The sequence below is a fragment of the Cavia porcellus genome, unplaced genomic scaffold (genome assembly GCF_034190915.1).
Source record: "Cavia porcellus strain 051 isolate PalLab524CR breed Dunkin Hartley unplaced genomic scaffold, mCavPor4.1 scaffold_5, whole genome shotgun sequence".
Classification (NCBI taxonomy): Eukaryota; Metazoa; Chordata; class Mammalia; order Rodentia; family Caviidae; genus Cavia; species Cavia porcellus.
Window position 1 is genome coordinate 31,414,161 of NW_026947488.1, and position 69,449 is coordinate 31,483,609.

Genomic DNA, 69,449 nt, shown 5'->3' on the forward strand with positions numbered 1-69,449 from the left:
AGAAGCACCCTGCTGGATTTGGGTCATAGTTGTGGAAGGAAGCAAAGGGCCTGGGGCTGGAGATTTAGCTCAGCGGCATAAGTGCCTGCCTTGTAAGCAGGCAGTCGTGAGTTCGATCCCTGATATCAATAAAAAGGAAAAAGACAAAAAAAAAAAAAAAAAGGAAGCCCAGGGCCAGAATTTCCAATGAGAAAAGGCTGGTAGCAGTGCATGCTGTTCTGTATCCCTGTGAAATTATCACAGGACAACAGACAGTGGAAATGTAGACAAAATACACTACAGAAGGCTGGGTACAGAAGCTTCTACAGAAGCTATGGACAGCCTGTCCTAGAAGTGGAGTGGCACAGGATCCCACTCTTATGCACTAGGGACTTACCTCCAACAGTGGGGCTCTTTCTTGGTTAGCCCTTTGGCAGCCAAACTGGAAAGCTTTGGGACCTGTGACATACACAGCCCAGGAATCTGTCTGGGTGATGGACTACAGGACTTGATCCCTAGTCCCTATGCAGAAGGAAAAGAGAGACCTTTGGCTGATGCCTAGGATACTGATGGGTCTAGCAATGGACAGCAATCACTCAATAGCCCAGCACAGTACTCTGGTTTGGAACTGAAAGGGCAGGTCAACCCAAAGGGCAGAGTTGTGGACAGTGTGATGGCCTGTGATGCATAAAGAAGGCCCCCTATATGTGTGCACACAGTTGGGCCATCTTAAGGGAGCTGACACTGCCTGCTGGCTGGGCAGCTCAGGAGTGACAGATGGGGGCATCATCTTTTGTGGGTTGCCAACCTATGGTAAGATGTATGGGAACATGGGCAAAAAGGTAACTATGTAGGATACCATGGTTCAGGACATAAGCCCCTCCTCTCACCAGGAAACGACTTAACATGCCTTGACCAAGCATTACAATGGCTGACTGCTAGAAACAGTGTCTGATCAGGGGCAAGGACCAAAGCCCTAGTTCTCCAAGTTGAAATCCTTGCTCAACATAAGGCTCAGATCTTGCATGTCACATGCCAGGCTTTGATGTTGCTTACGGATAAAACTGTTCAAATTAAAAAAGTGTTTTTTCAAAACGACGTGGCTCTTGATTTGCTAACTGCAACCTAAGGAGACACTTGTGCCCTGGAACATACAAACTTACATTTATATATCCCTGACCTTCGAGTGCATGGGATATGGGGAGCTACTCAAGACTGCTTCAAAACTCAGGGGTCTAAGGACACCTGAGGATGTGACCCCGCTTGTCTAGCACAATGGGATACAGAACAGTTAAGTAACCATGACAGCACAGGTGAACACCAATGTAAGCATGTAAATATAACAATCTGTATAATTACACAATAAAGATACAGGCAGCTCTTATGCTCTATGGTGCCTGCTATTGCTGATGTCCTGCACACTTGTATTCTTTAACCTGGGAACCTCACCCACAAACCTCCCTCCCACAGTGGGCCAAACCTGGGCTAATACAATTATTTCCTTTTTTGGCTTCAAAACTTTTACTATGCTGTGATTAAAAGTGGAAATTTTAAGTGCCTTGGCATGAAATAAAAAGGAGAAATTGAAATTGGATTTGTTTGGGGCAGTTTTCCTATACAATAAGTCCCTTATAATCATTTGAGTTATGAATACACTGTATTAACTACTGTACCATGTTAAATACTGTAGTAAGATTCACAGTTGTACTGTTAAGATTCACAGGTGTACTGTACGAGACTCACTTTATCAGATTACAAACAAATCCAACTTACATTCCCCTAGAAGGGAACTCATTCTTAAATTGGGAACTTATTGTGCAATATTAAAAATATTCTGTAGAGCCAGGCATGGTGGCTCATGCCTGCAATCCCAGCACTCAGGAGGCGGAGGCAGGAGAATCATTAAGAGTTCGAGAATGGCCTGGGCTACAAAGTGAGCCCAAAACCAGCCTGAACTGCATAGTAAGTCCCTGTCTCAAAAAGACAATAAATAAATACTATTCTGTTGTTCTATATACTAGCTTTCTATTTGTGTTTGGTGTTATAAGACTCACTTATTACCTGCAATTCTGGAAGTCGTAAGTATAAAAACATCTCATGGGACTAGAAATAAGACATGAGCAGCCCTCTATTTCTCTCCTTGACTAGAAGTTGCCAGCATTCCTTGAATTATAACCCCTTCTTCCATCTTTAAAGCCAGTGGTACTTCATCCTCAAATGTTTTTCCACCCTCATATCTCTTTCTCTGACCCTTATGGTTACATTTGCTCTACTTGGGAAATCCAAGATAAATCTCTTTATCTCAGGGTTCTTTTTAATTTTATCAGAAAAACCAATACTGAGGAATAGGAGGTAGGCATTACTTGTGGCCATTATTCTGCCTGCATAGACCCCAACCCAAATGTCGAGTTTCTCTGAAAGTTCAGTAAGAAGCAACAACTTCTCAGTGTGCCTGAAAGCACAATATTGACTACCAAATGCCAAAGGGTATGAGTTAGAATTCTACTTAAATAAAATTGTAAGGTGGCCACAGTGGCACATGCCTGTTATACTAGCACTCTGGGATGCTGAACCAAGAGGACTGCAAGTTCTAACCCAGCTGAGGCATTTTAGTGACCTAAGGCTGTAGCTCAGTGCAAAGGCCAGAGGTTCAATTCTCAATAACAACGATGACAAGAGCAATACTAATCTGAAGAAAAAAAGAAATCGAACAATTGCTGCCTCTGGAGGTGCAATGACTACCTGGGGAAATAATAACAGAATTTCTAAGATAATGATGTTCTACATTTTGATAGTGGTACAAAAGTGTAAACACTACACTCTAGTTTATGGTATGTATTGGAGGATCTATAGTGATGCCTGCCATTTACTATGAAATGTGACAAAAAGAATAGTATCTGTCCATCAATTTCTATCTACATACTTATGTAAAAAATAGGTACAGCAATATTTTGGTACTGTAACATTTATTTATTCCTCTTTTTGGGACTGCGTCTTACTATGCAATTCAGGCTGGCCTTGAGCTCATTTTGTAGCCCAGGCCGGTCTTGAACTCTCAGTGATCCTCTTGCCTCAGTCTCCAGAGTGCTGGGATTACAAGCATGCACCACCATGCCTGGCTTAGACTATAGTATTTACTGAAACAATTCATCACTAAACAAATTTTAAAAAAAGAACTTTGGAAAAAATTTTTCCTTGGACTTCCAGGAGAACATGGCAGACAAATAATAGCAGCCACGGAGGCTCTCTGAGATTACCAGTTTAGAATCCAGGAGCGGTATGGTGTGAGGAGTCATACGCGAGGAAAGTCATACGCTGACCCAGGAACGAACTAAGCTGAGAGAAACTAACTGGAAATGCAATCCTGCTGAGATAAAAGGAACAGATAAAATCTCAGTAAGGAAGCTAGATCCCACGCCATTGGAAGCCACGATTTGAATTTCCTGCTGCCGATACTGCGTCCCAATCCGCATGGCAAGGAGAGAGACACGCGAAAGCTCTGAGAGCTGGAATTGGCAAACCAAATGGCGTTGACAGCAGGACTGGCAGGGAGCCCTGCATCAACCTGCGGTGAGAGAAATGGGGACCCTTTCATAGACTAGGAGGCTCCAACAGAGGACATTCTGGGACCAAGCAGACTAGCCGGAACAGGGCCCTGCAGTGACTTTAGTTGCATATTCCCCTCTCAAGCGGGAGTGGTGGGGAGCACTTGGCCAGGTGATGCCACAGACTAAGATCCAGTAGGCTAGCCCAAATCAGATCTCTGCCCCTGGCATTGTGCCCTAGCAGTGAAGCATTCAGTAGGCTGACCTGGAGGGGCAGGCCCAGCAGAGGCTGCCCAGGTCTGTGTCTCCCTAGTACACTGCAATAGGTGGGAACACCTAGCCGGCGAATTCAAACAAACTGTAACAGACAAAGAGAAAAAAAAAAAAAAAAAAAACTGGGCCTCCTACATACGCTTCTATGGAAGGAACAAAAAGTATGGGAAAGGGAGCAACAAGAAAGGGTCCTCAGTCCCCAGTCCTGAGAACACTGATCCAGGAAAGGTAAGTGCAAAAGAGAATGAAGACAGAAAACATGCAATATCAGACATGGCACCTATAGATATAAAGCGGTATCTCCGGAGCCTCATAGACAAGTTCAAAAATGAAGTATTGAATGAAATAAAGCAAGAAATAAGTAGAATAGTTACAGAAATGCTAAGTACCGCCCAAGAAAAAACAGATGGTAGAATGGAAAAACAGAAAAAAAGGGGAGAATTGTTTGATGGAGAAAATAGAGAAAACAGAATACGTGAAGCAGGGTCACAGAGATTACCAGGAAACTAAAAACTCTATTGAAAGCTGGCTTAACAGCTTGAAAAAAACTAAGGATAGATTATCAAAACCGGAGGACAGATTTGTAAGGTGGGAGCATGAAATGAAAAACTTGAGGATCTATAACTTAAGAATTAAGAACATAAAAGAAGAAGTAGGGACTCAAACAAATGAACAAAAGCTATTCACAGAAATAATCCAGGAGAATTTCCCTAATTTAGCAAAAGGTAAAGATACTCAGATGTATGAGGCATACAGGACACCAGCCACCTACAACCCAAACAGAGCTACACCCAGGCATATAATAATCAAAATTCCAGAAATCCAATATAAGAACAGAATATTAAAAGCCATCAGAGACAAGAAACAGATCACTTGCAAGGGAACACCCATCAGAATTACAGCAGACTTCTCGGCACAAACCATCAAATCACGAAGAACGTGGGGGGAAATAATTCAAGCTTTGAGAGATAATAACCTCCAGCCAAGATTGATATATCCCGCACAACTGTCCCTAGAAATTGATGGAAAAACAAGATGCTTCCAGGATAAAGAGGAACTAGGGAGCTTGCAACCACCAATTCAACTCTACAGAGATTACTGCAGGATATTCTAAAAATGAAAAATACCAAGATTTCAGAAACAGTGGCAGAGCAGCCACAATGAATGGAGCAGAAAGCGAAATGAAGAGGACAAACTGACAACTAAAGACAGAAAAAGAGCTCAAAAGAAATGCGGCAGAGAAGGTTGGATGGTAGGAACAGCCATTTTGGAGAAAACAAGACATCAAAATAGGTAGTGCTGATTTAGTATCCTCTTGTTTTGAAGTCCGATCATGCTTTTGTTCTGTCTCCATCGGTTTTAATGTGTTGTATCTTATTGGATTTTATGTGATAATATAAACAAAAACTTTTATAGACATGGAGATTATACAGAAACCATTGTTCATTTTCTGTTAGTTGATTCTAAATACCCTGTAATACTGTCATTCTCTTGAATGGTTTTACATTGTCTTGATATGTTTGATGCTACAGTATATGAAGTTATACCCAAAGATTTTAAGGAAAGAGACACTATGGTAACTACTATTATGTTGAGATTATCCTGTGGTGAAACACTATTTTGCTTAAATGGCTATGTTTTGACCTGCACTGTTTTGTTGTTATGCCCTCTTTTTTTATCTCAATCTCCTTTTTTATTATCTACGTTTTTCTTTTTTATCCTTTTTTTCCCCAGCAATTATACTCACAGATTTTTTTTATCCTTTTAATTAAGGGAAAACTAAATAAAAAGTAGCAGGATATATTATAGTAACCCACTTTGATTTCCTATTAACTTGATTTGAAACTCTGTATTGCTCTCACCATCTTGTTTTGTCTGATTTTTCTCTATTCTGTTATGCTAGATAGTACCAAGTTTGAAAGTATAGGCAACAACTATGAAGACAATAAGATTCATTGTGACGCTCATTCTGGTTGACTATTATCTTCTTTTGAAGTCCTCTAATGTCTCCAATGTTTTGGTTTTATTTGTCTTATTCTTTACTGTTTTGTTCAATTTTATTATAACTGATGATATAGGCAATTCTTTTTAAGATAACAAGAGGCATTATGGTAACCATTGTTGATCACCTTGTATTTTGTTTTTATATTATGTATTATGTCCATCCTTTTGATTTGACTGACTCTGTCCTGGTATGTCACATTTGGTTTTACTTTCTTCAAAAAAAAAAAAAGCAGTAAGAACTGTGGGAGTAATAAAACCCAAAATGTGTAATTGTCATTGTACAAAAGAAAGGAAAAGGAAGTTCTCTAAAAGATATAACTGCATAATATATTTAAGTGTGTAAGATAGATAACCATATTTCTGAATTTTGTTGGATCATTGAACAAAACTGTTTGCAATCTCACTGTTTGAAAGTCCCCTCTATATGCTTTGATTTTGTAACTTTAACAACTATTTCCAAGATGACAATATGTAATTAACTAGTGATTTCCTGTTTTTTTCTGAAATTCTGTATAACTTGTATCCTTTTTCTGTTTTTTCTTTTTTCTCCTTAAATAAAATAAAATAAAAAAAACTTTGGAGAAATAAGATGTTCTATTTAATTTTATCTGAAAATTTATATTACTCCAGTAATATAAATTAAAAACAAAAGGCACAATTTAGAAACTCATTTATCAAATACTTCAATAACCTATTTAAAATCAATGGCTCTCAGAGCAGTTTTGAAAGCAACAGACTTTGCTGGCCTCCATAACTTTCAGTAAGGAAAGAATGATACTGGCACATATAGGCTAAGGACCAGGAAGGTACGTACTGTAATCACTCAGCCTCTCTACATGGTAGTCTTTCCACACCACGTCACTGAGGAACGATTTAAAATTGAGTGCTGTTTGTAATTCATCAGCTTGCTTTCTGCATTTCTCCAACTTCACTGTGACTTCCTTAAGAGGTGGATCGCTCTTCTTTTAACCCAAGAACCAGGCACAGCGTTTCACCCAGAACATAGTTACGGACATGTGATGATGGGGAGGAAGTAGAGTACTCCCTGACTATTCCAGCCTGACCTCCACATAGTTCCTTTGGCTGTGAACCTACGGCCAGACCTCCTTCTTCTCACCCAACCTACAGTGGCCAATGGGGAGGGATGTTCACTGCTGTAGTTCTGCTAACATTCAACTCGGGATACTATCTTCATTGCTACCTTCCCCCTGCACCAAATGGCAGCAGAAGCAGGTCGAAGTAACTACCATGACACAGAGCTGAGAAAAGCCAGCATAAAGCACTTTTATTGCAATAATAAAACTTGAAACTCATATGTGGTATGGGAGAGGGGGTGACTCTGAGGGTATATGGAATGGGGAACAAAGCAACAACGTCTCTCACCAAATCACTACACAGGACAGCAAAGGGTGAGAAGGAACTGAGGGAAGAAAAGCCAGGAGACTCTTTGAGGTCAGCAGAGAGAGCCAAGCATTAAAAAAGCAAAGAACAAAAAAACAAAAACAAAAAACGGATGCTGAAGCTGCGATGACCAGCATCATTATCTTAAGAGAACATTCAAGGAATTTGTCATGATGGCAGGGCTTTCATTGGGTGATAAATCTACAAACAGCACCTTCAATTTAAACTTGCAATTAAAGTTCTTAAAATTTAGGAAGTGGAGCTTGAATAGTTATAAGATTACAAAAGTCCTGAAAATCCATTAGAAAAACCACAGGATGGGGTGGGGGGGTTCAGGTCATGAAGAAGGCATCAGAGGTCCCTGCTGGCCCAGGGACAGATACCTATAGTGTCCAACTTCGCAGTGAAAGTGACCGGCTTTCAAAAGGCAAAGGTTTCAAGGTAGGTGGCTGAGGCTGTCAGAGGCTAAGGCTCTCCCCCTCCCTACTTCAGTTTTGGGTAGGGCTTTTAATTCAAGGACATCTCTCACAATGGAGAATAATTTGGCCCTCAACAGCATCTCAAATCTGCTATGGCTTTGCAGCGCAGCAGCAAGAATGTTTAATATATAATAGATAAAAATTTCATCCAAAAAAAATAAAATAAAGATTCTTGCAAACCCCACCCCCCAACACCAATTACTATTCTAAAGTTAACCCATTACTTGTGCTGTTAATACTTCACAATACACTTAATTGGAAACTAGATCCAAAACTTAAATCTTCAACCAAAAACAAAAACAAAATGAGTAACTTGAGGTTTATGGCATACAGTGTAGGTAAACACAACAAATACAAGGAGAAATGAAAGCAGAAATGGAGGTGTCAGAAGCAAAGCTGAGTGACAGAACACATTCAGTTGGGGTAGACTTTTATACAAAGAGTAGTGGGATATCAGGAAAAGCTTCATATGGATTCATGTGCACGCATCTGGAGACACAGGATCCCTCCATAGCAGATCTGTTGAGGACAGAAAATCTGTGAGTTCAAGCACTTTCCTGTTCTTTACAAAGATAGCCACAATGCCATCTGCCATGCCAACCCTGGCCCCAGCAGCTGACAGGTCTTGCTGGGACTACACCATTTGTCTTCTAGCTGGAGAAATCCAGATTGGCTGATGCTGGGGTCCCAGGTGAGCCAACTTCTTGCTGCTTAAATTGGTCCATGTATTTTGTTCTGCTCTGCTGTACTGAAGTTTAAGCACCGCTTGCTGTGGAAGCAGGACAAATGGATGCATGCTACCGACAGTATAGTTTCCATTATCTCTAGTCTCCAAGTTGGCTACATATAGGCATCACTTAGGGGTCTGAAAAAAATTTTAATGCCTAAATCCCATCCCCAGGCAGGGTAGATGTTTATAAAAAGTAGTGGAGATACTGCACTAGATTCAGACTGAGAACCACAGCCTTACCTGTCATGGTGAACAGACTGGAAAATGTATTCATTCACTCATTTAGTCAAACTTACAACTTTCTGAACTGCCTTCAGGCTTTGCTATGAGATTTCTTTTTCCCTTTTTAATTTTTTTTTATTTTTTGAGATCTTTGTAAGAAGCACTGAGATGTTTGACAGAGGGTAGGGTTAGGTCAGGATGACTGGTAATCCTCATCCCTTTCTCTCCTTTTTCATTCCTTCAACCCATCAGACTTACAGAAAATATTCCCAAACAGGATAATGCCAAGGTTCCCTGTATGCATTTATGTTCAAATAACTCATCTAAGAACAGGAAGAGGTGAAGACCTCTGGGCAGACACGAACTATCTGTCATTCTCTCCTGGTACAAATAATGAGCAAAGAAGCTAGAATTATCAACTCTGGCCAGCCCTGTATTACCCCAGTATGTATTTACATTTCAGGCTACTGAGAGAAAGGGCTGCTAATAATAAAAGAGCCTCTTTAAAAAGCCTGATTGCCATCACTGGGTTAGCAGCCACTTGCCACAGCTTTCAAACTAAAGTGTCCTCATTTAGTCTCTGGCTGTAGCCTCCTGGTTCCATGAGCAGGCGGGCAGTGAACAGGAAAAACTGGGTCATTTAGAAAGCAGATGACGGCATTCAAGTGTTTAATGATTCTAATACCTACATGAAAAGGGATGCCCTGTTAGGATATTATGTGTAAGTATAGAAGAGGGAGGTCGGGAAATGGGCTCTGGTCCTTTTGCTACAGGCTGCATGCAGCCTTGAGAAAGAGTTTTCACTCTGGGTCTGTTTCCTTACCTGGTGTACTAGAAGGCCGATTCAGATCCCCAGGTCCCTTCCCAGGACTATGTGACCTGAGTGAATCCTTTACACTTCATAAGCAGCCTCTGGCCCCATCTTTTTATTCACTGACAACAAGCTGACCTTGAGTGTCCTGAGCTTGTTCCCTGAGGCAGGTGGACTAAGGCAGTAATGCCTCACTCATATCTTCTAATGGGCAGTAATTAAATATTGTACAGCTAAGTCACACAAGCCACACGTTTGTTCAGACATGTTTTGCTTACTAGCATCTAGAAACATGAAGTAGAGAAAACTCATTGAGTCTTCCAAAGAACTAAAATACCAACACTATGTGGCTTGTGTCTCCACAGTCCCTAACTCAGTTAATCGGCTACATATAAAAACACTTTTATCTGAATGGCTGCCATTCTTACGAGTTTATTCCAGAACATACACCATCATTTTTCCTATGGGGAACCAGCTTTTACATTCAAGGTATACATTAAAAGAATGCCCTAGCCAGGCATGGTGGTACATGTCTGTAATCTCAGCACTCACGAGGCTGAGGCAGGATGATCGCCATGAGTTCAATGCCAGCTGGACTATATAGAGAGTTCAAAGTCAACCTGAACTACATAGCAAGCCTGTCTCAAAATCAAAAAGACTAGAAGAAGAAGAAGAAAAAAAAGATGTCCTATAGGAGAAGGGTATAGGCAAAAAGGTCTCATGGTTTTTCTTTCTTGTCTCTATCCACCAAACACTAGGCCTAACAAGGGAGAAGCAAAGTGACAGGCCCTGCAGTATTCTTTCCTTACCCAAGGACAGGGAGCTAAGGGAAGAGGCCACTCCTGTCATTCCAGTTTTAGAAGCTCCACATCGAAGACAAGAGTGGCATGTGGTGGGATGATGCCGGGATGCCCTTTGGCACCATAGGCGTAGTCTGGGGAGATAGTCAGTTTGGCTCGCTGACCCACACTCATCTGTGGAAAGAACAAGGAGAAATGCTCAGCTGGATACATTCCCAGTCTCTCTGGAGAAGCAGAGCAGTTTACCTAACGTTCTTGGTCAGTTAAGTGTTGTACGGGCTAAGATAGTCCAGTGACTTTGCAGTTAGCTGCTCAGACATCAGGTATTCCTCTTCCAAGCCAACAAAAGACTTAGAAGTTGGCGGTCAGACTCCAAGGTCACAGTAGCAGTGAAAACTCCCTCTTGACCACCTACAGGATCAGGCCTTCAACATTTCTACCAGGTCTTTCTGATGGCCACTGAGCAGGTAATAACCTAGAACCTTCCTCACCCAGTCCTTAGTAGTCCGTTACTCAGAGGAGATATGGTTAAGTGGCATGTATATTTCCTGAGTAAAAGAACTAGGGTCACCTTTGGTATTCATGAGGGATGTGTGCAAGGACTCGGAGGATACCAAAACCTGTGGATGCTTAAATCTCTTATAAAGAATATCTGCATAGTCTCTGTACATTCTCTTGAATATTTCACAACATTTCTATACTGCTTACAATATCTAATACAACGTAAATTCTAAGTAAATAGTCCTTATAATCTGTTGTTTAGGTGATAATGACAAGAAAGGTTGTACATGTTCAGCACAAAATGACTTCTTGAAATACAAAGTAGTTGGGTTAATCTATTTTTTGTGTGTACTTTCTATATTTATACTTCTACTGAGAAACTTCAAAATAGCGTGCTTTTTGCAGTACAAAATGGCATGCTATAATTTATGAGATTATTTATATATTTGGAACGCTGTATACACAGAAAGTGTCTTTGGAAAGATACGAACAATCCCTGTGTTTTTCTATGGAGAGAGTAGTGTGAAGAGTGACTAGTCACTCTTCACTAAGGTGGGCCTGAGGGACATAGCTCAGTGGCACAGTGCCTGCCTGACAAGCACCAGGTCATAAGTTTGATTCCTGGCACCAACCCACCCCCAAAAAACTCCAAACAAAAAACAACCCCACACAACAACAAAGACAACAGTGGCCAGGGTGAGGGAAAATGTTATTTCAAAAAATACATTTGTATATTTTCTCTAGTTTCTAATCAAATACAAAGTAAAGATAAATGTCTATTTTCTGAAATGCTGAACAGGTTTTCTGTCATATTTCTATCCTTTACCTCTTTTACTTTTTAGTCTCCACACGTGCATTTCTGGCTCTGATCCAGCATGAGAAATAACAACTGAAGAGGAAGCTATGGCCTGAAACCAAGTTTCTAATGCAACTCAGAATCTGTACTTTAGCATCTTTGAGAAACTGGGACATACTGGATCAAGATGGTAAGGACAAGTAAAAGCATATGGTTTTTATCTAATAAAATGCAAAAGCAATCCTGTCTTTTGACAGTGCTGGGATTTAACCCAGGGTAAAGGCTCTGGGTTCAACCAATGCCTAATATTAACAATAGCAACTACCTTTTAATGTATTAATATGGAAAGATGCCAAAACATACTATGAAATGAAAAAAGAAACTGCCAAAATGATACCTGTGGCACCTGGAATCATGTAAAACCAACAAGGGCACAAGACAATCCCTCCTTCTTCCTATGGCTTTAACTCAATAGTCTATAGAGGAGAGTTTAAAAGATACCTTATGTAGTTCTCAAACTATCCAATCGTTTCATAAGTGACAGGGCTGAGGAATCTGACCCCAAAGCAAAGGGATCTAGACCATGCCCAGTTCTCTCACACCTGGAAAACCTGGGATGTGACTTAAGTTGACAATGCTACCTAAACAGTAGCTATAGCAGTTGGGCCATGCAACACAGTCACTATCCCAATGCTGAAACAGTCACAGAAGACGAGTTGTCATGGGAGATGGCAGATGTGCTACAGACCCCAGAGCTGGCCAGATTACATGCACAAGGGTGAAATGATATGGCTGACAAGGTTTCCCAAGAGAAGGAAGCCACAAAGGGCCTCTTCCCTGTACTGCCACCCTCTGCCCTGCAGAAGCACAAACTCAGACACCTAGGGGAAAGAGGCTTGGGGTTTCTGAAAGTCAAGCAATTTACAATTCAGTGATATTTTATAAAGTGGAACAACGTGTATTCTGGAAAATAAAAAAATTTTATCTTGGTTAAATTTCCTGTTCTCTTGGTGAGAGGGAAAAAGACTAATAACCCATCACCCAGAACCTGATTATAAGCCCTCTGGGTCACTGCAAACATCCTTTTACCTGGTTAAAGACAAGAGAAAATTCCTCGGCTTGATGAGAAGACAGAATCCAACTGAAATTTGGCAACCCTGGGTCCCCTACAGTCTCCTGGGAATTCTGTCACGTTGGCAGAATAAAAGCTATTTCCACAAATGGCAGGGAAGAAATGAGGTAACAAACTCAAGACAAAATTAGTTTCTCCATGAGTATGACCTCTCAGAAGTGACACGGTCAATAGTAAAAGAAACACAAACCGAAACTACATGACACACCATTTTCCATGTATCATATTGTCACAAGGCCAGAAGTTTAATACTGCACTGTACTGCTGGAACTGGGAGGAGCCAGCATTGTTATAGCCTCTCAGTGGTAGCTCTAGAGTGTAATCCTTCTGAAGGCAATGTGACAAGGCCTGTGCACGCAGCTTTGAGCCACTCATCCTACTATAGAGAATTCTGTTCTACAGCAACACTTGCATACATGTAAAATAAAGTGCACATGATGAACCATTGTGGCATTTTTTATAATAAAATATTAGAGATGATCCTAACAGCCATCATTAGTTCTCTGTCAAACAAATTGTAACACACTCATTTCAGGAAGTACTATGCAGTTGTACATGTACAGCTGTTTTATGTTTTAAAAGCAAAAAAGAATAAGTACATTTTCATATATGCTCCAAGAAACTGTAATACAAGGCACACTTGTGGCTCACTGAATATGACAATAGATATTTGTGGGGGATATCAGAAGAAAGGGTGGGATGAGATACACCTTTTTTGGTTTTTAAACCATGAGTATTTTCCTTTACAAATAATTTAATAAGTAGACACAAATAACAAAACAAATGACAGCATACCTGGGCTACTCCTTCTTCCCAACCTCTGATCACCTCCTGCTTGCCTAGCATAAACTTAAAGGGCTTGTTTCTGTCCCGGGAAGAATCAAATTTCTTTCCATCTTCAAGCATCCCTGTGAAAAAGGGCAGATGTAACATGAGGAACAAGGAGAAATGACAGGAGGCAAGTCAGAAACTCACGGTGAAGGATTCATCACAGATGTCAGCATTAATGGGCCTGGTAGCATGTTCTAGGCCTAGACCTAAGGAAGATTTGCTGTGACCTCACTGGCAGCTAGGGAGTTAGGGCGGTCCTTGATGCCAAGCAGTAAGTAAACCCCTGAAGGACTCACCTCCAAGAGGCAGCTGCAGTCTACTTTGTTTTGGAGGTGAGGCATATCCTCCTGTCACGACCTTTTCAGCACTACCTGGGTTGCTCCCAGATTAAGAGTAACTCGTCCTTCTAAGACTGACACAATCACTTACAGTCCAAGAGTCATATTCACCCTCAAGCCCTTATTACCTTTTACACATAACATGTAAAATATAACTCGTCTTCTGCTGAGGTAGAGCTCCTACCACCACGACACCACGGCCATCTCAGTGGCTCACTGAATATGACAAACACACGGTGCTGCTCTCCTGGTTGGGTAACTGGGTGTTCATCCAGGGAAGAGAACCCATTTAGCATCCTGGGGTGTGGGATGAGAAGTGGGATGCAAGCTTCTCGTAGCATTCTGCTGCTGAGAGTCGCACACCAACAAGGAACCTGGGCACAGACTGACTTCTGCTATTTTTCTGGCAAAAGTAAAAACCAACTTAGGCTGATTCAGAAAATGAGAGAACTTGTGCAGCATTCACCTTATATATATTTTATCCCAAAGTAGCCCAGCTCTCTGAAGCTCCCTTATCTACACACAAATCCACTCAGCTGTTTCCCATGATAGTAGCTCCATTTCACAGAGAAGAAACTGAGGCAGCAGTGAAATAATTTGCTGAAAGGTTAAAGCTAGGCCCTTGGATCCAAATTACCATGTTCTTTCTACTACACTGGTGTCCCAGAAGCCAGACAAATCACAATGGCATCCTCCAATATAAGGGGAAACACCAAAGATTGAGATCTCTGAGAATGAGTCCCCTGACAAAAGAGAAAAGCACATCTGTAATAGACATCTACAACTCCCTTTCAAAACATACCATCAGTATTAAGTTCTCGGAAGCCGGAGTCACCCAATTGTTATAGCTGATGCTGAGTTTCTGGAAATTCTCACACCAGAATTCCAGACTGAAAGAAGCCAGCCAGTCCACATATATACCTGACATGAAACTGATATTATCAGAGGCTGAGGGTGGGCACGCCCTCAAGGTTAAATATCACAACTATCAAACAGAACTGCATTATATAAGTGTATGTGTCTTGGGAGGAAGGGAAATCAACCCAAAATCTCAGCCTAAAAAAACAATGTCAACATCATAAGGAAGACAGGGAAACAAAGATAAATAGACAGCATTATCATCACATCCACCAGACTCTGTAGACTTTAAACATAATAGGAAATGGAGTGGGGAGGGGAGAGGAATGTCTTGAGCAAAATGGGCATAGACACAGCCTGAAGTCCCTCTAGAAGCAGGAACTGCTTCCTTAGAACCTGTGAGCTGGCGTATGCACTTAGCTCATTCTTTTGCCAGAGTAATCAGTATCTGATAAAAGAAATGACAAATAGCAGAACTTGAATACTTTTGTATACATAAGCAACTGGGAGAGAAACAGATCCAACACTGTACCAGTAACTGCCATCATACACAGACCCACTGCAAGTTTTATGCTGAACTTGAGCCAACTGAACCCAAGGTCAGGGTGGTAGCGGGTAATGAACACTTTCGGTAGCCACCCAAGGTGACGGCCAGTGAATGGTAGCACATGGTTGCAGTGAAAGGTTTTATTTAGCTGAAAGAGGATTGGGAATCATGGAGGGAACTGATAACCAGAAATAGACTCTTTCCAGTTGTTCTTCTGAGCAGACCTTGAGCCAGAGTTCATAGTTTCTTGAGTAGTCACAGTGGACAAGGTAATAAATAGGTGAGGAAACATCGTGGGGAAAGGGCCCAGGACACCAAGATGGTCCCTGGTCTCTGAGCCCTGACTGTTTGTAAAGGTGGGTTGAATTAAATCTAGAGTAAAACATGCCCAGGGGTACTTCAAAGCCAGGCTGTGACACAATCCAAATTTACAGTTTTTCCTCCTTTGTGACTGGGCCATCAACTTTCCAACAACACCAACAGCCCAGTCTAGGAGATGAGCTGGAATCAAAGTCTTTCCCTATGTTAAGGTTGGTGTGGGGTGAGGCATGGACCAGTTTGAGCACTAAGACGTACTAGTTTAGGCATATTTCAGCTACTCTGAATGCCTCCTGAGTCTTCCTGGGAAGTTCAGTCTTACGGATAAAAAAGACAGGAAGAAACCTCCCATTCTGGCTTCCTCTTGTAAGAATGTGGTGTTTGGAACTACAGCAGCGGCCCTGAGACCCTGAGGTCAGGAGCAGCAGCAGTCATTCTGATGCCCTCAATCACCTTCTTGAAGACTTGCATTCTAAAGTGACTTATTGTCTGCAATTTGAAGGCAAAATATAAAGAGAGTAAAATGACTGGTGATTACCAGGAGTCTGGGTGGGATAGATGAGCACATGTAACTCAGGGCACTGAAAATAATCCTTATGAAACTATAATGGTGGCTACAGATCATTATACATTTTCCAAACCCACAGAATGTACACCAGGAATGAATATGATACACTTACTTTTAAAAAGAATCTGATCATGACCCATCAAATTTATTTTTATGATACATTAATGGGTTACAATCCATAGTTTAAAAAACACAGTACACCTAACAAAAGAATTATACTATTTCTTACCAAATCTAAACATGGCCCCAATCTGGGCAAGATCATATTTTGATTGTAATGAAGAACTGTCAACTACGGGGAGAAACTTCCTACATGCTACATTTATTCCCAATGAAACTAGTGGAGAGCAACAACCTTCAGCTATTACATGTACTAATGCTGCTTTGCCTGAAGCAAGGCCTCAATTCTGACCACTACCAAGCAGGGAGCACAAACTGGGACATAATCGCTACCTGCTGCTGACCTGGTCTGAAGATGTGAATGGTTGCTAGTGCACCAATTGTGTCTAATTACTGCTCTCTTGAGCTTATGTGGGACAGACACTGAGGGGCAAAGCCTTTTTCTATTACCTCAGGAAGTCACAAAAGCCAGGAAGCAGAATCTCTCTTCCCATGACCCTTATTATTCTATGTTATTTCAGATTAGCTGTTGTCCTAAAAGGAGGACATGAGCATTGCTCCAGAATGTCAGATCACAGGCACTACCTGTCAATCCCATTTACATGTCTTCACCAGGAAGGGCTGGGGTGTGGAGGTGGGGACTTTCCATAATCCAAGTCCAAAACCTAAACAATAGCCCTAGAAGTGAGCAAATGGCTGGTGATTAAGTGTCATACAAGGCACAAAAAATAGGACAAGGAGATGCTAAAAGGAGGGCTTCACCAATAAGGAAGAACAGACCCTTCTATATGGCTCTAAGTGGCAAGGCTGGGGCGAAGAGGCAACAAGGAGGAGAAGCAGCAATATTTGTTAAAAAGACAGGAATATATGTGCACATAGTTTTCTAGGATGTGAATTATGCCATTCAGCACTGAATGCAGGATGTAAAGAGAAGTTGTGGTGTCAAAATGGGTAGTGAGACTTCCAGTTTCAGGTAATGGAAGAAAAAGGATCAACCTTGTTCCTAAAATAGCCAAAAAACAAATACCCTCTCCAATGCCAAGAAACAACCTGAACAACACACAGCCAAAATATTAATTTTTAAGATATTAGACACTCACATAAAGGATAGCAATCCCTGAGAGATAGGAAACAAACAAAGGGGATATACAATTGCTCCAGCTTGTATCTTTTTGAGTTTTTAAGGAGAGGGAAATGGAAATAGGGCAGCTAGAGGCTGCTGATGGAACAGAGCACCAGGCAGGAAGCACTGTACAAAGAGAGATCTCAGAAATCTGCAAAGGACCGTTTTTGAGTATTCAGCAGACTACTATCCTGTGAACCTATATGAAGAAACAGTATGTAAGACCAGGAGAAGAACTATCCAAAATATTTACAGGGAGCAGCTGATCAGAGCCTCATGCACTGGGTATAAAATGCAAGATCTCACCTCAGTAAAGGAAAGTAATGAGCCCTAAAATGAACACTGCTCCAGAACTATTTAACAAGTCACAAAAGCAAGGTCCACAAGGACTAAACTGTTACCTAAGTAATTTAAGTGATTCTTAGTAGGAGCAAGAATAAAATATCTAGCATTCCAAAAGTTAAAATCCACAATACCCAGCCTACAAATTACCAGATATACAAGGATGCAAAAACACAGGGAAACAGATAAAAAGGATATTGAGACTTAAATTTCTAGAGATGAGAACTACTATGTATGTGAAGAAAAATACATTGGTCTGAAACAATGTAAAAAAAGGCCCAAGTTCAGATTCATGCTTTATATCACTATCAAATATCAACTCAAAATGGATCACAGGCCTAAAAAATACTAAGCCTATAAAATTTCTCCAAGTAAACACAAGAAATCTTTGTAATCTTGGCTTAAGAATTACCTAGATATGATGTTAAAAAATACCAACTATAAAAAAATGTGAATGTCAAAATTAAAAATTATTTTTAAAATTTAACCATAACAAAACAATGCATTTTAAAAAGACAAAAGACTTGAAGAGGTATGTCACTGAAAGAGATGTATATGGATGGCAAGTAAGCACACGAAAAGATATACAACGTTTTTATTATAAAAATACAAATTAAACCTACTATTAACTAGATGACTATTACTTTTAACTAGAAAAGTATAACTAGAAAGACTGAAAATATCAGATCTCAGGGAAGATGTGAAGAAACTAGAATTTTCACATATGCTGGTTGCAGTCTGAGTTAAATATATCTCCCTTATGACCTAGCTACTCTATTCTGGGTACTTATCCAAGAGAAAGGACAAATTATGTCCATACAAAGACTTGTACACAAATATTTAAAGCAGCTTTATTTGTAACAGTGACTAGGAAACAATCTAAACATTGTCAAATGTATACTGGATAAACAAGTACATGCATACAGAGAAAAATACTCAATAAAAAGGAATAAACAAACATATGGAATGATTAGAGGAATCTCAGAATAATTATGTTGAATAAAAGAAGCCAGACCTAAGAGTACATAATGTATGATTGATTTATAATTAGAAAATACAAACTTCTGACAGAAAAGCACACTGGTAGTTGTTTGGAGAGGGTAATGAGGGAGATACCACTGAAGAACGAAGAACATATAAAACTTATGAAACTGTACACTTTATTTATATTTTATTTATTTATTTAGAGACAGGATTTCACTCTGCAAGTCAAGTTGGCCTTGAACTCACTTTGTAGCTTAGGCTGGCCTCAAACTTGCAGCAATCCTCCTGCCTCAGCCTCCCAAGTATTGGGATTACAGGCATGCGCCACCACACCAGCTGAAACTGTACACTTTAACTGTGTAGTTTATTAGATGTCAATTATGCCTCTAAAAACTTTTAAAAAATAGTTTGTGACGTTTACTTTAATCCTGTACATGTTTAGCTCTGGCAACAGGTGGCAAGTGCTTCCTCTATCTTGGAAGGAGCAGGTAAGCAGCCAGCAGCTTAGGTCTCAGCAGCTACTCCAATTTTAGCTTGGAGAACTCTATGCCAGGACCTGGAGCTCTTGACCAGTGAAGCCACCTGCCAATTTAGTGCCATTAATTTCCTAGAGAAAGCATGCTCTACCAGGGGGAGGCACTGAGGTTATAGTTCTGACATGTCAGCTAGCATTCTGTAGGCTCTAAAGTCCCATTCGCATAAAGCATCCTGATCATTACCTTTTATTGGAAGCATTTGCCACCTTCATTTCCAACTATGCACTACTATATCTCATGACCAAAAACTGCCCAGAAGACCTCCGTATTTTTTATATCAAGTATTATGTGTTAGCCCTTGGGACTTACTGCAGCTTGAGGTCACAGATTTGCACTCAGTTTTATATTCCTATGACATTCAGTTCAAGCCTTGGCATTCACAATGCTGGCACACCAAGTACCTTTGGATTTGTTTCATTTGCATGATTTTTAAAAACCAGAAGGACAAGCAGAAGCAGAAGGCTTCCATATTTAGATCTTTTCCATATATGGTAAGAAATATCCCACAAGTTATCCCAGAATGGCAGTATTTACTTTCAGGTCCTTTAAGTTACTAATCAGTGAGAAAAATGAAAATTGGGCATCTTTAGTTAAAAGTAAAACCACCAAAGAAGTAAAAACTGTGGTTGTATGCAGAATTAATGTTGTCTTCATCTGGATCTTTCCTCAATCATACGGCTGTTTTGAGAAGAACTAGATTCAAATCCTTAGTGATGGTTAAATTCAGTCTCTTCCACGTGACCTACTCTTTCCTGCTGCTTATCTGAGTGCACTTGTGCAGAAGGACACAGCAGAGGGTTATGAGTTGGCCAGCAACTGCGGGGCAGACAACATACACTGGACTGTGTTCCTGGTGACTGGCCCATGACACAGAAGCCAAGACCCAAGACCAGGACTTAGAAACTCACGAGTACCACTGGCCTATTATTTTGCTAATAACTCAACAGAAACAGCCCTTTCCAGTGTACGCTGCTTTGTGGAAGGCAGAGTTTCCACATGCTATCTACTAAGTATGGGAAGATAACTGAGGAAGACATCTTTGGTTTTAGCACTGGTAGTAAAAGGTCAATTCACAATGTGGTGTACAGCAGCTCAATAATTTTTCCAAGTTTTCACAGATAGCATTTTACTCAGACCGAAAAAACTATGGATATTTTAAAGATTAAAAAAAAAAAAAATTCCTAAACCTAAATAACAAAACAGCTCAAGCCCCAAACTTTCAAAACAAAATAAGGTTCTTACCATTTGGGGGGGAGGAGGAGGGAGAGAGGGAGAGAGAGAGACAGACAGACAGAGACAACAGAGACAGAGAGAGAGAGAGATCTACTTTCAACACAGGTGAGTTTCATTAAGTACAACCAATGAAAGGAGGTAGGGGACCCATGCTGAAAACATTTCTCTACAGATGTCCATTTGAAGCCACTTAGAATGTTCCCAAATGGATATACTGACCATGGTCTAATTGCATAGCTGTTTCTCTTCACTTCTCTATTAGTAGCAGCAGCTCTCTGAACCACCTTTTGCTCAACTAGTAAAACCCACCACCTGCACATACAACTGCCTGGTAAAGAACACTTCTTCCAGCCTGAGTCTCTAGCTCACCCAAAACCCCTTCATCCGACCAGTTTTATGCTTGGGGATGGGGCACCTGTATTTGCTTCCAAATCCATTCACTGTAGTTATGCTAATGATGCACTGATGATATAATTAAATAGCCTGTAAATCAATCAAATGTGAGTGTGACTATAAAAAGCAGTCCCAGCTGACTGCTCAGAGAACAGGCAAGTCATTAAAAAAAAATACTGCTTAGTGAATAACTAACTACACAGGAACAAGACCACTGTATGTTTGGATAGAGAAATCTTTAAAATTGGGAAAGATTTTAAAACTGGGAAAAATAGTTCCTTATACTAGCGCTTACTCTATTTAAAAAAAAGCCAAAATGCCTTTGCATTTCTCATTTTAATAACAATACAAGGAAGTACTGTCACATTAAGTCACAAGAAAAAGTGAGAAGGAAACACTATTTATGGATATTGAGTTTAAAAGGTAGAAACTGCATTTTTCTGTAAGGCATTAGTTCTAGTCTTCTCTTTCAGATTGCTATTATTACCTCCTTGGTCTTCTTGCTTCTGTTCTTTAAAAATGCTAGTCAGGGGGCTGGAAGTTTCTCTCAGGGCACAAGCACCTGCCTGGCAAGTGCAGGGTCATGAGTTTGATCCACCGGTACCAAAAAAAAAAGTGCAGATATAAAATGCTAGTCAGACTGTTATTCATCTAAAAATAACTTCTCCTGGCTCCCCATCTCCTTTAGGAAGATAAAGTCCTTTAAAAACTGACTTATAAGCGCTTGTAAAATCTCCCCTTCTTTGATATCTCTCTGACCTCACCTCTGATTACTCTTAACACTTAACCACTCCCAGAATATTGCTTCCTTATGTTCTGTATACAAACCAGGGAAACTCCTACTCCAGTGCCTTTGCACTTGTTATTGCTGTTGCCTAAAAAATTCTTGTTCAAGCAATCACATGGATCACTCCCTATCTCTCTCAGCTCTCTGCTCGAATGTCACTTCCTCATTTGAGGTCTCTATCATTCTTTACCTGCCAACTCCTTAGCACTTACTGGCTAACATACACTGTAATTCTGCTCATTACTCATATTATTTATCTATCTTTTCCACTAGAATGTAAGATGTATGAAGTAAGGGCTATGTCTTTTTTAGGCCTAAATTTCTGGTATCCAGAACAATTCCTTGCACATACCAAATGTTCAATAAGTACTTAAAGAATTACCAGAGGCATATTTCTTCTCTGGATCCTTGCACATATATTTGGAAAATTCTTTCTCCTGCCCAAATGAGGCATATATATCCAGTGTCAGAAAGAACTTCTTTCAGGACATTCTAGCCTTACAGGTGCCAGGTTTTCCAGGTACTTCATTTTAACAAAGCAACTCTTGCAGGGTAAGCCCCTCAAGAGCAAGGCTGAGGTTCACCCGTCCATCTCCCAACACCTTCAATGAGAAACTGAGGAAAGGATTTGATACACTGACCTGTGTGCAATGGGTGCAAGAGGAAGGAATGGCCACAATTTTATTCATTTACAAAGGCTGAGCAAAGCCCATTAAGTTGTAAATACTTTCTCAATTGAAACAGAAATATTATACTAATCATAACAGAAACATAGGCTTTGTCCACTTCGCCAGAATCTAATGCCAGGACTTAAGGAAACAGAAATATTGTACCAGTCCTAACAGGAATGTGGACTTTGTCTACCACAGCTGATACCTAATGCCAGGTCCAAGGTGGCCTAATTCAGTCACTGAACACCTATTATGATATTCCAGTGCACTAACACCGAGCACTGCTGGGAGACCGTAAACTAAGAACAGTGGAGTCTGGCCTTCTGGAATCTGCAGTCTGTTGTGCAAAGAGTAAATGTAACTACACAGAGCCTGACTACAGTAAGAGATAAGAAGAAAATGACAGGCACCTTGTTGGAGAATCACAGATGTGTTTGTGTATACATGTGAAGAACCATGTTAGCCAATGATCAGTGAAACCCACTGACGGGGAGTCACGTAAGCCGTGATATAAAGAGTAGGAAAGAATTTAATTACAAGGCAGAAAAGATAATCTCCAGCTGATACATACAGTAAGCCCATTAGCACTTCATGAAAATTAGATTTTGGCCATCAAAAAAGCTCAAAAAGCCTACAAGTAACTGAATTTTATGGTATGTCAGTTATATTCAACAAAGCATTTTAAAAAAAAAACCTCCATGGGACATACAGATCATCGGAGATGATTGTGATTGGAGCAGTGAAATCAAGAAACTTACAAAGTAGTAAGTGAGAGCGTGTCAAAAGCAAACTGCAGCCAGCCTGAAGGAGCTCCTACTGGCCAAATTAAGGGCAATATTGTCATCAATAAAACCAAAAAAAAAAAAGAAAATGATTAATTTTAAGGCCATCCCTGAGCAAAATTTTCTGTAGCAACACAGCGTAGTAAAAAAAGAAAATAATAGAAGAGAAAAATCAGTTGCCACTACTTAAGGAATGAATTTAACACTGATTCCAATTTAAAAATGGGAAGAAATTAATTTTACCTTATGTTATCGAATAAAGACACCCAATAAACACATAACAAAGAACAAATTTTAAAAACAGCCACTTTGTGCATGTCAATGAAGAACTTTCTTCAGGTAAAAAGTCTCTGTGGGTGGAAATACCTCCAGGTAAAAACTGAAGAGGACAAGGTCGGCCAAGCACTCAGCTCAGTGCAAAGGGAAATGGCGATGCTTGCTACGCGTGCTGCTGATGAAATACTCATAGGGAGTTAATGTAGAAATCTAACACTGAATGTACAATTTCTATAAATTGTACAAATCAAGACTTGTGTGTGTGGAGTTATACAACGCCAGGAGGAAACAATGGGCAGAGACGGAGTATCATCTAAGATAACCAATCTGACTTCTCTCAGAAAAATTAGGGTCAGTAAGAAAAACTAGTATAAAGATTTTTCTAGAAAAAACACACTGAAGACAACTTGGGATGGTTTCAATGAGTTTAGTTTTAGGTACTGAATTTTTTCTTAGATGTTACAGATTGGAGGACAGAATACCTTCATTCTTAGGCTATCCACTAGTCTTCACAAGTACAATGTTAGGTTTGCAATGTAAAATAATTCAGCAAAAAAACACAGATTATGAAATGCATATATTCTACAAGTAGAAGAAAACTGCATGTCAAACTGTATGTCAAAATATCAACCACTGTGGAATCTAGGTGATAGTATATGGCTATTGTTCTATCTTCATTCTTCTTTCTCTGACAACTTCCCCATAAAGAGGTGCATATACATGTAAGAATGTTATGAAGTCTTCGGTTAATTTAAGAGAGCCTTCTTCTACTACTATCTATGCAAGAGAAGGAGGACAGCACCTATGTGATTCTGTATCTTAGTGGGCACAATCCCAAAGCAAAGTCATGTTTCTATAGCAAGGCTGAGTTTCACAATGTTAACATCTAGGAGAAACAAGACTGATGCACCACGCTTGCTCTCACAGCCACGCTGTACAGGCCTACCCTGAACCTTCTCATACACTGCTGGCCACAACCCAAACTAATAAACTTCCCTTGGCTCTCAAACATAAAAGAACAGCTTCAGTTCTCTTGAACCAAACATCCTAGGACAATGTTTTCAGATGAATCATTAGTGAGCTCCACCTCCCTTTCTGAGGTACCTATTTCCTCATTGGTGAATCAGGAAAAGGATGAGGTTGTAGTCCCCACCAACTGCACATATCTTAAGCTGCAGCAAGTCCGGGCCATCCAGGAAGCTTTACTGTCAACACAAGGCTCTGCCTTTTTCCCAGCATACATACAAAGGGCAGGGTGTGTAAATCACTCTACACCTGGGACACATGGGGGGCCTGAATAACAGTACGTGGAAAAACACCTCATTGTCACCCCCAATTTAACCCAGGCACTCCTCAAAACACGTGCCATTACTCTCATCCTACAGGAAGCTGAGAAAGGTGGGACAAATTTCTTAAATTCTTAAGAGTGTGGTACACAACAGAGGCAAGACAGGAATCCAGCAAAAGACTTAGGTCTGCTTGGGTACCACTGTTCATCTGGCACCACTTCTGCCCATGGCCTGGGCCAGCATATTCTAACACTTGGGATACAACCAATGTCATCTTTTTCCCCCTCACTTCCCACAGTCCCCTGTCCATACAGGAGCCAGAAGGAAGATTAAAACACAAGTCAACTCAAGACCTTCTAATGGCTCCTACCCTATCACAGGAAAAAGCAATGTTCTCCTAACAACCTACTAGACTGCATCTTTCCCTCTCTCACAGCCTATCATGTTCCCTCTTCACAACAACCTTCCCTAGCCTTGGACTCCAGGGGAGCCCAAATACCCTTTCCCCGTAGCCACAATGCCCACTCTCTTGCCTTCCTCTGAGTGATGCTGAGATGTCCGTAAGTCTCCAACTTCTCTATTAAAGGGAAAAGCCCTTTCCAACCTCCTTGCTTCAGTTTTCACAGTGCCTCTCTTCACTTGCTAAGTCACCTTGCCATGCGAGTCTGTGCACTGTGGATTAAACCCCACCAGATCAGATCTTTTGTGTATTTAGTTCACTGGCCATGTCTAGTGGCTTGGCTTACTGTTGCAGGAAGGAAAAAGGGTCCTTCACAAACTTCCTCAAACATCAGGGGGAAACCATCATTGAAACATCTCTACTAGAGGCAAGTCTTCTTCAAGATCACTGGCTCACCAAGAAACAGCCAGGAAACGAGTCCATGAACTTTAAAGCACGGGAGGGTAGGGATAGAGGCTAAAGAAAAGCAAGGGGCTTGAAGGGAGTGCAGGAGAGCAGCCAGGCTGATGGTCTCTGAAGAGAGAAGGCCGAGCAACTTTTGGTTACTCATGAACAGGAGGCCAGATCTGTGATCACTGAAGCCTGATCCCTAAGACAAGCCGTCCAGTTACTTTTCAAGAGGGTAAAAAAAGAATTCCTTCAACCCACTTGAGGTTGCTCTCATAATGGCAAGCACATGTCTGCGGGTGTGAGTAAAAGGGATGTGAACCGAGCTGTGTGCCAGAGCAAGCTCAACTGTACAGATGACGAAGCTCCTGTAGGCAGGGAGCAGGCTGTAAGAATCTACTCCATCTGCAAGACACTTAATTGGCGGGTTACCTTCCCACCTCCTCCCTCCCACCTCAATCAAGGCCTGTCATGCTCCCACAGTTCTTAGCTGCTGCCAGTTAAGTCTTTACTTTTTCTCTGGCACCACAGAGATGGTGTAGGCCTTGCTCATGCTCTGCTGTTAAGAGGTCATGGAAAGCACCAGAGAGGGCCTTGAAAGTGTCATCAAGGCCACTAATGGCAGCCACTAGTGATACTTAAAACATCCTTGGTATAAAAACCAGTCTATGCTATGCTCCAGTGACTTTAAGGGTATCTTCACCACTTTACCTTTACTGTCCTTATTTGGACCCCTCCTCAAATTAGAGGTAATTGACACCAGGCCAGAGCAGACTGAATTGAGTGTTCACTTGACCCCAACTTGGGTCAAAGAGATCCTCACTGTCAGGAACTATAATCGGCTTCATCAAGCAATCTGAGCCAGATACTCAAGAGACAGAGACTTAGCACTGGGTGGGAGGTTGGGGGTAAAGAGGGAGACATACAGAGCAACTCCCATCAGTTAAGAGAAGCAGAAAATAAAAATCTGTAACAGGATTACTGAAGCAGAAAAGGGGGGGTTTTGTTTTGGGGTTACAAAAAACAAAAGATGAAAAGAAGGGGCAACACCTTCACAAGAATTTCTGTTCTCTTCTTGGAGCCCAGTGGGCATCCTGCCTTCGAGGACTCCTTGAATCTTTATAATCCTCTTTTCAGATCACATTCCTTCAAGATGGATTCTGTTCTCAGTGACTTAAAAGCCTTAAACACACAGATGACATCTCATACTCCTACTCCCTCCCTCCCACAACCCCACAGGTCTGAAACAGGTTCTTCCTGGGAGGCTGGTGGCAAAGCCATGGGAACAAAGCCACCCGCCAGAGAACAGCCTATTCTGTGAGCATGAAGCAGAGCTGGCTTCTCACTAAGCCGTCTTTGTAAGGCTTATCAAAATGAAATTGAAAAAAAAAGAAAGCTTTCATCCCAATGCATGCCAGAGTCCTGCTGCTGTTCTGAGAATGCGTGGGTGGGTACCACCAGCAAGGAAAACACAGACATGAGAAGGCACTGGGAGCCCTGATGGTGTTCTGGGTCCTACAACCATCTGCTGGTTTAGGAAAAGGCTCCAGACATATTGTGTGGGGACATTTACCAAGAGGCACAACATGAGTTTCTGCCTACATGATGGTGTCCAGCCCATAATGGTACCAAAACATGTCCAAGGATTGGGGGCACAAACTTGGGAGTAGAACAGATGTAGGCAAACTGGGGGTCGGGGTGGGGGTGGAGGCAGGGGCTACAGCTGAAGATACAGCCTCAGCAATGGAGTCCTAGTGTCTGTGCTAGCTGGCTGTGGGAATTCAAGGAAATGCCTACACAGCCTGGCACTGTAAGTAAAAGGCAATGGTAACTTTTTTCAATTTGTTGATCATAAATGACCAGAATGACGTACTTTCTTCCACTAGACTCTCTCTAGGTTCAGGTGCCATATGATCACAGCTACTTAAAATGTCAAAATCACTTCGCAGTTTCATCTAAGACACCAGACTTTTCCTTACAAGGATGGACTTCCATACTCTTACGTTGGCGATCTTATAGTTTTTAATTCTCAACTCATTCCATCTTCTGTCCTCATTCTTAGTTAGCAAGTGCCAGAGAAATAAAGGGCACAGGACAGAGTCAGTTACCTTTTTTTGCCTTCCTAATATAAATCATTTCCCTTGAATGATCTTCTCCCATGATGGAGGAGAGAAGGGCTTAAGTTATTAGCAGCTTGGTCAGAACTGCCCAGGGAGGAAAAGGAAGAGGAGAAGAAACAGAGGAAGGAGGGGGAAGGGAAACAGGGAAAAGGGGAGGGAAAGTTATTCATATCAACTGTGGCTACTCCAACAGCTCCAGTCCAGGAGCCAAACGCCCACAGCTATGGAATCACAGCTCCCTCCGACCCTCCTCCCCTTCCTATACAACCTAGGAGTTCCTTCTAAAGGCATGAAATAAAAGATGGTCCCAAGGCTCAACTGTACAGATGACAAAACTCCTGTAGGCAGGGCACAGGCCATAAAAATCTACTCCATTTGCAAGGCATTTAACTGTCGGGATACAAGACTGATGCTTGAGTAACTGCTGGGGGAGAGAGGGGTCTGAAATATCTGTTAACTTACATTACTGCGAGTACCCTCCCTGAGCCTCTAGTTTTTTTATCTTCAAAACGGGTATGAGAAAAAAATCTCTACTACTAGAAGGGCTGGGGAAGATTAAATGATAGCCTGGACCATTAATGACTAAAGCTTGGGTAAGAAGTTCAAAGGTAAGCGGAAAGGTAACAGTACAGGAGGATCTGCTGCTGAAGAAAGAATTTTGAGTTCCCCCAAGCGATAAAGGGTAGACTTGGAATTACCTTGTCCCTCTGTCTCCACTGAATAGAGGGCCAAATCTGGAGAAGTGTCAATCGGGACGTAGAAATAGCATAAACATTCCTTTAAGGTCTCTGGCTAGGGCTCTGCCCGTTCTTGAGCGTGTGCCCTTGGTCACCGAGCCTCAGTTTCCTCGTCTGCGCAGTGGGCACAATGGCAGCATCTCTGACACAGACTGTTTTGGAGTTGCAAGATAACAGCTGGCCATAGCCACCGCTCAACCCTGCCGGTTCGCGTAACCTCGGGCTACGCAGGCCTAAGGCTGACCCTCCGGGAGCGGCCACCGCCCAGGCCTCGGGCTCGGGCCACGAGGCCTCATCGCCGGCACGCCTCGGGTCCCCATCTGTGGGGACCGGCCACACACGGGCGGGGTCCGCGGCTCAGGCCCCCCACCCCGCAGGCCCGCCACACTCACCGGTGTAGTGCACTACGCAGGTCTGGCCACGCTTCGGGAAGGTGCGCCCTGGGGAGACAGACAGACCGCTGGATGAGCAAAGGCGCGCGGCGGCGAGGCCCCAGGGCCACGGGCGCCCTACTCACCGTCTCCTGGGGAGATGGTCTCCACCTGCACTCCCATGGCGGCGACGGCGGCGGCAACGGCGGACGCTGGGCGGGCGGTGCGACAGACGGCGTGGACACAGAGCAGACCTGGCGGCGGTTCCAAGGATCTGCTTCAGTCCTCCGCCGGTCGCCTGCGCACGCGCGCGCCCCCGCACGCCCCGCCCCGCGTGCGCGTCCCCCAGGCGGCGCGCGCGTACCGGAAGCGCCGTCTGGGGCACAGAGGGACCGGAAGTTGAGCAGTTGCGAGGTCTAGGTGTGCTGCTATGTGGGAGGGCGCGTCCTGCTGGCGGCTCCCTGGTTTCCGCTGAGTTTCCATCGTGATTCCATCTCCCTTCTCAAGTTTCTGCAGCCTAGAAATGGGAGTAATATAAGGGGCCAACTATTAGTGACAGGGTGTTTTTGAGATGATTTACAATAATAAGTAGTTACCCTGTCATAATGACATTGCCAATGTGGTACTATGTTAGTGTTAAGTAAATGGCTCAAGTTTCTGGCTCATTTATAATGTCTTTTGTTTTTGGTGGTGCGGATAGAACCCAGGCTTGGGAGCCTGCTGATTTTCTGCTCTATTTCTGATGTCCTTGGCCTCAGAAGGAGGTTTTTGTTGATTTCTTCATTTCTAACACTTTCATTTTGTTCTTTGTAGGTTGTATGTACTTCTATCTTTCCACTTGTTTCTGGATGGTGTCTTTATTTTTTTTCTAGCTAAATGACCAAGATTATTCTTCGCGTTTTTATTTTTATTTTTGCGATGGTGGGTATCAAACCCAGGACATTGTGCATACAAAACAAGCACTCCACCACTGAGCTACCTCCCCAGTGCTTGTCCTTAGGTTTTTGAAACTTTTTTTAAAAAACCATTTTTGTGGGGCTAGGGATTTAGCTCAGTGACATAAGTGCCTGCCTTGCAAGCAGGTAGTCGTGAGTTTGATCCCTGGTACAGATTTAAAAAAAAAATTGTAATAGCTCTTTCAAGGATTTTCTCAGGTAATTCCAACAGCTGTATCATTTCAACTTACCAAAAAAAAGTTTTTGCAAGATAAAAAGTTTTGAGGATGGATGATGTGATTGTTGCACAACAAATATAAGTCGACTGTACACTCTTAAATGGTTGAGACAGTAAGTTTGACTATTTCGCCACAATAAAAAGGGAGAAGGGATTTAGATACAAAAGCTCCAATATTAGGAAATAATGTAACCCAGCAGAAATTACGTTCCCATGTCTCCATGGAGGTGTCCTGTTAACTTGTCCGAACTGTTCATTAGTTACAAGATTTGGGCACATTTGGGCACAGGGAAAACTTTGATAATACAGTATAGAGACATGTAAGTTGCTCTTAGCCAGTCTCAGCCCATATGTTGAGTCTAAATTCAAAGTGGGGCTTCTTTCCCTTGTGTTAGCTGAGTCTTGTTCTTACTGCCATAGAGCACTAAATGGTGATACTCAACTTGGCATACACAACGAAGCTGTATTTCTAAGTTAAGAGATAAAACATACAGTTCTGGGAAAGTAGATGGCATCTGAGACCCACATGCAAGGAAAAATTGCTAAAAGTCCAACGCCTCTTCCCTCTCCTGTCTCAGTTACTTTGCTCTCATTGCAGAGCCAAAATATCCATCACCCAAAGTTATAGGGAGCTCACAGTTTGTAGAGGTTTCAGTCCATAATCGGCTGGCTCCAAGGCAGGATGGCATAGCAGAGGAGCATCTCAGAGGAGAAATAGTTCATGCCAGGCAGAGTGTATCAAAGCAATTATGGGAAAATACAAGCCTCTTTCTGTCCCTTATATCCAGGCTACTGGAATTAGGGTGGTGCCAAACCAAACCAATCACTGACTCTTAATCCTAGCACCCTTAATCCCAGCATTGCACTGTGAATCAACCACACACTAGATTAAGCCATCTCTGAAAAAGCCCTCTTGTGACTGCATGAGACTTTGGAGGAACATCTAAACACAAACCATAATGACTCTCACAGCGCTGTTCTTTCAGAACCTGGAGAAAATTTTGTGGATTTTTCAGAGTATCAATATATAAGGACTAACAGTATCTTTGAAGTACATTTTAAAGATTTATATTTAAAGATTTGAGTCTCCTGATTAAGCAGCATTCTCTAATGGTGCAATTTCAGGCATTCACCGGTAGATGGAGATGACCAGTCTACTAGTTAATACAGTAAAATATGGGATAATGAAATTTGAAAAATGCATACATGATGTTAGCCAACACCCCAAATGAGATGCACAGTATTGCAAAGGAAGGGTGGTAGAATGTAACACTTCAAATGCCATTTTGGCATAAGACTTATTTTGAGCTGAAGATGTTTAAAAAACAGCATGCTTGAGAAGAGCAGTCTGACCTCCTCTCTTTTTCCTGAAAGCAGGAAAGAAAGTATCCATGTAAAAGCTGTTTTCCCTTTACCAGAAGGAAGAAACATTCTATTGCCAGACAACAGGAATCAAGGATAAGGGAATTCAGTATAATTTTTCCCCTTGATTGACCACACATTTTAGTTAGTTTTCTACAATTTGGTTTTTTTTTTTGGGGGGGGGAGGGTCTCTCTCTCTCTTTGTATATATATATATATATATATATGCATGCTTAGAGTGTGCAACTTCTCTTGATCTTTATTCTTGCTTGAAAGATCCTATGCCACATGAAACTTAAGTTACATTCATATATTTTTCTCCTTTTACTTCTGTCAATTTAATTCTCAGATCCATTTAAAGATACTAGAGAGCATTGGTACAATTTTGCTTCATCTACACTAGTACTAAGAAATTCCTTATTATCTTCCCTGTCCACCACATCACTAAGGTAATCACTGTTCTGATTTTATCATCCTTGTAGATTCGTTCTAGAACACTGCTATCCCACACAACTTTCTTCAGTGGAAATACTCTATATCTGCACAGCCCAGTACTGTATCCACTCATCACACATGGCTATTCATCCCTTAAATGTGATCAGTGCAAATGGAGAAATGTTTTATTCTATATAATTTTAATTAATTTAAATTTGGACAGCCATTTGTGGCTACTAGCTATCGTAATTGTGCCATCTTCTTTATCTCAATGTAATAGTTTTGAGATTAGTCTATATTGTTATGTGCTTGTTAGCTTCTTGCTGATGAGCAAGGTTTTTAAAGTTTTATTTTTCATTTTGATAAAAATATATGTAACATAAAATGGACCATTTTAACCATTTTAAGTGTATAGGTTGGTGGTGCTAAGTACACTCACATTGTGCCAACATTACAACCATCCATCTTGAGAATGTTTTCACTTTCCCCAACTGAAATTCTGTGTCCATCAATATTACTTCTCAACCCTTGACCTCTAGCTCCCGGCAACCCATCACTCCATTTTCTTCTGTTGTGTAAGTAGGGTTTTTTTTTTTAAATGAATGTGTTTGTTTGTTTTTACTGTGAAGTAGCATTTGTCCTTGGTTTCACTCTGATTTGGTTATGAGGATAAATGTGCTTGAGCCACAATTCATCTACATGTCTTGACTTCTGCATGTTCTACTATACTAGTGAAGATTTTTAAGGAAGAGCTATGCCTTCTGTTTCTCTGAACTCCACCCTGTGGATATCATGCCATGAAGTTGGAAGAGACCAACTGTCTGCTCATTGTGAGTTGCTGGTATCTGATCAGGAGATCAGGAGCCTAGGTAGGGAACCAGCATCTGCTGCATGCCCACATGATATCCTAGTCCCAAGAATGTTCTCCTAGGTCCTATTAATTCCGCTTTTTTAATATATCACTGGGCCAAAGCTAAGGCTTCCCATTCATGAGGTCGTTTGTTATTTCCAAGACTGTTTCTTCCTAAAAGAAGAATCTTTATTTATTTATTTATTCATTGAGACAAGGTTCTACTATACAGTTCAGGCTAGCCTTGAACTCACTTCAATCCTCTCGCCTCAGTCTCCCAAATGCTAGGATTACAGGCATGCACCATTACACCTGCCCCCTGCCAAAAGCATTGTGACCTGCCCTCTTCTTCCTGAAAGCAGGAAGCAGAACGCAGGAGAAAACAAATGCTGGAAATAAAATGAGTCACAGCTAGAAAGTTTGACGGGGAAGTCAAGAACATTATCTGTGTTAAACTCAAAAACTAAATGGCTAGGCTCATGGTTAGGGTAGGCTAACCAACTACATAATAAATAGATCCATGCCGTGAACACTTGAACATGACAAAATTTCTTTCTCTTGGAACATTCCAAGGCAATTACACCAGAAGGAGTGGTGGGTACTCTGCTTCATGTTGCCATTCAGGAACGCAGGCTGCCTTAGAGTGTGCCATTGTCAGCCCATAGCACCAAGGTCACCCTTTTCACTTCAGTTCAAAAGCAGGAAAAAAGGGCACAGGAGAGTGGGCTTGAGAGGCTTCCCTGGCGAGGTTTGCAGTGGTAACACATTTCCAATGGAAGGAACTTAGTCACATTGGCCATTCTCAAGGGCAAGGGAGGGTAAGAAGTGTGCCTGGCGAGGAGATGGGAGTGGATTTGATGGTTAATAGCCTTTCTTTGACAGAGTAGGTATTTGACACCCTTCAGTGCTGTAACACTTTTATAGAGAATTTCAACGTTCTGCAAAGAATCTTCACCTTTAAACTTTGTTTCCTGACACACACATACATGCTTGCCTGCAGCAGGCACCCAGTAACAGCTATCACTATTCTCATACCTTGGTTCTGACTCAGCATTTCTTAGGAAATTTCAGTAGGCTTCCCATCTATATTCACCTACTGGGAAAGAAGGCATAAAGAGGAATATTTGGTTTCCTACATAATTAGGTGATGAGCTAGACACTGCCATCTGCTTGTCTTCTTCCTTACCTCAGAATCACATTTTTGTGCAGAGTGGTAAAGTGCTCCTAAAACTCCCACCTATTACTATCTTCCCCATGTACACTCTTCCACAGGCTCCTTTGCTGGTAGAAGTTGCCATGTCAATAGCTCTGGCTAATAGAACGAAAGCAGAAGTCTCCTGGCTAGGGCTTCTGAGAAATGCATGGTATTCTTGCTTTCAAGAAAAGAATAGCTATTGTGAAAGTGAAAGGGAAAGAAACTGCTCAAAAGGAGAGAACAGCTGGGATAGAGAAAAGGAGAAAACAAAGAAGGGAAAAGATTATCTACTATCTATGATAGAAACTATAATACTAATCTGTTAATTCATCAAAAAGAATGGTTTGTTTGCTTCCATTGCTTTTCATTTTTTTCATGCCTGTATCTTGCAAGCCAAAAAACTACTTTAAATAGAAATGATACAGAATTTAGTTTTATTGGTCTTGTTCTCTACTGTTTTGTCCAACTTTATAATATCTAATGAGATAGACAATTCTTTTTAAGGAAACAAGGGACAACGTTGATAACCATTGTTGATAAACTTGTACTCTGTTCTACACCATGTGCTATGTCTATCCTTGGTATTGACTGACAGCTTTGTTTTGCCATATTTGACTGTATTCTTCCCCCCTCCCCCAAAAAAGTAATAAGCACTAAGGAGTAATAAAATCCAAAATGTGTAAATTTTGTTGTAAAAAAGAGAGGGGAAAAAAAAAAAGAAAAAGAGCTCTAACAGATATAACAGCAAGTGTGTTTAGGGGTGTTAAATAGCTGACTGTATCAATGTTTTTGGATCATTGAACACAGCTGATTGCAGTCTACCTGTTTGAATGTCCACCTTGTATTCTTTGATACTGTGATTTGAGGAACTATTTTCAAGATGATAATATGTAATATACTAACAGGTGATTTCTTACTGTTATGTTTTTTTTGTTTGTTTGTTTTGTTTTTTTTGTTTTGTTTTGTTTTGTTTTGTAGTTCTGTATTACGTGTACCCTTACACCGCTTTGGTTTGTTTTGTGTTTTTCTCTTTTTCCTCTTAAATAAAAAAAAAAAAGAAATGATACAGAATTTTTAAAAATAGTAGGAAATTAATACTAGTTAATTTACTGTCTATTGTTATCTTAGAAGTATTTGTTCAGGTTACAAGAGTCAGGCATAAAAACAGTCAAACAATGAAAGCACAAACTGTTCTTCCTGATGAACTAACAGAGATCAGTAGTATAGTTACCTATCTTGTACAAAATATACACACACATGCACATACACATATCTATCTATCTATCTATCTATCTATCTATCTATCTATCTATCTATCCATCCATATTTTCCCTTCTTCATTTTCTCCTATCTGGTATCCCAGTTATTCTTTCCTTTCAAGCACTTTCTTTTCCTTTCATTATCACGGTATCTGTTGTACATTTTGGATCTTATTACTCTTTCAGTTTTTTTTTACACTAGGGAGAAAATGTAATATTTACAAATGTGAATTTGATTTATTTCATTTATGTGTATGGTCTCAAGTTGCCTCCATTTATCTATGAAAGCCTCAAGATTAACCTTCTTTATACATCAATATTTTGTAAAAAAATACCATGTCTTTTTTATCCATCCCATGGCTGATAGGCATTTGGGTTGTTTCCAAGATTAGCTATTACAAATTGTGCTTCTATAAACATGGGAGAACATATATCACTGTGGCATGACGTTTTCAATTTTTCTGGGAAAATACCCAGAGGGGAAATACCTGGATTGAATGGAACTTCCAATCCTAGTTTTTTTGAGGAATCTCAACACTGATTTCTACAGTGGTTGTACCAGTCTACACTCTCACCAGCAGTGTAGAAGTGTTTCCTTTTCCCCACAGCTCCATCAACATTTGTTATTGGCCAATTTCTTGATGGCAGCCATTCTTTCTGGAGTGAGATGTAATCTCAGTGTCTGAGGGACAGCTGACTAAAATTCTTTCTCATACTATAGGTTGTCTTTTCATTCTGTTGGTGCTTTCTTTTGAAGTACAAACACTTTTTAATAAAATTCCAGTTGTTGATTCTTTGAAGTACTGGTTTGCATTTGCATTTTGTACATGAACTCTTTGCCTATATCTGTGTCTTCAAGATTTATACCTACCTTGTATTCCAGTAGTAGATTTAGTGGTTTTTTTAATTTTAAAGATAGTAAAATACAACAAAATAAGACAGAACAAAGCAAATCAAGACAATGCAGTGAAACTGGTATAGAACTTTACAGCAGGATACTGGAATAACAATAATAGGTACCAGAGAATATCTTGCTATCTTCACAGTAGTTGTCCATTCAATCAGGTAGAGCAAAATCAAACCAAAAACAGAATACTGAATAGAGCAAAAACAATCAATCAGAACAAAGCAAAACTCTGACAACAATATTGGCCTTCAAAGATAAGATAGAAGGAAAACCCCCATATTTGCTATATTGCATACTGTCATGCTCCCAAGAGATCCTCAGACCTCTGGCTCCAGGTCAGCATAATCAACCAAGCAATACAAGCATTTAGTTGCTTTATGTACCTAGTTGCTATAAACTCCGGCTGACCTTGAAACCGTCCAGTTGCTAATGGGAGTGGGGAGGGGGCACAGGACATTTGATTCTCAGCCTGTGCACCGGTAGGCTCACAGGAGACACTGACTTATCTCCCTGGCACTCCTGAATCTTGCTTGTACTGCTTACCAGGAAGGATGAATAGGTGATTTTTTGGTTGGTCCCCCAAGTTCCAGCATGGTTGATTCTTGGGAGACTGACTTGGTCTCTCCCTGGCATGCACTTAGTGTTTCTATTATGATACTTAGATCTTTGATCCATTTAGACTTTAGTACATGGTGGTAGATAGGGGTCTAGTTTTAGTCTTCGATATATGAAGAGCCAATTTTTCCAGTACCACCTATTAAAGAGGCTATCTTTCTTCCAGTGAATTTGTTTAGCCCCTTTGTTAAAGGTAAGGTAGCTGAATGTCTTTTAATCTGTTCCATTTATCCTCAGGTCTGTTTTTTTTTTTTTCCAGTACCATGTTGATTTTATCACAGTAGCTTTGTAGTATAATTTCAAGTCTGGGATTGTGTTGCCTCCTGCCTTGCCTTTGTTGCCCAGGATTACCTTTGCTATTCTAGGTTTCTTCTATTTCCAAATGAATTTTAAGAATTTTTTTTCGAGGTCTGTGAGGTAGGTTAATGGTATTTTGATTAGGATTAAATCTGTACAACAGTTTTGGGATATGGCCATTTTTTCTATATTGGTTCTTTCTCTTCCAAGAGCAAGGGATATCTTTCCATTTTCTGACATCCTCCTCAATCTTCTTTTTAAAAGTACTACAGTTTTCAATGTATGGATCTTTTACATCCTTTGTTAGGTTGATTCCTAAGTATTTCATTGTTTTGGATGCTATTGTGAAAGGTGTCATTTCCATAATTTCTGTCTCCATGAGTTTGTTTGTGTACAAGAATGTATAAGAATGCTATAGATTTTTTTGAGTGTTGGCTTTGTATCTACTTACACTACAGAATTTGCTTATTAATTCTAGTAGTCTTTTAATGGGTTTTTGGGGTCTTCTATGTAGAGTATCATGTTATCTGCAAATAATGATTATTTAACTTATTTCCTATACTTATTCCTTTTCTCTCTCTTGTCTAATTGCTCTGGCTAATGTTTCCAGAACTATAGTGAACAAGAGTGATGATAGTGGACATCCTTGTCTTGTTTCTGATATTTTATTGACAGAGGTTGGAGCCTTTATTAGGTTGAGATGGGGGGAGAAGTCCTGTTAGGTTCAGTTGGAAGCTATGACCTGGTTTATCCAAGTGTTGAACTTTAACATGAGTGTATACAGCAGGTGCTCACACATTGCAATTACTGGTGCTCCAGGAAACAATACCAATAAGTATCCATATGCTCCCTTTCTGGCAGACAAGAGGGCCTTCAGAATTGCCCATCTGAGTCAGGATTGCTGTGGTTCCAGGTGTCAATTGGAAGCACAGAATTGGGGTAATTCATATGTTTCTAGGAATCTGTTCACTTCTTCTACATGCATCTATGTTGCCCACAGAAATTATGGAAATGTCACCTTTCACAATAGCATCCAAAACAATGAAATACTTAGGAATCAACCTAACAAATGACCAAGCCTTTCCACAGGTTCTATAGGTGAGCTCAGTGTTCGCAGCAGCTTGGTATCTGTTGCAGTGATCACACATGCATCTATGTTGCCCTCAGAACCCAGGTCTCCCGGGATCTCTGCAGTGATGGCTTCTACCAGCAGCCCCTGCTCAGCCTCCAGCCTGGGCCATGAAAGACAGGCAATACAGGACCCTTGGGGATGCATGCTGTACAGCTGAGGTCTGTTCAGATCTTTGCCACCCCTCTTGTTCCTGATTGTAGAGTGAAAGCTTTTGGTTTTTGTTCATTTAGTATGATTTTGGCTATTTGTTATCATACATGGATTTTATAAGATTGAGGTAGATGCCATCTATTCCGATTTTCTGTAGGGCTTTTATCATGAATGAGTGTTGGACATCATCAAAATCTTTGTTGGCATCTATGGAGATGATCATGTGATTTTTGTTTTTCACCCTGTTGATGTGGTGTATCATATTTATTGATTTGCATATGTTGAACCATCTCTGCATTCCTGGGATGAATCCCACTTGTCATGATGATTTGCTACATTATATCCACTAGTATTTTATTGAGAATTTTTGTATTGATATTTGTTAGGAAAATTGGTCTATAGTTCTCCTTTTTGGTTGAATCTTTCTCTAGTTTTGGTATAAGAGTAATACTTGCCTCCAGGAATGAGTTAGGGAGAATCACTTCCCTTTCAACTTCATTAAAGAGTTTGAGGAGTATTGGCATTAAGCTTCTCTAAATTACTTATAGAATTCAGCCATGAATCCATTAGGGATTTTAGTAACTGATATTTCATTATTCAAAATTCTTCCTGATTCAACTGTGGTAATTCGTATGTTTCTAGGAATCTGTCCACTTCTTCTACATTTTCCAGCCCATAGGAGTAAAAATTTTCAAAGTAGGTGTTCATGATCCTCTGAATTTCCATGGGATCTGTAGTAATTTCACTCTTTTCAGTCCTCATTATGTGAATTAGAGTTTTGCTTTCGTTTTCTTGATAAGATTGGCTAGGGGTTTATCTATTTCATTTATGCTTTCAAAGAACCAACTGATTGATTTATTAATTCTTTGTATTGTTTTCTTAGTCTCAAATGTGTTAATTTCTGCTCTGATCTTGATCATTATATCTGGGTGTAGATTGATTTTGGTTATGTCTATTTGGAGTTCTATAAGTCTCACTTATCTGTATATCAGTCTTTTCCCATGCTTGGGAAATTTTCTATTACTTTTGTAAATAGTTTTTAAATGTCATTTTCCTGCATCTTCATTGACATCTATCAATCTTATATGATTTATCTTTGCATCATCTTGAAGCTGTTGAATTATTTCATTTTCCTTTCATGATCACTAGCTGAAATCCTGTCTTTAAGGTCTAAAAGTCTGTCTTCAGTTTCATTCAAGCAGTTTCACTAGAAATTTCAATGGGATTTTTATTTCCTGGATATCTCTTTGAATTTGTTTCATGCATTCTTTTTCTTTCGTATATTGTTCATTCAATGTTTCCACCATTTTCCCATGATCCTGTACTCTTTTATCTCTCTTCTGTAGCTATGTTGAGCAACTCCTTTATTAGGGTTGTCATTTCTTTCTTTATCTGAGAGATTATTTCTAATCTAATTTCCTCTATAATATCATGGATTTGTTTTAAAACTTTTTTTATTTTAAAGAGGGTAAAATCAAGGAAAATAAAACAGAATAAAACCAAGGTAAACTTATATAAATGATACAGGGCTTCAAAACCCTACAAAATCAGCAATAGTTACTATAATATATAGTGTTGTCTTAAAAATAGCTGCAGATACCTTTGGGCATAGTAAAAATCAAACAGAACAGAATAGGGTAGAAACAATAAAAATAAAACGATGAATGTAATAAAGGACTTCAAAATAAGCTAATAGTAAATCCAAAATGGCTACCATAATCTGTCTTGCTATCTTTTAAATAGCTGCTCATGCCATCAGATTTAACACAATCAAACAAAACAAAAGAGAATAAAATCCAACCTAACAAAAACAATGAAAATGATATGGTTTCCAGGTGAAGATCACCTCCTCATGAGGCCTGGTTCTCTCCCTCCAAAGTCTGAAAATGGCACTGACTCACAGAAAGAGAGGCTTGGGTGTGGCTGTCCCCACTCTGGTAGCAGCCCGCACATGGTGCTCATTTCCAGGCAGGGATCACCTCCTTGTGAGGCCTGGTTCTCTCCCCCCACAGTCCAAGAATGGTGCTTATGCATAGAGGTTTTGATGTGGCTGCACCCACTCTGGCAGTGACCTGTGCATGGCACTGGTTTCAAGGTGGGGATTCAACTTCATAGATTTGTTTCTTTATTTCACTTGCTATCTTTTCAGAAATTTCAGGTATATGACTTTCAGTGCTCTCTATTTTGATGTCTCCTGTACTTATTTTTGGTAGACAGGGCATTTGAAATTGCATTTTGCTTTTTTGTTTTGTCATTTTTACCTCTTGGGTTAATATTTTGGTCGTTTCAATCTCAACTGTCCATCATGTGTGTCTTAGGATCCTATTGTATGTATGTTGGTGTTCACCTAGTTGCTAGGTCCTACAGCGTAGGGGAGGGGCCAGTCACCTAAATTCCTCTTGCCAGGCCTATTGGGTGAGTCTTATATTCTTTCTAGACTGACTAGCTAGGAATATTGATGTAAGCCAACCCTTAGCTTCTCTTGTTACTGTGGCTTCAGGCTGTTCCGGGATGCCAGATTCCCCTGTCTATAATGCATACCCCAGCTGAGACCCTATTGGGGTCACTAGGAGTCTCCTGGGTCCTTCTGAGTGCCTCCAGATGGGGGGATGCCTCATTAGTGCTCTCTCCAAACCACCCCAGGTTCTGTGGAGATAGTACTAGGAAAGATGACACTATGCAGCTCTACAGCAACAGGATAGGGTAGGGTTAAACTGTATGGCCAACCTCTAGGCAACCTAGCAGGAAGTGAAGAACACAGGAAGAAGGAAGGGAGGCCCATGAGTGGGAAGCTGAGAGTACAGAGCCCTGGCTGCGACTCTTATTGGGTAATAATTTGCATTCCCCTCAGGCTCTCTGGCCCCTGATTTCTCACCTACAGAAAAGGAAAACAGATTTCAATCTCACAATGTAGGGGGAGATGAAATGATTTTGTTCATGTGGAAGCATAAAGAAAGACAGATACTTCATGCAGATGTGATGGCACTCCTCTCACTTGCCTCTACTGTTTCTCTTGCTGGTCCACTTTCCACTGTAATCAGAATGGTTTTTCTGATGTCTACATAGTTCTGAGTCAGACACTTTAGCCAACAAACATCACCCTTCCGATCCCTTAAAATATAAGACTGGGTTCCACAGGCCCATCCCTTACTTTTCTACTGTGAATTTATACTTTAGTGCAATAGTAGTCAGCTGTGTATCTCAGTACTTTCCCGAAGTGATACATGACCTATGAGTTTATATGCTTAGTATGATGAACAGCAAAGAGTATGCACATGTTTAAAAGTGTCAAAATGGGGTTTGGAGCCACCTTTATGCTCCATCTAACTGGTTTAATGTATGTTTACTTGAGCATCATGGAGGGTCCAATATTCTCATATCATTCCAGGATTTGTTTAAAAAGGAAGTTTTCTTTTAATTTTTCTGGTAGAAGTAGCTCAGTTCAGAATAATAGCACATGAAAAGTCAGATTTGCAAGTTTTGGAGATCAAAAGTGAATCATTAGGGGCTGGGGATTTAGCTCAGCAGCACAAGAGCCTGCCTTGCAAGTGCATGGTTGTGAGTTCGATCCCTGGTACCAATAAAAAAAAAAGTGAATCATTAGATTACTCTTGCATAGATGATGAAGATGATCCATTGTGGTGAAATATATAGTGATCCATTGTATGCTTTCATAACAGAAGAGTGATGTGGGTATATGATGATGACTTTGACAGTGGCCATGTGACCCAAAGTTCCTGTGACAGTGAAATGGAGCAAAAAGCAACTGATGCAAACACAGGGAATGCAGACCTCCTTGATTCAGATGACAACCCCCCCCCCACCCCGGCAAGATGAGTACATATTTGACTAGTCAAAATGTAAAATGGACATGCAACAAAATAGAATAGTCTAGTGTTAGAACTAGGTATGAAAATATAGTGAAGTTCTTGGTAGGGCTGAAACATGTTGGACAGAATGCCAACATTGCAATTCAGTGTTGGAAATTATAACAGATAAAATGCTACAAGATACTATGAAATACACAGAGGCAGAAATGCAAGTAAAAAAATTCTGTAAGAATCAATATCCATATTCAAAAATGTATTTATTATTAGCCTCACTCAACTGAAAGCATCCATAGGTCTGTTGTAATTAGCATAGATTTCTTGTAGTGATTGCAGGAATGTAAAAGACCTACAGAAAAGAGATAGGTCAAAATATGGTATAATAGCAGGGATTTAGCTTAGCAGCATAAGCACTTGTCTGGCAAGCATGAGGTCACAAGTTTGATCCCCAGTTCAAAAAAATATATATATATAGCATAAAAATGTATGCTCTTGTAGATGTGAAGCCTTGGTATTCTTTCACTTTAGACATTTATCTTGAAACTCAGCCATCTGGACCTTATTTGTATAGTAAAAAACTGAATGATATTTTGAACAGACTGGTTGCTCCCATCTCCCAAACTAATCACAATGTGACATTTGACAATTGGTTTACTAGCTTCCAGTTGATGTTAAATTTGCTAACAAAGCACAAGTTGACCAACATGGGAAACTTATGCAAGAATGAAGCAGAAATTCCAAATGAAATGTTGCAATTACAAAACAGAGGATTGTATAATACAATCCTTAAATTTCAGAAAGCTATAAATTAGACTCATATATGGCAAATAAAAGCAAACTGGTGCTGCAAATGTCAACATTTCACCATGATGGAAATACTGATAGAGAAACCTCAAGAAAACAGAAGCAACAAAACCAAACATGGAGCAGATGTTGTTAATGAGTTATGCAGCAACTATGATGTCATTTGAAACACAAAGCATTGCTACGGCCTTTTACTCGATCCTAAACATGTTGTGCATAAATAGTTTGATAGTCTACAAAGAAAATAACAAGTGCAAATTATCATAGAGAAAGTTTCTTAGAGGATTGGGACCAGAGCTCATAAGAGATCATTGACAGCAGAAGAAAAACAAAATACTTCTGCCTAGGAACAACACAAAAAAAATTGTGGCGCACACTGGCTAGCAGGTGAACCAGCAGGCACAGTGTCACAAAGACCTACTGTGACAACAGGAAAATAAAAAAGATGTCAACTGTGCCCTACAAGAAAGTGCAGGAAAACAAAACATATGTATTATCAGTGTAAGTGATACTTGTGTATAGAACACACAGTTGTCATGTGTGAAGACTGCCTTGGGTGTGACAGTTAAAGCAAAGCTTTTTTTTTTTTTGGTAGAGTCCTATTGGTATTTTCATTGTGTTCATATAGAAATTTATTTCTGATGTCATCTTTTAGGTTTAAAAGCAAGTTCACAGCTGATGTGAAAATACTGATGTGTAATGCACAATACATATTAAGAATTTAATAATTTAGTTTATTGATTATATGTTTTTGTTAATTACATGTTGTATAATATAATAACTTCCTGAAAAAACAGCAAAACCCCTGAAATGTTAAATATGTCCTACAAAAAGGCCAGGAAAGCAAAAGACATGTGCTGTCAGTTTAAGTGATGTGTGCTGTTGTCATGTGTGCAGACTACCTTAGGTGTGATAACTGAATAAAGATGTTTTTGTATAGTGTTACTGATATTTTCATTGTAGTTCTTATAGAACTTTATTTCTAGTGTTCTTTTTTAGACTTTGTACACCAAAAACCAATCAAATTGTTGAAAATGTTGATGCTTTATTTTTTTTTTATTTTAAAGGGGATAAAATTAAACACAACATAACAGAACAAAATAGGACATTAGAAGGCAATGTAAGAGATATAAATTTCAAAGCTAGACAACCTGAGATCTTCACTATCTATCATATTGTCTCTTGTTTTCTTCCAAATAGTTGTCCATGTCTTAGCATATGCAGAATTCATACAAAACAACATAGTATAAAACTGGTCTGAACAGAATGAGGAAGGCAATTTAGGTCTTCCAAACCAAACAATAGGGAAGTCACTAATGACTGTCTCTTGTTCTCTTCAAAATAGTTGACCATACTTTCATGTATATTGGAGTTCAACAAACCAAAACAGGCAGAGAGGGAGGGGTTGCTTGGTTTCCCAGTGCTTCAGGTCCCAGCATGGCACGAGTCCCAGAAAACACCAGTGGCTCCTGTCCTGGGCCACCAGAGTCTCTGCCATGCTCACAGCTGCTCACCAGTGGGGCGAGGGGTTGCTTCAAGCTGTTTCTTTCTAATGAATTGACCATTTCACTGCCCAAGTTCTGAAATGGCCACAAGCCATTGAAAGACATCTCTTTAGGCTCTTGCTTGAAACCAACAGCATCAGGAAGCTACCAACCTTGATTCAGGGCCTATCGATGCTTTATAAACACTCAATAAATATTAAAAATTCAACACTTTATTTTTTGATTTTTCCTGTTAGATACTCATTGTTTAATGTAATAAAACTCATAAAATTAAAAATTCATCAATAGAAATATTCTGAAAAATAGACGTGGGCCTAATAGACCCATGTTTATGTGCCTTGATGACAAAATTAGTCTTATGCTCTAAGGGCTAGAAAGGCCTATCTTGCAAGATAGAAGCTAAAATGCCAGTTATTTACTCTCCCAGTTTCTTTACAGTAAGGATGTGGCGTATGACTTGGCCTAACCCATGGATATAAAGGAAAGGCTGCCAAGGGTTTAAAGATTTCCACCTCTTAAAAAGAGACAAATGAGAGGAAGATATCCCAAGAAAAATAATCTACAAATATCCCTTATGAATAACATCTCAACAACTCTCAACAAAATAGCAAACTGAACTGGGTGTGGTGGCATAACCTGTTATCCCAGCATTTGAGAACTAAGGCAGGAGTGCTGTGAGGAGTGCTATGAGTTTGAGACCAGCCTGAACTGTGTAGCAAGACCTCATTTTAAAAAACAAAAAATAGCAAACTGAACCCACGAACATGTGAATTAGGCTATACCCTGGAACAAATAGGACTTATCCAAGGAATACAACTATGAGTAGTATTAAAATGTTAAACATTGGAATGTATAACATTAATATATTATTGAAAAAAACCCACACAATCATCTCATTAGACATGATACAGGCATTCAACAAAATCCAAAATAATTTCATGACAAAAAAATTAGAAAAGTAAGAATGAAAAAGAATTTCCTGCGAAAGGGTATCTATTAAAAACCCACAGCTAATATCTTATTTACTCATTAAATACTGGATGTTCAGCATCAGGAATTAGACAAGGATGGCCATTATTACTGCTTCTACTCAGTATTCTACTGAGGTACTGGCCAAAGGTGCTAAAAGAAAATAAAAGCATCCACATTAGAAAGAAAGAGGTAAATCTAACTTTATTTACAAATGGCTTGATTTTGTATTCATAAAATCGTAAGGAATTCTCAAGCTATTACAACAAATAAGCTCAACAAAATTATGATACAAAATCAACATAAAAACAATTATATATGTTTATAGTAATACTAAAATCTAAACATATGATTTAAAAACATTTGATTTTATAATAATGTTACAGGCAGCTGAGCTAGTTAGGAATATTATAGGCAGTCAGACAGGGCTAGGTCCTCAAAGAAGCCAGCACAGAGGACCAGATGTCTGATGACCTTGGAGGGGACACACACCTCTAGCTGTGGGCCACATTTTGGGACAGAAAGGAAAACAAATACAACCATACCCTTAAGTATAATCCTTAGGGATTAAATCTGGATCACTTTGAGAAGCCAGGAGTCACTATCCCAACCACCTATAGGAAGAGTCACTGACGTGACTCGCTTCCCCATTTGTCCCTGATTTGGTTAATTTTACCTGAATTAAACTTATTAAACCAATTAAACATTGGTTGACCATAGCTCTGTCCCCCCTCATGCCCATCTGCTGTGTGAGTTCCCAGTTGTCCCCAGTTTAAGACCTACCTCAACTCATGAATTTTTACTCTATAAAAATTCCGAGAAAATATAGAATCTTTGGCAACACACGTGGGACCCCTCTTGTCTCTCTCAGACAGAAGCTCTCTTTCTCTCTACTTTTAACCTCTGTTGTTCCTAAAATTCATTCTTTGATTTTTGAGAACACAAACTCGTTCCAGATGTATAGTAGGTCAGGAGTTTCATTCCCCCTATATCAATAGTAAAATTAATTAAATATAAGTTCTACAAAGAAGCACAAATTTATACATTGAAAACTCTAAAACATTTTTTATGCATTATTTTAAAAGAAAATAAAAGATAAAAATGAATTGACAGATATTCCATGTTCCTGGATGAGAAGATTTAATTACTAAAATGATTAATACTTTATGAAATTACCTAGGAATTTAAAATAATGCTTATTAAAATATCATGTTTTTAAAAGTAAAAGTAGAAAAACTGATTTTAAAATTCATATTAGAATTAAAATAACCCAAAATAGTCCCTAATTTAATTTAATTTAATTAATTAATTTATTTTTTGAAACAGGGTCTCACTCATAATCTGGCCGGCCGTGAACTCACTATGTAGCCTCAACTGGCCTTGAACTCTTGGCAGTCCTCCTGCCTCAGCCTCCTGAGTGCTGGAATTACAGGCATGTACCATCACGCCTAGCAACCCAGAACAGTCGTGTGTGTGTGTGTGTGTGTGTGTGTGTGTGTGTATAACAAGAATCAAACTCAGGACCTTGCAATTGCCAGGCAGGTGCTGTGCCACTGAGCTAAATCCCTGGCCCAACCCAGAATAATCTTAAAAAAAGAAATCCCATAAAGTTAGAGGATTTATACTTCTTAAAATTTTAAAACCTACTACAAAATTACAGTATAAATTAGTGTAATAGAAATGAAACTATAGGAAAAAACCCTCTTCCATTAATGATCAGTTGAAGAGTGTCACGACGGCCCAGCGGGGAAATGCATATAGTTTTTCAAGAGATGGTAGGATAATTGGGCACCTATTGTAAAGAATGAAGTTTACTAGAAAAAGTTAACTGAAAATGCACCATAGAGTCCAAATGTAAGAGCTAATGCCAAATAATTTTTGCTTTGTTTTGATTGTTATATAATTTAGAGTGACCTTGAACTCAGTATGTAGCTAAGGCTGGCCTCAAATTCAAAATGATCCTCCTGCCTCAGCCTCCCAAGTGCTGCGATTACAGGCATGCACACCCAGCTGCTATATATGTTTTGAGGGAACATATAGGAACAAATCTTCATAATCTTAGGCTAAAGGTTTCTTAAGATAGAGACCAAAATTACAAGTGAAAAATTTAGATTTCATCAAAATTAAAAACTTTTGAGCATCCATCACTTAAGAAAGTGAAAACATAGCCCAAAGAATGGGGACAAAAATATTTATAAATTGTGTATCTTAAAATGGTCTAGTATTCAGAATATATAAAGAATTTTTTTTGTACCAGAAATTGAGCTCAGAGTTTTGCACTTGCCAGGTAGGCACTGTGCCACTGAGCTACATCCCCAGCCCATAAAGAACTTTTAAAACTTGTCAGTTATTAGTATTATCACTAGTCAATAGGAAACAAAATGCACAGCAAGATCAAATATGACTTCATACCCATTAGAGAGTTATAATAACGAAGACATACAGTAACAAGACGTCACAAGGGTGTAGAGAGATTGAAACCCACACTCATAACTGGTAGACTAGTGAACTATTATAGCCTGTTTGGAATACAGTTTGGCAGTTCCTCTAAAAGTTAAACATAAAAGTTACCATACACATGGCACTGGGGATTTAGCTCAGCGGCAAAAGTGCCTGCTTTGCAAGCAGGCAGTTGTGAGTTCAATCCCCGGTACCAATAAAAAGGAAAAAGACAAAAAAAAAAAGTTACCATACACAATAATGTGAATGTACTTAATGCCAAAAGGATTGACACTTAAAAATTAAAAGGATAGTAACTATTCAGTTGTATACACTGAACCATAATACAAAAGGTTACAATATGAGCTAGTAATTCAAGTCCTAGATATATACTCCAGTAGTGAAAACATATGTCCACACAAAGTCTTGCACAGGGATGTTCAAAGTAGTATTATGCACCATAGTAGCCCTGAAATGGAAATAGCCCAAATTCCTTCATATGAAATATTCAGAATTACCAAATCCATAGAGACTGAAACTAAATTAGTGGTTTACAAGAGCTGGGGAGAGGGGAGAAACTAGAAGGACTGTTATTGGATATAGAATTTCCTTCATTGTTGATGAAAATGTTCTAAAATTAGATTGTGTGATGGATACATAGCTGTGTAAATATATCCAAAATCACTGAATTTTATACATTTGTCTATTTATTTGGCTACTGCTTCAGCCTCCCAGAGTGCTGGAATTACAAGTGTGTTCTACTCTTGCTTACTTTATGGTATGTGAATTATTTTTTTTGTACTAGGAATTGAACTTGAGACAGCCACAGTACCAATGAGGTACATAATTGGCCTGTGATATATGTATATTATCTTTTTGACAGGGTCTTGCTATGCAAGTCAGGCTGGACTTAAGTTCATATTGTAGCCCAGGTTGGTCTTGAACTCACAATGATCCTCCTGCCTCAACTTCCCAAGTACTGGGATTACAGGCATGTGCTCTCATACTCGGCTTATGACTTATATCTTTTATTTTTTGTATCAGGGATCAAAGTGATTTATATCTTACCAAAACTGTTATTTAAAAAAAACATATGAGAGTAACTGGAAAGATATTCCAATTATTGCTAGCAAGTTGTCATATCAACAAGTAATACTCAGAACTGAGGGTGCCAACACGACGTGGAGGACACAAATCTAAGGACCAAGTTGGTCTTTGCAGGATAACAAAAAGAAAAGTGTAAACATTCATGGGTCTTCAGTGACATCATTTTGCTTCTATCTTACTAACTTCAGGACAGGTGACCACCAAGATTTGTTATGTTAGTAAACACAGGTCCTATTGTTTATGTCACTTTTACTTTGCTTTCTTGTTACTTGCATGTTATAATTTGGATCTTAAATATCCCTCAAAAGCTCATATGTTGAAGTCTGGTTAGCCAAATCATGATGCTATTGGGAGGTGGTGGATATTATAGGAGGCGGGGCCTAGTAAAAGGAAGGTAGGTCACTGGAGAAGGCTTTTGAAGGGGACATTGGGAGCCTGGCCCTTCCAGTCCGCAGATCAGTTTGCAGGTTTCAGATCCAAGATTGCAATTTCAGTTCTTACCTGAATTTCTAACCTGCCCTACAGATTTTAGTCTTGCCAGCTCCAAAGTTGCATCAGTTGATTCCCATTGTGTTTAGACCTAAAATGTCCCGTGAATGTCTTGTAAATGAATCTACTGATGAGTTTATAGCTGAATGTGCTGTTTGGAGGTGGAGTTTGGTTAAAAGAGGGTCACTGGAGGTGTGACTTGGAAGGCTATATTCTTATCCTTGACTCCTCCCTTCTCCCTCTGCTTCCTGAACACCATAGGTTGAACAACTTTTCTCCACCAAGCCTTTCTACCATGCTGTTTCTGCATTGAAGTCTGACTGTGGGATGAACCCTTTGAAAGCTTGAGCCAAAAGACACTGTTCCTTCTTTAAGTCGCAGGTGTTGAAAACACTGAAAATTGGCAGCAGGAGTGGGGGTTTTGCTGATTTCTGTACCTGACCATGTGGTTCAGAAGTCTTTGGAACTGATTTGCAAAAGGAGTTTGGAGGATTTGGAGGTGCAAGCTAGAGAAGCCTTAGAGAAACCTTGACAAGGATGGACAGACAATACTGGTTAGTGCTCAGAAGACCAGAATGCTGACAGGAATATAGACCATAAAGGTTAAGCTAATGAGTTTCCAATTGGAAATAAGGATCCAGTTGGAAAGTGGACTAGAGGTCATACATATAACAATCTGATAAAGAACTTGTCTACATTTTTCTCATGCCCTAAGATATGGTGCAAGTCTGAATTTAAAAGTGGCAGACTAATTAATCTGCTGGAGGAAATTTCAAGGCAGCCCAATATTTAAGCTGCAGAATACCACTGGTTGCTTTTAGTCAGATCTACAGTGAGAATCAAGAGCAAAAAGCAGGGCTGATGGATCTGAAAATTTTGTAGCTTGGCCAGAAAGTAAATACAGCCTGTAACGTTGAGGGCAAGAAGAGTGTGGTTGCTGAAAAGATTAATATTGAAAAGAAGCCAATTACTTTACATCAGAATAACTGGAAAGATGGCTTGGAGGCATCACAGGAACTGGCCAGACCCCACCTATCACAGGCTTAGTGGTAGAAAAGGGTAAAGTCCTTTGAAAGATTTTGCTTTGAAAAAAGCATCCAGGGTACCCTGCTCATTCAGCACATCCTAGTGAAGTGTACCCCCAAGTTCAGTCTTCCTGGAACTCAGAGACCACTGTAGTCATAGTTCAAAGGGCCAGGCCACTGCTGAAGCTGGTAACAGGTCTTGGCATCATCCATGTGGTACTTATAAAGGTTACGTTTCTTGCCTTTGTTGTGAAGGCTATCTTTCCCCATTAAATTTCTTTTAAATCTGTATGGAAAAAAATCTTTATTGTCCTTATACTTGTAGTCTATATGTGGACTCTCCCTTCTTTTCCACTGGTAACTATGTTTATCCTTATGTCAGTACAACACTTTTTTGATAATTGTCTTAAAATCCAATAGTGTGACTCATTCAACTTTGTCCATTTTCAAAATTGCTTTCTTGCCAAGTGTGGTGGCACATACTTGTAGAACCAGTACACAGGAAGCTGAGGCAGGAGGCTCACTTGACTATGAGGTCAGCCTGGGCTATCTAGTAAGTTCAAGGCCAGCTTGAACTACCTAGCAAGACCTTCTCCCAAAAAACAAACAAAAAAATTTTTTATTATAAACATTACTCTATAATAGATTTTTATGACAAACATCTTTTCCAAAATAATTATTTCCCCCTTACAAATAATTCATCCACTTTAAAATCTTGTTGTGATGTCTGTTCTGATGGACTGATTACATCTAGTTAGGTCTACTAATCCTTCCAGACACAGCTCAGGAACCGCTCCCTCCACCAAGCACTTTAATCGTTCTAGGCATATGTGCTCTGCCTCTGTGGTTCCTAGCATCCCTTTGTACCCTTCAGTACTTTGCATTTCAGTTGCCTCAACTACCTGGTTTCTTCCCCACTATCCCTTGATGTGCCAGAAGGTAGGTCTTGGTTTGACTAATTTGATGGTCCTAGTATTGTCCTCCACAAGTCGCAACAATGAGGACTCAGTGAGTGTTTGTAGAAGAAAAGAATGAATAATAAGAATGGAAGAAGGAAAGAAAACTGGAAGGAAAGAAGAAAGAAAGGGAGGAAAGAAGAGAGGGAGGAAAAAATTGACAGAAAGGAATACATGAGGAAGGGGATAAAGAAGATAAGAGGGAAGGAAAGAAGGCAAACAGGAAGGCAGGCCATGGGAAAGGGTATTGGAAGGCGGATGGCAACAAAGCTCAAAGGCAACCTCCTCCCAAAATCTGGCAAGATTCCACATTCCTTTTCCCCAGTAAACAGTATTTCTTGTGTTCTGCATTCCTGAAACAGAGAAGAGACTTCACTTACCATGCTGCGGGAAGGCCACTGATGTGCTGCAGCCCAGTAAGACCACTGTCAGGTGAAAGACCAGGAAATTTCTTTTTACTAGGACAAGGATGACAAGGCCTGGGATTATGATCTGGACAAGCAGGAATGGATGACAAAATGAATGGGGAACACCAAGGAGATAGTCAGGGTGGTATCAGTCTGCTGTGAACTAAGGAGCCCCAGTTCTCTCCCTGGTTCTGACCTGAGACAAATCTCATGGCATCCTGAGCCTTACCTTGCCCCAACTGTGAAATGGCGCTAAGTGTATCTAGCTCCAAAGACAGTGCAATTGTGCAGTTGTCAAGTAGGTCAAAGATTAGTGTCGGAGAAACACTGACACGTGTCAAAATTATAACAGAAGACACAATAAGAACAAGACAAAGACCACAGATATCTTCCAATATAGAAAACATTTCCAAATTTTATGATTATTTTTCTTAGAAGAAAACCAACTTTAGAATAGTTAGTTGTTGATGGTAGTATTTTAGGACTCAGATGCTTACTTCCTGGGCTGCCTGCAGGTGGACTGACAAAAGAAGCCCACCCTAAGATGTCGTTTCCCACAGATTGGTACAAATTCAAAGGATTGACAATGCCATTCCTCTATCCGAACCCCCATGGCCAGGCTGAGGAAAAGAGTGCACAAATCAGTGCAGACAGGGAGTCAAGAAGCTTAAAGGAGTTGACACAGGAGAAGTACTTAAGATGGAAAAGGCCTGGTCCACAGTAAGGGATAGATGATGCTAGCTGGCATTGTTACTGTCATTCCTGTATCACCACTTAGCTGATGGGGCACTGATGCTCAATGAAGGAGTGTGGTTGAAGTAAGGATTATTTCGGGTTTGTTTGATGCAAGCGTATCACATTCCAGGGGAGTGGGAATTCAAGAAGAAGACTTGATTTCTGAGAGAAGACACCTGCTGAAATCACCAAGCTGAGAAAGGCCCACAAGACTTTGCCCCAGGTATTCTGGTCCCAAAGCTGGTGGCCCAGGACAAAGCTTGCCTTCTCTGGATGTACCAGTAAGATGATCATGAGGTACTAGAAGTTTCTAGCAAGTTCTGCAGCATGAGTTCAGAAAAAGGCAAAGATCCCTTGAATCAGTTAGGTAACGAACGGCAGAAAGTGACAGACATAGTGACATTGCTGGTGATGGCTGTGCATAGATGGAGCTTGTCTGTAAAATCTGGGGGAGAGCCCTGGAGAGAAAGAAATCTGGAGAATATGGAAGATGTGGGGGAAATTCCTAGAAGCCCTCCTAGGACCTTATCCATACCATGGTTCCAAACCATCCTGCCTTCCTGAGGTGGCCAAATTGGGGTGAAGACCTATCTCACTTTCCCCTCATGTAAAATAGGAGAAGTTGCTCCTTGCCCATCCAGAGGCCTTCTTGAGATTACAATCAATTCTTGGGACCCAGAGAGTGACAAGAAGTAACTGCCACATAGGGATAATTGGTGGGGTTAGGGTTGATGGAAAGGCTTCTCTTTCTCACCTGGAAAGCCAAGGTAATGAAGAAGCTGCTGGGCAGCAGGGTACAAAGGTGATGCAGAGGATATGCTGCAGACGGACCCACAAGGGCTACTGAGATGCCACCAGGGAGCTGAAGGGCTTGGGAGGGTAGGGATGTGTCAGTTTAGCAAGGGTATTCAGGCTCCTGTGGTCCCATTTGCATTCCCTTCTCTTGTAGGAACAAAAACCAGATTTTACATTGGGGAGCCCCTCTTACCCATTATCTCCAGCTTCCAAGGCCTGGATGTCAGTTCATCTCATCTCCCTGGCTACAGTGTTCCATTCAGGAAAGGTCACATGACTCAAACTGAGCAAAGAGAACCATCTCTCAGATTCTTCTTGGAAACTCTGTGTAAGAGTTAGGCTGGAAGATGCAAGGCGGTAGCTACTGGTGCGCATGTTTTTACACCAGGGGAAAGCTTGCAAAGCAGCCTCCATGACCTTTAGCAGGTCTGAAAACTTGAGAAAGGACAGATTTCTGAGTATGTTGCCTGAACATCTGGATCCAACTGTGCCTAAATGCCTCTCAGTAAAGCAATATGTTTTCATTTTGGTTAAGCCTGTCTGAGTTAATTTTCATCATTTGGAGTTAGAAGATTTCTGCCACAAAGCTCTCATGGATTTGCATTTTTTTTTTTTTACTCATAGGTGTCTTTCAAAACTATTAGAGAGGTTTTGCAGGAAGATAAAGGAAGTAAGAATGCTACTCTTTTTTTTTATTCAATATCTATTTATTGACTACGTCCTATGTCTTGTGCTCTAATCGTTCCACATGGAGCATGTGAGAAAGTTCCATCTATGCTTATTGTTGTGCTAAAAAAAGCTAAAATGCAAAGTTAAAAAGATTGCTATTAGTACAAAGAGCTTTGTCATTTTGTGCTATGTTTATTACCCTAGTAACCATGTAATTGAAGCACCAACAACATAGTTATAGATTAACTGACCACGTTGTCATGCTGTTCCATATGTGTCATCACCTTAGTAACCTGTTTGCTGTGTCAACCTTTGTTCCCTTTGTGAGAGACAGATGATACTGTGTCAACCTTTGTTCACTTTGTGAGAAACAAATGTTCCTGAAATTAGCAGACCAAAGGCTATAAATTGAGAAAAAAAAGGCCTAACCACCAACTGCGAAACGTCTCTAACCCCAAGCAAAGGGGAACAAAGGCCTTCCCCATTCTTGCTCTCGTCATGTCAGCAGTTTAATCGATACAAAAATCTGTCAAAATTCTAACCCAATTGTACAGCTTTGCAAACTCTGTCTGTACTGTGCCACTGGTGTTAGCTTAAATAAAAGTGCTTCTTTTTAAAAGATGTCTTGCCCCCCCCCCACTTCTTGACAACATCTCAGGGCTTGTTTTGGGGGTACAATACTTATCTTTAAAAAATAAGACAAAAGTGTATGAGTACATTAAGAACAAAATATTTTTAAAAAACAAGGTAGGGGACTGCTTGAGATCAGATGGTCAAGTTGAGAGCTGAGGAAGAGAAGAGCAGCCCAGAGGCGTCTGGGTGAAGTGTGCTTGAAGAGGCAGAAACAGGATGAACAAAGAGCTTGGGTGAGTCACTGAAGGAGCAGAAGAAAAACTAGGGAGGCTGGTTTGTGGTTGGTTGGTTGATTGATTGATTGTGTCAATTTGAGACATTTACAAGCTTAACTAAATCAGCTTAGCAAGTCTACACCATAAGGTGTAGAAGACTCATCCCAGGGTGGCTCACCTCCTGGATAGCATAAAAAGAGGGAAGGACAGATGAGGTTCATTCTTTGGAGGAGCTTCATTCTTTGCTTTTGGCTTGGACTTTGTCTCCTGGCTTCTAGTGCAAACTCTTGGGCTTCTGCCTTGGATCTTTCACACTTCTGGCATAGATTCTTCAGCCTTCCATCACAGACTCGTTGGCTTGTTGGTGCGGACTTGCAAGGACACTGCAGTGAACCCCACTTTGGATTGAATCCTTCAGCCTCAGGCTTGCAGAGCCCCTCTGCATGTTTCCACATCTGACTCTGTAGATGGCTATCATAAGCCAGTCTTATAATTTCTTAAACATTTGTATATTTTGTGTTATATGTGTTTTCTCTAGTAAAACCCTGACTAATACAGCTGGGGAGAGTGGGTAAGGGAGGGGACTACAGAGCAGAGAAGGCAGAAGAAAATTTGGCAGGGACTTGTGGGTGGCTTTGGAGATAATTTGGTTAGGACAAGCCACTGTTCTAGCTTGATTTCTGCCCAGACGCTTGGGCCTCTGATTATGGATATTACTTTCCTAGACTCCTTTGCAGCTAGGAGAGTCCATGTGACTAAATTCTGGCTATGGGGATGTGAAGAAATGTAATGTGTGCAGTATCCAGGTTCTCCCTCTAAAGGACAGAGAGGTACCCTCATTGCCTTTTCTCCCAGGAATGGTTGGCACATGAGCTGCATACAGAGCTGTTCTTTTTTTTTTTTTCTTTTTTTTTTTTTTTTTATTGGTACCAGGGATCGAACTCATGACTGCCTGCTTGAAAGGCAGGCGCTTATGCCGCTAAGCTAAATACCCAGCCCCCATACAGAGCTGTTCTTAGACTTTGGCAGGAAAGCTACACTTTAGGGACAGCAGAACAACAAGCCAGATACAGCCTGAGCTCCAATAACTTCATAAAAGTTGTATCATGGGTTAACTTTTTTTTCTTTAGAGAAAGAAAACATCCTGACTAGTCCACTGTTAATTTGGAGTCTATTAATACACCTGAATGTAGCCTCAAGAGAAGGTGAATACCTAGCAAGAGGCCCCAAGGAGTGGGCTGGGGAGCAGAGCCTGGGGAGTTGTGGGGGGTCCTTGAGATGGTTTAAGGGATCTATGAGGCCAGAGCTCTTTGCATACTAGTATCACAAATTCATTTCCCTCTTCCCCTCTCATTCTCTCAGCACTGTGCACTGACATTGTTTTAAATTAAAGAATTTGATTTTGAGACAGAGTTTTGCTATGTTCTAGGCTGGCCTTGAATTCAGCCTCCCAGAGTGCTGGAATTAGAGTTGTGTGCCATGACACTCAGCTACTTTTTATTTATAAATTGAGTATTTAATTTTTCTTGTTTTTATTTCTATCATACAAACATCAAGAGATAAACCTACACGAACTCTTTTGGGTCTCCAATAACATGTGCATGAAAAGGGTCCTGAGATTAAAAAAATAAGCTTGAGAACCACCGTCCTAAAGTGCTCCTGCCTAAGCCTTCCCCCTGCAGTTCCCTGGGCTCACAGCTTCTTCTCTGGCCTCCTGTGGGGCTGGCTCCTTGCTTCGTTCAGCACTCTGCTCTGCTGTCACTGATCAGGAAGGGCTCCCCCCTTCTCCTGAGGCCCTATCTAAAATCCCAACTTGCTGTCCTCAGCTTGGGTCTCTGCAGTACATGCTGCCTGACACCCCATTTGCTGTGCTCATGCTCATGTGATGCCTCTTTCCTTTCAGGACATGGGTCCTTGACAGGGAGGAGACTGTATCTGTACTTTTCATTCTGTAGTCTCAGGGCACAGAACAGTGCCTGGAACAGAGTCAGGGCTCAAGAAATATAACCATACTACTGAGCTTTTGTTCGATCATAGAGCAGAACGGTTTGTAGTGTCACTTTTTGAATGTAATTCTAAATACTTTAATTCTATAACATGAACAGCTATTTCTAAGATAACAATGTGTAACTTATCAACCAGCAATTTCTTACCATTTGTTTTTCTGTAAGTTTGTATTATTTTTACCCTTTTTTTAAATCTCCATGTATGTTTTTGTTTCCTTTTCTTTAAATAAATAAAAAAAAAAGAAATATGTGTCGAGGAAGCTAGAACATGGCAGATTGGGGAAACTATTATTACACAAAAGGAAGCTGGTCAAAGTAGGTGCAGAGCTGGAGTCCTTTCCCAGAGGTAGTATTTGTTTTTTATCTTTTTGAGGCAGGGTCTCTCTATGCAGTTCAGGCTGGCCTTGAGCTCACTTTTTAGCCTAGGCTGGTCTCCAATTTGCAACGATCTTCCTGTCTCAGCCTTCCAAGTGCTGAGATTACAGGCGTGAGCTACCACGCCCAGCTCAGAGGTAGCTCAGAGGTAGCTCAGAGGTAGCATTTAATCAGATCTAAAAAAAAGTGTATATATATGGAAACAGGCTATGTTAAGATCTGAGAGAAGGTAGAGCAAAGCATGTGCAAAAACCCTGAGGCAGATGTGTATCAGACATGGCTGAGGGACAGCAAGGAGGCCACTTTGGGCAGAAGAGGGAGAGGGGCGAATGTTGAGGTCTGTGCCTATATCCCCAATTTCCCAAATGAGTGCACAGCGAAGGCCCAAAGGGATGAGACAAACAGTATAATCTTTAGGGCTCCAGAAGAACTAAAATCTTCTGTAGAGTTTGTAACTCTGATACCTGACAGACCGACTGTCCCTGGGCAGCCTGTATTTATTTAAAATAAAGGAGGAGTTAAATGGAAAATGCAGGAAACCTAAGAGGATCCTGAGAGGGGTTCAAGGACCCCTCTGAGCAACAGACGATGCTAATTAAGGAAAACTATCTAGAAATCTCCAGGTGGCCTCAGCTGTGGCCCATCTTGCCCCCTGAAGCATCTCCCCATTCTCAGTTCAGCCGTGCCTAGGCCTTGCTATCGCCCTGCACATGTATTCAGCTTCAACGACTCCAACAGGGGGAAGGCATTAGGAAGAGCTTGGGTGGCCTGGCAGACCATGCTAAGAGCTCTGGCATTTACAGAGCAGAGGGGAACCAGGGATGGGCCCACCAATGTTCCCTCCCAGCAACATAACTAACACATGGTACACGGCAGTACTGAAGATTAGATCTGAGGAAGCTGGGGAGCCCTGACTTCACCTCTACTCCTGCTGGTGCCTCTGCTGAACCTTATACTCAAACACATATGGAACAAGCAGTACGTGACCAGATACCAGAAGAGCCTCATGTTGACAAACAGGGAGTCACTGGACATAAACTAGAGCATGCAGCACAGGGTGGATATCAGGATCTTGCCAGCAGAGGGACACGAAGCCTAGAGGGGGCCAGGCTGTGACTTGATCCTGGTGCATGGACCTTGGCAGGACACTGTCCTTCCTTATTCTTTCCTCTCTCATGGCCCTTAGTAACCAGGGAGGGCATAGACTTGATCATAGGAATCAGAAGAGAGGAGGTAGGCTGCTTGGAAGGGAAGAAATGCATTTTCACCATTTTTATTCACATACTAAATACACTGTTTCTCTTATTTTAAAAGAGATGGAATACAGCAGGGCCTTGGAATGTTTTTGATGGTGACACAGAATGTGTCATGATCAGCATATGTGGATTATTGAGGCTGTGCCAGCTTTACATGTTCAGACAGACTTCCCCACTTAGGATGTTTTGATGATTTTATGATTTTCATAAAGAATCATACAAAATTTTGAATATACAAGTCTTTATGTACTTCATAGTTCCAGATATTGATCCCAGGGCCTCATGCAAGTGCTAGGCAAGTGCCCTACCCCTGAGCCCTGAATCTTGAATTTTAGCCTTGCCCCAGGCTAACACTATTCTGCATGATTCTCTCTCAGGATGCTTGCAGCTGCAGTGTGAGTGGTAGTTCCCAGTCAGACTCGTGGTCAGGATGGGGAACAGCTAATAATCTAGGTTGTGTGAATTCAGTTCATTTTACATTTAGGAGATTTTCTCTTTATGTCGGGCTTTCTTAGGAAGCAGCCCCATCATAATGAGAAAAGCATCTACGTTAACTTTTACTCTAGCAGACATATTCAGTAGAATAATGACCCCACTCTAAAGAGGCTCTGGTTTCTTCTACCTTCACTCAGAAGCCAAATAGCTCATCCCATTATTCACTATTTGGTTCGTTGGGATTTGAACTCCAGCTCTCTGGCCCCTGGATGCTCTTCTAGAAACCAACAAATCTGCAAGCTTATGTTGACAAGCTCTCATCTACTCTTCAAACATGTAATACATGTGGCAAGTATTTTCCTATTTTATATAATTCTACTTTAAGTGCTGGCCACAACTCATTAAACGGCCCCTTGACCTGCTCATGGGTTGTGACTTGCTGTTTGAAAAATATGGGATGGTGACAAATTTATCTATAGTGACACTTAATATCTACTTACTCAGGACTCTTCTAAATGTCTTGAATGATCTCATTTGCTCCTTCCTGATGCACAGAACAGCTATGAGCTTGTTCAGCATCTCAGTAGATAAGAGACAGCATTTGCATTCTCACAGTGTGTGCACTTCACCATCCTCACTGTCACTGTCACCACTTATTGTAAGAAGGCACAGTTGTGCAAGGACATTGACAACCATATGGGGAGAGGCGATAGCTAGCATGAGTGGGGTCTGTGGCAAGTCAGAGCACCTGCGACTCTTTTAAATGTGGAGGAGCTGCTCTTCTGTTCGGGCATTTTTGGCCTGTGAGAAGGCAGGGATGCTATTGTAAGATCGCCAGATTAGTGGTTTGCTTGTTTGTTTTTAAGGGAGGATCTGGTTTTGTGGTTCAGTCTGCCCTGAGACTTTCTATGTAGCTCAAGGCAGCCTTCAACTTTCTGCTTCAACCTCCAGAGTACTGGGATTATAGGTGTGCACCACCACTTCTGAACAGTGTGTCCATTTTGTGATAATAGCTTTATGGCGGTACATTCACATACCATAACTTCTGGGTATATAGCTAAACTTAAAAACGTGTCAGAGCTGGAAGAGACATCTGCAGTCCCATGTTCACGTAGCACTGTTCACAATAGCTGCGAGGTGGAATCAACCTAATGTCCATGAACAGATGAGTGAATGAAGTTGTGGTGTGGATAAATAGATGAATATAATTAATGTCATAAAAGAAGAGAATCCTACCATCTGCTACATGGATAAAACTGGAGAACATTTGCTATGTAAAATAAGTCAGACAAAGAGAAATACTTTGTGATTTTATTTATATATGGAACATAGGAAAGTCAAGCTCATGGACAGTAACAGTGGTTTCCAGGGAGTTGATGGGGGGCAAATAGGAAGATGTGGGTCAAAGGTTATAAACTTTCCATCTTAGATGAATAAATTCTGGGGATCTAACGTATAGCATGGTGCTGATAGTCATCAGTACTATATTGCATACTTGAAATATGCTAAGAGAACAAATCTTAAAAGTCCTTAACATACACAGAAATTATTAACTAGTTGAGGTATAGATGTGCTAACTAGCCTGATTGTGGCAATTGCTCCACAATGTATGTGTCCACCAAGTTATCATATCATAAATGCTAAATTATACAATTTTATTTACCAATTGATTCTTGGGAAAAATAATTCACATACCATGGCTACCCTTTTAAAAATGTGTAATTTATTGGGTTTTAGTATATTTACAGGGTTATGCAACAATCACTACTACTAATTCTAGTATATTTTAATCAGCTCAAAAAGAAATTCTTTTCTGTTTGCCTCTAGCCAATGCAACCACTAATTCTGTCTGTCTGTCTTTGTCTCTGTCTCTGTCTGTCTGTCTCTCCTTTTCCCCTTTATTCTGAGGATTCAACCCAAAAGCTTTGCCTGTCTTATTTTTTATTTTTAGACCAGAATATCACTAAGTCACACTGACTTGCTTGAACTTATGATCCTTGTGCTTCGGCCTCCTGGAGTGCTGAGATTATAGGCATGGCTACCACTAATTTACTTTCTGTGTTCATGGATTTGCTGATTCTGAACAATTCATACCAATAGAATTATATACTATGTGACCTTTTGTGTCTGGCTTCTTTCACTTAAGGTTTTAATATCTATCCAAGATGGAGGATGTATCAGGACTTCAATTTTTATGGCTGAATAATATTCCATTGTATGGATTTATCATAGTTTGTTTATTCATCTATAAATTGATGTATAAGTACTTGTTTTCATGTTTTGACCACGGGAAATCATGTCTGTAGGAACAGTCATGGAAAAGCTTTTGTTTAGATACTTTTCATTCTTTTGAGTATATATATCTAACAGTGGTATTGACAGATAATGGTGAATTTATCTTAACTTTCTGAGGACCTGACAAATAGTTTTCCAAAGGGGCTACTGGCAGCAATGTATGAGTTCTGCCTATTCCCCATTCTCACCAGCACTTGTTATTGTCTGTCCTTTTAATTACATCAGGAGGGCTTAGAAGGAAAGGTAAGTTCCATGCACCACAATGGGTTCATAGGGAACAAACACAGCCCCTGGTCTTGGTGTCTGAGAGGGTGTAGTGGGCTGGGGAGCACAGTCCAGCTGTGAGTATGGGCATCTTGCACAGGGGTTGGTTGAGAGAAATGGTGCTGGAAGCTTAACGGAGACTTCAGGCTCCAACAGAGAAAGATAATAAATGTCTAGAACTACCAGAAACTCACAGATAATGGGGGCTTGCTCTGTGCTAAGCACTCTCCACAGCATCATATTTCATCTTTGCATGAAGCTGTATCCAAGAAGCAGAGAAGCTGGGATGAAAAACAAAATGATTCAGCCCACAAAGTCCATGCTTCTAGGCTTAATGCTGTGCTGCCTTCTGGGAAAGGGCAAGTGCCCAACACTGACAGAAGGGATGGACCCCACCCACAAGGTGTGTGTGCCACCCAGACAGGTTTTGCTGTGAGAAAGGTAGGGATGGAGTTGTGCTTTCACTGACCTGGAGATGCAGATAGCAGTTGCTTTAGCTCTTTATGACCCTGGGACTGCTTCCTAACCTCTCTGAGCTTCAGTTTGTCCAGCTGTAAAGGAGGATGAGTCCTCATTTCATTGGGTGTTCAATAAGAGGAAGAAATGTGTGAAAGTTAGTGCAAAATAAGATAATAACTGGGGCTGGGGATTTAGCTCAGTGGCATAAGCGACTGTCTGGCAAGTGCAAGGTCATGAGTTTGATTCCCAGAACCAAAAAAAGGAGGAGGAGGAGGAGGAGGAGGAGGAGGAGGAGGAGGAGGAGGAGGAGGAGGAGGAGGACGAGGGCGAGGAGGAGAAGAAGGAGGAGGAGAAGGAGGAGGAGGAGGAGGAAGAGGAAGAGGAGGAGGAGAAGGACGAGGACGAGGAGAAGGAGAAGGCCCTGCTCTGTCCCCCAACTTTGCTCTGCCATGCCCTTCTGCCATGATATTCCTGCATTGGAACCAGCAGATGAGGGAATGAATCCCCTCAAACTGGGAGTTACATTAAGCCTTTCCTACTTTAAGTGTTGAATATCGAGTACTGTGTCTCAACAATGGGAGAGCTAACTGATACAGGTGCCAACTAACCATGGACTGAAATTTCTAAACCTGAGCCAAATAGACCTTTCCCCTTTTAAAGTTACTCTCTCAGATATTTTGTTTCAGTAACAGAAAGCTACTAACAGCAGGGAAACAGTTGTAGGAAGAGTTGGTTAGAGCATCCAATGAAGGCAGGGAATGATGACTAAATGAAATGGCAGAGAGCATCACCATAGGAAATACAATAATGATACAATATTAGAATGACATTTGTGTCAACAGGGCACTATAGACATTTCATGCGTCTCAACTATGCTGCACATTAGAATCACCTGGGGAGTTTCCTTATTTTTGGGGGGCGGGTGGTAGGGATTGAACTCATGACCTTGCACTTGCCAGACAGGCACTTGTGCCACTGAGTCAAATCCCTATCCCTACCTGGGGAGTTTCTTTTCAAGCTTTTCACTGTGGGAAGTTTTAAGCATATTTCTAAACAATGAGTCCACAAACATCTGGGTTCCCACCCCCAGCTCTATCCATCTTGTGTCATTTATTTACATGTTTCCTGGATGTTTTCCTGGATTATGTTAAAGTAAATACCAGACATGGTGTTGGTTATCTCATGAAAGGGTCAGTGTTCTCTTCTGATGATCTGTCAATATCAAATTTGTCAAAATTAGTAATTCCACGTTGTCATCCAAATTCAGTTGATACTCAGATTCTTTTTAGGCTACAGTTCTGTTATTGAGCAGTAGTTTGGTATGAACTCATCTTAAATCCCAAGCTATGTAACTTGTTTATGCTGTCCTGTGCTTCCCTCCTGTTTACTCTTTCCCTCCCCTTCCCCTTTCTCCCTTTCTCTTTCACCAGTGCTTTGTAGGAGACAGTGGGTCATCTGTCCTGGAGAGTGGCCTGCTCCTAGTGTTTCATGTGTCCCCCCGCGCCCTTCACACTGATGGCGAGACAGAAGCCATGTTCAAGAGCAATATTCTTTTCTCTTTTTTTTGTCTTTTTCTTTTTTATCAGTACCAGAGATTGAACTCACAACTGCCTGCTTGCAAGGCAGGTCCTTATGCCACTGAGCTAAATCTCCAGCCCCTAAGAGCAATATTCTTAGGACAACTTATCTATGAGGCAGTATCTTTAACTGCACTGCCTTTGAAAGGTGCAGTGTCTGATTGTTCTAGCCAGTTTTTACTTCCATCATGAAGTTCCCAGGAGTTTTCTCAAAGTACGCTTACTCATTGTCACTCTAGTTTGAGCAAGAATGTCCAGGGGCAGGCTCATAAATCAGGGTTGTATAAACACTTCCCTGGCAGTCATAAGGCACAGCCAAGAATGAGAATGACTAAAGGTACAGAGTTAGTGTCTGCTTTGAATTCTTTCTGCCATTCGCTACTGGTATGGTCAGGAAATGCATGCCCATTTCTGGCCTCAGTTTCCCACTTAAATTGGGGTGGCTGTATGTATTACTTAAAGGACTCAGAGAGATTTCTTGTACCTGTTGGATGCAAGTGTGAATCAGCACTCAGCAAACACTTGTCACTTTGCCTGTGGGCTCATTGTCATGATCTGTCAGGCAGATCATCACATGGCCCAAAGAAGTAGAATGCCTTGCCAGAAGTAATAAAGTCAACGAAGGAGCTGAACACAGGTCTTCTACTTGCCTGAAAGCCACCCTAGGCCTGGGAGCCAGTCTTTGATTTTCTTACCTCACTCACTCTGGCCCAGACGGGAAGCTGTGCCAGCTGTTCGCTTCATTTCTTAGACAAGACTTGAAGCTCTAACTTTACCATCTCTAAGCCATCGGAGGTGAGCTGGTTCCCAAACTATTTCCTAGGCACAAAGGTGTTTTCCTAAGGAAATTTTATGTAAGGGTTAGGACACAGAATAGAAATTGGTAAATTTCCATGAGAAAGTGAATGCATGGATCTACAGAGTCCTGGGGAGTAAATTTAAATTCCTGGTCTAGAGGAGCCAGCTACCACCATCACAGTCCCAGCCACTAGGCTATTAGGGTCCAGCCTGTGGCTGGAGGAAGTGACAGAATGTGTCCAATTTTTAAAGTCTTATATATATCAGACCTTATTATATGCCTGTAGCCATATAAATGAACACTATTAAAAAAAAAAAACAGAGAATCAAGGAGCCGTGGCCCTGAGGATGGAAAAGACCCAGATTACTAACAATGAATCCTGTGTCTCTCTGAAAACACCAGAAGCCCCTGGCCCAGCTCAGATACCATTTCAAGGAGATGTCTGGAGTATTCTGGGACAAGAAATAAATAGGCCTATCTTTTCTTTTAAGAATTACAAGAATAATAATAACTACTCTTCCTCAAGAGTTTAATATATCTGTAACCATCTTTACAGCAATCCTAATTTTACAGATGGAAAAACTGAGGTTCAGAAGGTCATGGCAGTGTCTAGGGTCACACAGCAAATCGGGGTGGAGTTAGGATTCAGCCCCACATGCTCTGTGAAAGGGAATCTCTCCTACTGTGAGATCTACAGGTGCCTAGGCTGTACTCACTTCAACCCTCTCTGAATATCTCATTTCAGTTCCCCCTTGGTCTTTCTGGGGCCAAAGCAGTCTGTGTGGGCCAACCTGCCTGGCAAATTTTAGATAAAAGTATGAATGCTGGTATCCTCAATCGCACGTTCTGGACAGTTATGCAAACGCAGGCAAGCTTGACTGTCTCTGGGCCTGTCTCCTGTGTGAGGAGACAGTGAGGCAGAGGTTCAGGTGTTATTCACCTGGCCTTGCCTCAGATTCCATCTGGAATTTTCCCCTCTGTCTTCCTTGCAGTTAGGTACATCACCACCACCATCTTTATCAATATCATCATGGTGTTTCCCTGAGTCACAGACTAGCTCTGGGTCATCGTGCACATGTGTGGAAGTGAACTGGTCTGACCTTGGTTCCTGCATGGGGTTCTCTCAGCACCCCAGCTGGTCCTAAGCATCAGCCTTGCTCTGCAGCCAGGCTCCTGGCTTTGCAGGCTCTGCTATCGACTTGCACGGTCTCTGCTCTCATGGTCTCTTGCTCTGCCCATCTGGTCTTTCTCCTTTGGCACTAAGTGCCAGTGCCAGGGGTGTGTCCTGCAAGCTACTGCTGGCTGCCTTTGGGAATCACTTGGGTGTAGCTGGCAAGGCTCTAGGACTTACTTGGCACTCACTGATGTGGCTGCAGGATGTAGGGTCCTTGGCTACAGTGGCTGCAGGGGCATGGGGCACAGTGTAGGGGCCAGCACACCTTGCGTGGCACTTCCTTGGCAAGGCACAGGCAAGCCAATCTCCCCAGGCGGGGTTGTAGCAGCCCTGCACTCTCTAGTGGTCCTCCTATTCCACTGCTGCCCTGGAGGAAGAGCCCTTGGCCAGTTCCAGGCCTTCTACCTTGGAGCAGTGTTCCACCCCATGAGGCCCAGTTTTGCCCCTTTTGTTCACTGTTTCACCACCAGTGGCTGGCAGACAGCACTGTACTGCTTCAGAGACATTTGGTGAATGGATGAGTGAATAAATAAATAGAAAATCTAAATATTGGTTGAAATTGGATGTTTAATTATTGCATTCTGTATGTTTTATTGATTTAATAATCACTTTCTGGTCTTAAATAGGCTCTATTTCTTCTGCCTCCAAATTTTCTTCATGCTGTTCCGTCTGTTCTGTCCCCCCATTCCCTGCCACTAGGTTCTTACATATTCCAAGATATCAGAGAGGAATGCATCTGTCAGTGTCCTGTTACCTCTGCTCCAGCCCCACATGCTCTGTGAAAGGGAATCTCTCCTACTGTGAGATCTACAGGTGCCTAGGCTGTACTCACTTCAACCCTCTCTGAATATCTCATTTCAGTTCCCCCTTGGTCTTTCTGGGGCCAAAGCAGTCTGTGTGGGCCAACCTGCCTGGCAAATTTCAGATAAAAGTATGAAACTTGGTGAGGGTAATAGAGATCACTCTAGGTGGGCAGCTCCTAAGACCTAAGAAGTCCAGAACAGAGGGTAGAAGAGAAGCTGACTAGAGGGATATTAGGCCTGATGGTATTCTTTCCCCACCTACTAGTCTCTGTCCTACTGGGACCTCTGGAGCAGACCCCTACCTTTTTGTCCCCATTCCCCTCAGTCATGGTCCCTCCTTTCTGCTGTCCCTTTAGTTTTCCATTTTTCAGCCTCCAGCTTATATTTCCACCTTCTTATGTTGCTATCTTCAATGGGCTATATTCCCAAGAGCTCCCACCTTATGACATAGGCCAGTAGTGTTGAACCTATGGCATGTGTGTCACGGTGGGCAAGACTCTAAAAGGTTTGCCACCACTGAATAGGCTCTTAACTTTCTGAGCCACAGCTGTGTGCCAAGTCCTGTTCTCAGCAATTAGTTCCTTAGGGCTTTACAGCATCTGTGATATTAGGTACAAAATCTCGAATTTTACAGATGAGACACAGAACAGTTAAGCAATATATTCAAAGTGTTGAGATTCGAAAGTAGCTTGGCTCACTCCAGCTTACAACTGTTGCCCATAAGTATTTCTGAGCAAGAGCTGAGTGTTACCAAGAAATGGTTTAACAGTATGATTATAGGAAAGGGCCATACCTTCTTGGTCCAGACCTTAATCCCAACTTTACTCAGGTAGGATGTGGCTATGTGACATCCTGCTTCTTCATCTGTAAAATGGGATTAACTCTATCACCAGGACCATTATCAGGATGAAATGAGGTGATGCATGTGACATACAAACCAGGGCCTGGCATTTAGCCCAGTGCAATAAACAGCAGCTGGCACTGCTATACTTAGCTAATAGTAATATATCTGTTCATATATTTACTCTCAACAGGTGCACACAAATATTTATTGAACCAACAGATGAATGGTTAATGGTTTTTAGTAATAGCTATTAGTTATTTAGCACCTACTTTGTGACAGGCACTGTGCTAGGTGCTGCCCATCAGTGCTCCCCAGTCTTTTAATCTCCAAGAGTTTGGAGCTGCTGCTGCCAGAACCAGGGGCCCTGTATGCTACTGGTTCTTTGTGTCCTTGTTGCCAAGAGTGTTTCTTTGTAGTGATGGCCTCTCTGGGCCTCCAGCATGCCCCTCTCACAGCTTTAGATAAAAGCTGATTTTAGTGAGATTATAGATACATCAATTCAAAACAGAGAAACCTAAAGTAACAAAGGCTTAAATGCCCTCTTGTGTATGAGGCCAGTCCACATTAGCATCTCTGCTGTATAAAGTTGTGGAAAGCACACTCCATCCCTAGGGAGTGGCCCTTGTTGGTGTGTATGGCTCCGTATTATGTCAGAGGAAAAGCAGAAAAAAGTTGGCCAGAATGTTACCATAGGACTATGTATAGCCAAAAAGGAGGATGGGAAATGTAGTCTTTGCTTTAGGTTAAAAACTGGGAGTTGAAACTAATGGAATTACACACAACATAATCAATTTGGCTGCATGATAATTTAAAAATAAAATTACTTGAAAGGCTGACAGCTAATACTCATATGGCTATAGGAAGTTAGTTGTTCCAATGTCTCTATTTTGCAGATGAGGAAAAGGAAGCCCAAAGGGCTTGTGTGGCTTTCCTCAAGCCTCAGAGCTAGAAAAGGCAGAGCTGAGATCCTGATCTTGACAGTCTATCCCAAGTTCATTCTGTATAACCTCTTTACTTACTCAAACAGGGAGCATGAGATCAGATATGTCTGAGTTTTCAGGCAATGACTGTTTTCCCTAAATTGCCTAGGAGTTTTAGAAATTATGTATTTCTAAATATGGTGATAAAAATATACTTTTTAAAATTTGGAGCTTCAAAAGATGAATTTCCTAAAATACAAGGGGGTTGATCCTAAGTATCTTCAGAGAGAAAGATGTTTTAGAATTGTAATAAACAGGAGTCCACAAGGTGTGGTAGCCCATGTTTCTGACAACCTATAAGCTGCCAGCGGTGTCCCTGCTAGTCACCAGGCTTGGGACTGCCAGTGTGGAACCCACAGTCTTTAGGATAGACCCCCCCACTGTACTGGCACCGGCCTGCCTGCCCCACTGCTCCACACTGATTTCCTGTGTTTCTTTTTCTGAGTCCCAGGCAAACTTTTTTTTTTTTTTTATGAAAACAAGCTATTGTGCAGTCATTGTCATTGGTGTCTATATTGAGGAAACAGCACACAAGCACTGAAGCAAGATTATAGCTTCAGTAGTAAAAAATTTTTCAGGTCAGAGGCAGAACTCTCGTAGTTGCATGTCATTTCTTCTTCTCCAGACAGAAAAATACCAAAAAGCTGCCAAGTCCTCTTCATCTTACTGTGAAAGCCACTAATAAGCTAAAATGTCTGTCAGCGTCAACCAGTGTTCCAGACTAGTTCTATGGCTAAAGATGCGTCATCTGATTGCCAAGGTTTAGGTCAAAGGAAACAGAATCAAAGCAGTTATAATCAACATAGGTGACATTGCAGAAACACTTAATTGGTTTCCAATATATCCCACCAAAAATTCTGGTTGTGAGCTGGAAGTGCAGACCTAGTTTGATATAAAGAATGGCCAGCACATCATTAATCCATCTAATGAGGTGAATTACCTGCAAGGTATGTTGGACAATTCATTAAAAAAAAAGTTCTCAGTCCTGAGTGTGAGAACTCTGAAATAGACTGCATGTGAATATGAAAAACCAAATGATAATTCTTATAAAGCCTGTGGCTACCAAGGCATGCTCGACACACATGATAAACTCTGCACATTCATTCTCAAAAACTCACCAGAGAAAAGTGATAGTGGAATAGGCAAGAAAGAAAAGGAAAATAAAAGTAGGTCAAGACAAGAAAATGGCTTTATATCCAGCAGTAAGACACCAGCACCACCACCACCACCACTACATGAAATCAGTCGTCCTCGACATACTGTGGAAGGGGAGATGATGATTGGAGGCGGGGGGGAGATAAAGCTGAGGAATCTCAGAGGCACAGAAAATCAGTGACAATGCCAAAGTCCTGATACTTGATGATGATTTGGAAATGGAAGCATGTGAATATTGTTTGATTTTGTTCAGGAAAAGAAAAAGAGGGTATTACTCATTTGACAAATTGTTGCTGAAGCGGCAAGACTAAATATAAAAGCCACTGATCCTCT

General features: G+C 40.9%; 1 protein-coding gene, 1 non-coding gene and 1 pseudogene across 2 annotated transcripts; 1 reads left to right on the forward strand and 2 right to left on the reverse strand.

Moving 5' to 3' along the window:
* Positions 1–7,061: 7,061 nt before the first annotated feature.
* Positions 7,062–29,080, reverse strand: Fkbp1a (FKBP prolyl isomerase 1A). The gene is made up of 5 exons (XM_003476346.5): positions 28,891–29,080; positions 28,766–28,813; positions 13,469–13,581; positions 10,254–10,418; positions 7,062–8,200 (listed from the first exon to the last, which is right to left on the reverse strand). The coding sequence occupies exons 1-4, from the start codon at positions 28,925–28,927 to the stop codon at positions 10,290–10,292; spliced, it is 327 nt and encodes a 108-aa protein (XP_003476394.1). The 5' UTR covers positions 28,928–29,080; the 3' UTR covers positions 7,062–8,200; positions 10,254–10,289.
* Positions 29,081–44,287: 15,207 nt separating this feature from the next.
* On the reverse strand, positions 44,288–44,423 carry LOC111753468 (small nucleolar RNA SNORA2/SNORA34 family). Its single transcript, XR_002788259.1, has one exon. It is a non-coding gene; the product is annotated as a small nucleolar RNA SNORA2/SNORA34 family (small nucleolar RNA).
* Positions 44,424–68,652: 24,229 nt separating this feature from the next.
* The window catches only part of LOC100717399 (eukaryotic translation initiation factor 5-like), a 1,180-nt pseudogene continuing 383 nt past the window's right edge, over positions 68,653–69,449 (forward strand).

Coding starts and splice junctions, on each gene's coding strand:
- Fkbp1a (XM_003476346.5), bottom strand. CDS start 28,927: ATGGGAGTGCAGGTGGAGACCATCTCCCCAGGAGACG. Junction 28,814..28,890: donor GACCATCTCCCCAGGAGACG/GTGAGTAGGGCG, acceptor CTGTCTCCCCAG/GGCGCACCTTCCCGAAGCGT. Junction 10,419..13,468: donor GGGAAGAAGGAGTAGCCCAG/GTATGCTGTCAT, acceptor TTCTTTCCACAG/ATGAGTGTGGGTCAGCGAGC.